This window comes from Strix aluco, chromosome 17, assembly GCF_031877795.1.
Source record: "Strix aluco isolate bStrAlu1 chromosome 17, bStrAlu1.hap1, whole genome shotgun sequence".
In the NCBI taxonomy this organism is placed as follows: Eukaryota; Metazoa; Chordata; class Aves; order Strigiformes; family Strigidae; genus Strix; species Strix aluco.
The window spans coordinates 6,729,191-6,801,279 of NC_133947.1; positions in this window are offsets into that span (position 1 = coordinate 6,729,191).

A 72,089-nucleotide genomic window follows, 5' to 3' on the forward strand; every position below is an offset into this window, starting at 1 on the left:
CCTGGGGCAGAGCAAGGGACAGCGCTCCCTTTGAACACATCAGACGGTACCTTTTAATTAGCTGCAGCAGTCACTTTGGGTTTTCTTAAACAAATTAGGTAGGGGAAGAGGGATGATACTGCATTGTTTTCCCTTGGGGGAAGAGAGGCGAAGGAGGCTGCCAGGTAGCGGAGAGGGGAGGGCCGGCTGCCCGGGGGCCACGGGCTGAACAAGCCACCCTGTCCCCGGGGTGTAAATCAGGAGGAAAGCTGGGGCAGGCAGCAGCGGGAACTGCCCTCCCCGGGCACTGACTGACCCCGCTGGAGTTCAGGCCACTGGATTTTTCAGCTGGTGAAATCCCAGCGCTGCGCGGCCGCTGAATCCCGCGGCACCTGGGTCCGCACCGGAGGGAGGAGGAATCAAACCTTCCAGCCGCTCGGCTGGGTGAGAGGCGGTCGGGTTCTAGAAATGGTTTAGCTTCAGCATACAGCCTGGGTGACAGGAGGAAGGACTTTCTTCCCCACAGCACCTAGGGTTCAGCCCACGAGCCCCTTTCAGATTGTTTTTGCGCTTATCAAATTTACAAGCACTTCTGGCTGCACAATTTGTTTGCAGAGACTGGCCTATTTCAGAAACAACACTCACTTAGACACCATAGCAATAGGCAGCCAAATATCTTTACAAATTTCATAGGTATGAGAGAGGAGAGCAGAAAAAAACCCCAACCCTCCAGCACCAAGCAGCACAAAATCCAGGCTGTGCAGTCACTGTGGAGCTTTTCTCCTCCCTCTCTCCCTGCCTGAAAAGAAGGAGAGAGAGCGTACATGGTGACATGAAACACTTCAGAGAAAAGCAAACAAATATTGGCTTCTCTGGAGAATCAGAAACATAATGATACTATAATGCTAGCAGTTTATTTTTCACTGCCTCAGGCTGCTTGGCAGAACGTCACAGTAAAATCATCTAGGCATGAGAGATTAACTGATGTCTATTTTGCTATAAGGCTCCACACTCTCCTATTGAAGGACTTTTACACCTGCCGAGGAATGCTGCTTCCCAACTGCTGTCGAGCTGCGGCACCAGGAGGGAACCCCACGGCCTTCGATCAAGTCAGAGCAGGCGGCTTGCTCAGCCAGCTCCTGGCTCGCGGGCTGGGCTGCAGACACCAGCCGCACACCGAGCCCTGGCTGTAAAGATCTTCATCTAAACCATCAGACCAGCAAACCGAAACTCATGGTGGAGTGGCATGCAAGGTGCAAGAGCTTAAATCGCACAAGGCTTACTGCATCCCTGGGCTTGAGGGAATTTTGTGTTGTGGTACCGATCCTGGGCTTGGCTGAAGAGAGTGAAAATTCCCCCTCTGAGCTGGCGTTTCTCTTCATGTACTTCAGAGCAATTAAACGTGTCAGTTTGGGTGTTGAATGTCTTTTGAAACAGGTGGATCTGCTGTCAGCATAGTCACATGTCTTTACACAGCCTGAAATAACTGCTTAAATACGGTACTTTAGTCCCCAAGTATAAACAGGCAGCAGCAGTATCCCCTATAAATGATTCTTTGCCTCTGATTGGTTTCCTTATCAGGCAAGCAAATGTGAATTTAGTATTGGTGAAATGCATTAACACTGGGAAGAACAAGGGAGACAAACGATATCAATAGATCTGTCAATCAGAGTTCCTGTCCCATCCCCCAAAGCTTTTACTTTAAAAGCAGTAAGATAGCCTTCATCTGAAGCTCACTCCGTGCTTATTTTAAGGCCAAGAAGTGGAATTTTATTAGCCTATACCAAGAACTGTTTCTGTAAACTTTTTCCCAAAAGAACATTAAAACCATTTGCATCATTTTAACTCGCTGGCTGCAGAATAGCTCTTTAAAATCTACACTAATTTTTTTTTTTTTTTAAAAAGAGGAAAACTCACTACAAAATTTACTCACCCCTGTCAAATGAGCACTTGCACCCATTTTGGTGGCATCACTGCTCCTGCCACATTCGGAGATTTCAGTTTCTAAGATCACTAAAGCACCCTGGCATGGCAGCACAAAGCCCACAGCTGGCAGAGCCACATATTTAAATATTCACATGGAAATCTGGAAGAAATCATGCCCCATTTAAACAAGAAAGACACTATTTATATCAGCCATTATTTAACAACAGAAAAAGCACTTGTACAAAGTGGGGGAAAAGCATGTCTCTCAAAATCCCCAAGACTCAGGTCCCACTAGCTTTAGAGGGAAGTGGAAGGATCTGTCCTGTTGCAACTGGTGTTCAGGACCCGGCAGGAATCAGTGACACAACTGAGCCAAACATCATCTGAGAAGCACATTAAGAGTAATATTTTTGGACCAGATTTTTCACAGGGTTTTAAATATTTTTGTTCTTGATGGGAGCTTCTGGGTGCATTAAATATCTGTAACAAACATGCTTCTCAGCAATACTAATTGGCGCTAATCCCCACCATGCAGTCCCACATAGCACGTGGTCTGTGTCGCTCGGTGTGGGAGCTGCTGTGCCACCCCGCAGCCCTCCTGCTGCAGCTGCAGCTGCCCCCAGCCCTACGCAGGCTGGAAACCATCCCAAGTACAGCTTAGGCACCTGGAATTAATATTACAACACATCCTCACGCAAACTAGGTTTGCACGCAGAAATCGAGTGGAGAAGCTATGATTTTGCTCAGATATGAAGTTGGAAACACAATTTTGTCTCAGGCCATCTGACTACCAGTGCTGCCTGCTCCTTCAAGCCTCTCATGTATTACATACTCTTCTTATATCTTGCCGCCTTCTCGACTTCAGATGCCTCTGGGGCATGAACTGTGCTTTGCTCTTGCTTCACACAGCACCTAACACAGTGGTATAAATAACCGAAATGAATGAATCAGTGCCACAAACAGTCCTTGTCTGCAGGAATCTGCTGAATCAGCAATGCTTCCCAGGGGAGGTGCATGTTGTACAGGCTCCAAAAACCGTGGAAAGGCCGAATGTGAGGATGCCCTTACAGATACTGCCACGCAGATGTTTCAAGCTACATTACACAAGAACTGGTCTTGGGAAGCAATATCTTCCTGCCCCAGTGGATTTTCAGGGCTGTGGGCAACCTACCCCCAACCTGCCTTCAGAGCATGGTCTGTGCAGACCCTCAAAAGCCCACTGGGTTAGCACAGGCAGCTGCCCTCGGGCACACGTGGCAGAGATGGGCTGGCACCAACCCAGCTGGTTTTGACTTACCAGCCTGAGGCTGTACCCATTTGCAGCTGGGAGAGGCCTTCAGCCGAGATGTAGAGCAAGGTTTGAATTTACTCCTCCAGCCCCCAGCAAAGAGCTCTGTGTGTCCGCTCTGCCACATCTCCTGCCAGAGGCGAGCAAGTGCACAGACAGGACCGGTGTGCACAGCTCCCATTAAAGGCAATGGGAACTGAGAGCCCAGCTATCCTTGGTGCCTTGGGAAATCTTCACTGGGTATTCTCATACCTTGGGTTCCAGGCCAGTTGGAGAAAAAAAGAAAGATTAAAAGAAAATAAATGGAAATAACCAATTCCACCGAAACTAGCCCAAGTTTTTCTTAATATCTCCTTTCCTAGCTGTTCTTTATTTTACCCCATACACAGACAAACCTCTTCTCAAAGCCTGGCAGACGGTGCCGTGAAAGCTTATTCTGTGGGGATCCCAGGGCTGCCCTCCCGCAGCAGGTGCATGCAGGGCCAGGGGAACTGCTGCTGAGCTCCAGCCTGCTCTGGGGATCCAGGGAAGCTGAGGATCAGGCCTTGGAGAGCTTTATTTCTACCAGAAGAGAATGTTTTAACACAGGTTGTCCTGGGAGACTAACAGCATTTCTAATGTATGCAAAAAAAAGAAGAAAAAAAAAAAAGAGAAAAAAAGCCTAGACACAGAACAGCTCAACGACAAGCTTATTTGTCTCTCCCTGAAATGTAAGCGTTCTTTAGGACAGGATCCTTAAGCCGTAGCTTGTAAAAAGCTGTTTGTTTTGTACTGACCTTCTCCTTTTATGTAACATGATAGGCATGCTTCAGCGAGTACTGAATGCAGCTAAACATATGTCGTCAGCTGTGCATTGCTGCCCCTTCTATTAAAATGGATTTTGGTAGCATATGTGGGAATAGGCTTGCCACAGACACTCAAGGGAAATGAAGGAATACAGGGCAATTAGCAAGAGCAATCCCCAGACCTCTCCGCTAAGCCTCCGTAGGAAGTACAAAGACTTATCTCATGGGCATGGAAACAATTAAGGTCAACAAGTAATCGTGGAAAAGGAAACTTTAAAAACAAGAACATGGTAAATGACCTAGTAAACACCCCTTTTGCCCCCCTCACAGACTTAGGACGCATTTCATCTGGGGTTCATATGCACAATCTAGCTGGCTTTTGCCTCCCCAGCCCCCCTCACATAATGACTTCCCTTTGCAATTTCCTGGAGGAAGTTGTTGGAGTGATCTTTTAGTGATAAAAATAAGCCATAGTGATTCTTAATTTTCAGTCAAAGAATTCTCCTAATCTCCTAATTAAGGAGCGAATGGCAGCAGTGTCCCTTAGAAAGCATCAATGGGACAAGCAGCCTTTGCAGAAGAATGCAGTTATTCTGGAAGAGAGAAGTATCTTATGGATCAACTGGCCAGATGGGTAATATTCTGCCTCTGATTTCTTCTCAAAGGTACATGCAGAGCACTATTTTTGATAAGAGAGTGTCTTCACAATTATTTTCTTTTTTACAGGTCATTAGAGTTAGAGAGTAGGCATTGCTGCATCCTTTCTCACAACTTCAGAAGCATTAATTGAATACTGAAGTGTCAGCCATAATTGGTAATCCATGCTCTGTCACTCATTTTCTCACTTCCCTCTCTAGTGGGCAGGAAAGAATTTCTGAGGGTTATGATGACACCAGTGAGTTCTCCAGGGTTTTGTGTATTTGTTTTCATCAGTCATACTTAACATATGGTATTTACATGTCCTCTTCACGAACACTTGATAGCTGACCTGGAACACAGCACTCCAGTGACTGCTGCCAGCTTGTAACTCCTGACTTACATATGTAACAAGCAGTATCATGTAAATTTAAAACATGGTTCTTCACCCAGTCAATAAAGCTGCAATTTGATGTGGGAGCCGCCCCAGCACGGACAGAAAAGGGAAAAGGGAGGTTGCTGGTTTGCGAAGACCATCAGTTGCCCCAAAAATGAGGCATGTCTAGTGACACACAAAACCTGTTTGAGTTCAAGTACGCGTGATAACACCAGATCCTGTCTGTATAGTTAGCCAGACACAGATCTTTCAGTTTATTGCCTGTATTTATATACTGGCCAGACCAACAGGGTGGTCTGTGTCTAGTTACATATTTTGTAGCTGAAGACCAAATACAATTCATAATGGAGTTTAGACCCAGTGTCCCTATGTGACAACAAGTGATGCTTATTTGCTTCTTTCTTTCATCATCTTCACAACTGACCACAACACTTAATACAGCAGTGAGGAAAATACAGATAAGATCATAGTAAACAAGTGTCCTAGTTTTGCAATGCGAGACAAAAAAAACTTTAACCCCAGATTTGCAGGACTTGACTACTGTTAGTGCATCACCTACATGAAATGATGCAGTTAAGAAAAGGTAGGAAACTGGCTTTGTGCAAGTATCTTCTGCTTCTTTGTTTGCCTGCTTACCACATCATAATCTCATCCTAAAAACACGTCCATTCAATGTCACAAATATCTCTGAAGTCCTTGTCACTTCTTTCTACTGCAGGGTACTCACAAGATGCTTTTAGAGAAAGTACTCAAGCAGTACATAACTGGAGGCTAAATCTGGCACACAGTGACTGTAACAAACTATGACATCTGTCACAGCTCTTCTTGGATAAACCTATAATGATTGCTCTGACCAGAGAAGACGACATCTGAAGTCAGTAACTGAATAAAGCTAATGATACTTCATAAACAACACAGTTCAAATATAATGATGCATTTCTCTGAAGAAAGATGCTGAGAGGGGTCTGACTGGCAGATATTTACCCCCCATCCATTTTCCTGTCCATAAACATCCTTGTGAAGTGCTGCAGGCAGGGAGCTCTCATTTTACACATCCCAAACTGCAGCAGAGACCACTGTACCTAGCAGAGGGAATACATGTGTCAAACATGTCAATAGAGATGATATAATTTCATCTATGTATTTTTGGCATTAGTCTGTATCTATTAAATGATGGCACATGGGTATCATCTGGTTGCATATGCAGTTCCACTTTTACCTCAGCAGCAATAATTCTCGTTATTGTAAGTTTGTAAGTTCTTTGGGGCAAGGAACGTGCCTTCCTCCCCACCAGTATTAGTTGTATTTTTGTGATGTTGCGGATTACAGCAGAGGAGGTCAGGTGTGCCAGGTGTGTAGCTCCACAGATGGGTCAAGCAATGCACCAGTGAGCTAACAGCCTGAACAGGCAAGACAGAGAACAGAAATATCATCCTGTACTCATAGCTGATGTGCAGAGAGGTGACACATTTTGCCCAGGGTCACAGAGAGGGCTGCGTCACAATGCAAACCCAGATCTTCCTAGTCCCAGTCCAGTATCTCTGTTAGAAATGGTTTCTTAACCACTGTGCTGAATATACATGCAGTATTTTATATGTGGCTTTGACTAATACTGCTGTATCAGATGCGTCTGCAGCTGTTTAAGGAGCAAATGTTTGTACCATAAATTATTTTTTTTTTCTGAAGATGTGACTGTTAATAACAGTTCCTACGCGTTTCTAGCAACCATTCCCCATTAGCCACAGCAGAACCTCAAAACTGGCCGATGATTGACAATTGTTATACAGGGCAGTATCCCCGTGTCAGCTTATTCACAACACCTGTCATCACTTCTTGTCAGTAATCTTGATCTAGTTATGATTTAATTTATGCCTTGTATGTCATAAGCCAGCACTTAATTTTTTTCAAAGCAATCAAATGAACTCTTTTGTTGATCAGCCTCATTTCTTTGACAGATGCTGGAAGTAGACTATTCTGTGAGCAGCTCTTACCATTATGGCAAATAAGTAGCGTACCAGCACCACTGCTAGCAGCTTTCTACTCCAGGACTCTCGATATAATAGGAGCAACAATAGAAAATTCCCCACAGTAAGGAAAGGAAGTCTGGCAGCATACACAATTCACACTAACATTAAGCTAATGACAGAGAATTTGTGACAACACAAGATTGGATTTTGAACTGTCGCTGAGTGTGCCAAGCTCTGCTTTAATTTAAGCAGATTCCTAATGCAAACTCTGTTCATGTGCTTTGGGCAAGATTCTCACAACACATTGTCTTCCTGCAGTGACAGTCACTAATACGCACTAACGTGTGCCCTGAAACACAGGTACACAGCCTGGCTCCTCATTGTCAGCATCAAGACAAGGGAAGCATGCTTCCCAAAGGAAAAGGTCATTGCAAAATTAGAAGATGGGACATAGTAATAAAAAAGTAATTTTGCTGGAAGTTAATATTGGCTGCTCTTCCATCTGCAAGGCATCGCTGCCACAAGGCATATCTCAAGGCCTAGAACACTTCCAAATTTTAGGCATTTCAATGAACAGGGCCACTTGGGGAGTAAAGGACGTTCATGTAACTTAGTTTTACTTGTTGGTATCAACTAATGACAACAAGAGACATATTTTAATAGTATTCTCCCATTATTATTGAGTGCTACAGCAATATCAGGAGATTCTAACCAAGCAGAAAAATGCACTGTCCAAGGTTTCCAAGGAGTGAAAACTCCCAGTCAATGAAACAAGGAAAATATACATTTTAAAGAAAAAAGAGAAAAAGCAAAGATTTTAAGAAGCCATCTGAGTTGTTCCATTATCATACAGGAAAATACCAGCAGTGCAGCCTTCAGGAATCCCGCCTGGATTGCCACGATCTTTCAGAGAGGGACCAAATGACCTCCAGAGGTCCCTTCCAACCTCAAATGTTCTGTGATTCTGAGATTGTTGAGAGTGACATCACAAGGACATCAGCTGGTTCCCTCAGCTCTCATGGGCCCATTCCATCAGGTCCCATGGACTTCTGTATGCACAGTTGTTTAAACGTTCCCTAACCTGATCCACCTCCACCAAGGGAAAGCCTTCCTTGCTCTGGTTCCAGGACATAGGATTTCTGAAGGCAGATCTTACCAATAAATACTGAGCCAAAGAATTAATTTTGTTCCTTGGCCTTTTTCATGTTCTTTGTCACCATGTCCCCTTCCCATCCCTCTCCAGATTCAATTCCAGAAGAGCTTTGGCTTTCTTAACTCCACCCCTGCATGATGGCACAGTGTCTTGGTAATCCTCCTGGGTCACCCGTTCCTGCTCCCACCTCTTGTATGCTTCCAAAACTCAACAGAAGATTGCCACACTATGAATAAACTGCTCTTGGCTTGGAATGCACCTCTTTGGTTGTACGTATTCACAAACTGGATTTATTTTTCAAATACCTGACCTAGTGCCAAAAAAGACAGCCCATAAAAGATGCCACTTAAGGATGGTACCAATTACAGCTAGGAGTGCCACACAGGCATCACAGCAACAGCTGATTAGATCCCAGACGAAATTCACTGTTAAAAATCCCTCACAGTTGCCCTCACTGAGTTTGTAGCACCACACATTCCAAGTCAAACTGGGAGGGAACAAATATATCAACTGAGTCATCTTTCTGACAGTAATTTCCTGTAACTCGTGTCATTTGAAAAGCAGCTCCAAATTAAATCTGAGCTGATATTGCAGCACTGATTCTTATGATCCATGAACTACAGAAATTCAACCCTGGATTTGGATCTGAACAACCCATCTGGGCAGCCTCTCTAGAACAGGACAAGTGCCCTGAGCTTTCAAACGTAGGTGCCTCAAACGTTTTGTACAAACACTTACTAAGTCAGAACCTAAGGCATGCTATTTTCAAATCATCGTAGGCTCAAACAGTAGCAAGAGGCAACAATGCAATTAATTAATCCTTTTCACATAACACACAAATCAACAAGCGCTTCCTCTCCACAAGACCTAAAACAGGCAAAGCAGTAAGCATATACTTGGGACAGAAAATGAAAGATCAGGCCCCTCTGCTAGGTAAGAGAGATCTAAAAGCCATCTTTCTTCTCAGCTGTTATTCTCCCTTGGTGTTAGCATTGCAGATCTGTATTTTATTTCAGCACCATTCTGTGCAAACTTATATTCATTTTATAACCACAAGCAAAGTTTTAGATTTCTGTAATGACTGACCAGTAAATAGTGTATTTAAAATACAGAAATTAATTCAGAAGTAAGGGCAAAGACTATTTTCTGTGGTTTAATTTGTTCTAATAAAACTTAGAAAAAAATACCTAGAACTTTTCTTGCAATTTTGGGTTCATCAGAATCTTTTTTAAGGGGAAAAAACGCATAATTTCAAACACTCATGGTAAAGCGTACACAGATAAAGTTTATCACAGATAAAAGCATGCATAAATATTTGTAATCAGAACTTCTCCAAGCTGAACATAAACCAATAAAAAGATGATGATTACATACATAAGCACACACACACATATATACTGTGACCGCATTTATCCCTTTTGCTAAACTACTTCCTTATAGGGTGAAGGGTCAGACTAATCAGACATAAATCAACTACAGCTGGAAAAAACTTTAGAAAGAAAATGCTTAAAATAATTGCATTGCTTTTTTTAACCACGTTATTGCTTCTTTCAAAGCTAACCAGTTGGCATGCGTGCAAATGCAGCAGAGCTAACAGTTAACGAAAAGGAGTATTAGAGAGGAAGCATTCACTCAGTCCAAATACACATATGTACATATATGAAGACAGCAAATATTCTGACTTTGTTTAATAAACAATCATGTATAGATAGCCATGTTACCCCTTCACACATGCTGAAAAGAAAGCAACAGGCTGCTTTTTGTGCACAAATAAATGAGAGGTTTTTAAGTAAAACAATTTCCAGCACCACCCACTCGAACAACAATATTGTCATGGTTTCATTTTACCACTCCGAATGGCAATGCAAGTTTTTGCCTGTTTGGAAATGTAATGTCGAAGCAACTTCTTGTTTTAATTTAAGCAAGCAGAAGCTGCCAACCATTTTTGCTTTCCAGCCAAGAAGAATTTATCTTACACATTTATTAAGTCATCATCTAGTTAATTACAATCATTTTGTAAATAGCGTAATAGAATGAAGACAGCCATGCAGCACTGTTAAGCTAAACCAGATATGAGACACAAATGGGCCAGGCCTTTAAGCGGTGCAAAGTCACTGTCACTCTAACGGTATTGGTGGAAATACCCGAGTTTGCATCAGCTAAAGAAACAGCCCACCTACATCTCCCCCGCCAGAGACTGTTATAGATATTAGGTGTGTTTTCTCCAGCCAGGACTGTCTCAGCAAAACTCCTGCCCATCCTCCAAACTCATGTTTTCACTTAAAGTAGCTGCTTTTGGTGGTGTCTTTCTTGTCCATGGTTATTTGGGTAAGCAAGGAGAAATAAATCACACGGTACATAAAGCACAGGGGATGGAACTTCACTCATGGAGCACAAGTGCAAAAAGAAAGGCCTGCTAGACTAACACTTTTATTGTGCTTTGGTGAAACCCTCCCTGCCCAAAGCTTTTAATCTTAAAATAGTATGGAATTTAGTGTGTGGTTTTCTGCGTGGTTGCTTGGGGTTTTTTAAGACGACTGATAAGAAAAAGACATTTTTCTTTGGAAAATGATATCTGATTTTATTGACTAGATAATAACCTATTCCTCATTCTTCCCATGACACTGCAATCATACTAAACTGATGAGATCAAAAGTTATTCCCTCCATTTTCTAATAGAAGAGAAGAAAGAGGCCAAATTCTGCTCTTAAATGTAACTGTAAAGAAAGTTACTCCAAACCTTCAGCAAAGCAAAAACACTGACAGAGCAGGACTTGGCACTCCATCAATTTTCTGAAGGCTACTTTACATATAAAAAGTTACACTGGATTAACAAAATTATGTGGTTTTAAAATAGATAATTAAAGCAATACAGCTTTATGTGAAAATACCCTTGAAATAAACTTAACCTAGTTTATAGGAGTTTAGCTGCACTGGTTAATTTACAACGCAGCTGTAAATTGCAGTGAAAATGGTTGGCAACAGCAGTCTTCAACGTACTTACTTATATATCAGCACAATGGTTTACATGAGCTTAGTTTAAACAGAGCCTTAAACCACATCAATATCCATGCTGAGTCAAGCTCTTGCATCCTCATCTCCTTATTTTGTTAGTTTTTCTAGCACAATTGTAAAAACATAAAGTATCATTTGATAAATACAGGTATCATAACAGAACAGCCAAAGCTAGGACACTTGGACACTGGCTGAAATTTAAAAAAGCTTTCCCTTAGCTGCTCTGATGTTCAAATAAAAAGGGGATGCTAATACAAAATCTTTGCTCCCTGTATCATCTGAATGAGAGAGAAGCTACAGCTCCGCTTTACTCTGCTTCTTTCAGACAAAACTCGTTAATGAATTAAAAGGTTTGGGTCTGTGCAAGGGGAGGTCAGGGACGTAAGTTTTATTTTCATGCCAAATGGTTGTACAAATGTAACATGTTACGAAGTGGTATAGAAATGCCTCATTCCAGTGCACGTTATTTCCTCTGCCCATGGCAAAAGACCCCTCGCAGGAGCTGATGGCGCACATGCATCCCTCAGGAGGATGGGACCACTGCAGCCATCCTCCCACAGCTGCTGCCCCACAGACTCCAGGGGTAGAGCACACTGAATATCAGCAAAACACTTAAGCAGGTGCTTAACTTTAATTACCTGCTTACAATCTGCAGGCCTGAAAGATTTATGAGCCCTTTATAATGGCTTCTGTTGTAAATCCTAATCTTTAACTTTTCCAAAATAAGAGAAACTGGAAGGACAGAGACAAGCCTTTGCTCTCAGATAGAAATCAGCAGCTTGTCATGGATGGAGAGCAGCTGCTGTGAGATTCGGAAGAGCCAAAGGATCAATTTTCAGCTGTTGCTTGCAGTACTTGGAGCAGCTTTTGGCCGAGGCGTAGCTTGTTGCCATCGCCTGCTGCGTTGCCACAGGTCAGCCCATCCCGCGTGCTGCCTGCGCCGAAGCGCTCTAGCACACGTACGGCAGCCTGCTCAGCTGAGGTGACTCAGTCATGCGTCCTCTATTGTCTTGCCCTGCTCTCCCAAGATGTATATGTGGATGTAAGATATGAAAAAGAGCAGAATTCACAGACATGACCCATTATTTTTTTTTCTCCTTTTCATTCAAGGAAGGGTACAGATGCCTAAGCTGCTGTTTGCACCACTGTTAGAATGCTGCCTATTGTAAATTGGAAATTGGGACGCAAAGACATTTCAACAACTAGTAAAACTACTCACAGTTCATCTGAAATTACATTTTCAGGATTCAGAACAAGTTACCTCATCATCATAAATGACCCCATTGTCCAAAACACAATAAGGACATGTCTTAGAAAGAGACAAAGATGACATTATTTTCCTTAGTCTCTATTAATAGAGATTCTTCCAAACAGAAGAATCATTTGAGTGGAGATATATTTGGAGGCAAATAATGAATAGGTCCTTCTAGTTATTCACAAGACTATACTGTTGAGAATGTAACAGTTATTTAGGTTCCTGGTTTTTTAATCGTACACTCTCGAGTGATCGCACACGCAATTAGTTGTTTGCTTTCAGAAAACAAACTGCATCGTACAAAGCATTCCTTTCCTTTTTTTTTTTTTGAACGTGCCAAATCATTAGAGAAATATCTAGGTATCTCAGATATGAGCAGGATCCCTTGTGAAATAAAAAAGAAATTTTATCCTCTAGCACCATCAAGTAGTCTGAATATTCAGCTGGGTCTGATCTTCACCTCGTCTGGAAGTAGACTTCCTGTAGAAGGAATTTCTGCAGACTCAGGCAACATAGAGCCAATATCGTGTCTGCAGGCCTGAGACAGAAAACCAGTGATTTTAAGCTACTCACAAACTTGAACAAGAAGGCTGGGGAGGGTTGCTGTTGCTGCTGGCAGCAGCTACCTGGCTGCTGGCTACACCAAGGAGCAGAGCAGGCAAGGGAAAGCTAGAGGCAAAAGCACTTTGAAAATACACATCGGGTCAACCAGAACGGCAGTGGGGAGACTGCGCTTAAGAAGGAAAAAACATTTTGCAGCAATGAAGGCATAAACACCTCTAGATTTGTTCCGTGCATCCAACAGGGATTAAGAAATCTTTCTTTCTTTGCTGCTCATCATTATTTGAAACTTTAGTGAATTCACAGAGCAGAGGTTTCAGAAAGCAAAATACATGTGTTGTCTGTTTGCTCCTACTCAGAAGATGCCATACTGGCAATAGATGGAGAAGTAATATAGTCACGAAAGAAAAGTCAAAGCTTCCTTTGGTCCCCAGTGGTTATTAACAGTTATTAAGTTGGGTAGCTTTTAAGCATGCCAAGGACGGGCCGGAATAAGTGGAAGCAATGCACTCCTGTGGCTTAGAGCTGCATGTGGCCAAATTTTCTGTTTTTGCAAAAGGCAAATGAACCCAACTAGGAGCGCCCTGATGCTATGTGATGAACACTTCAAACATCCAGTTTAACTTGTTTATGGCTGGCGTGGATATTCCCAAGCTGCCCAGCTGTGCTGCAGCTACCAACCTGCTCCCTCCAGAGCAACTCTCGGCAGTCAGCGATCGCTGGAGGTCAGCAGCAAGCCTGGAGCTTCATGGGTTTCGAGTGCAGACACAATTTTTCCTGACCTGTGGTTAAACCTGTACAAGTGTTTCAAAGCCTGAGATGTCACTGAGGCCACTATGTCCTGACTTTCAAGCCCTCCTTCTGTGACAGCCCAGTTTTTGCAGCCCAGCCCAACCCAGTTTTCTCAGCACAGACTCTTGTTTCTCTCAAAACAGAAAAGAAAGTTGCCAACATTTCTGGGAGAACCAGTCAAGACCCATCTTACTAGCTTGCAGCTAATGGGTACTGTAAAGTACCTGTGCTAAATGCGCTTCACCTTTACTATCTTACCTTTTTACACAGCATTTTTCTTTTTATAATGATGTTCCCATTATCTCAGCCCTATCATCCCACCCCATAGCTATAGGCCATTAGCCTTGTTTAAAAAAAAAATTAATTAGAATTGAAAAGGTAGAATAATAAAGGAGAAAATTGGGTTTTGGCAGCCCTACTTACCTTATTTATATTGGCATTTCAAGACACCATCGTAATATAAGATGCACCCTCAACTTGCATAATATATCCTGCCTTCCCCAGCAGTAGCTCTGTGATACACCTTGTCCATCTTGACCTATAATCCTGCCATTTTCTGCTTCTTCGACCTACTCTGGGTCAGAGGGATATGCAGGATCATGGGTTTCCATTATCACAGAAAAAAAATAACCAATTCAGAAGAACACAAGAACAACTTTGTGGACGAAAATGCTCTCAAAGATAAGAGCTGCAGTAAAGGTGTCTGTGAATTTTGGATTGGCATAATTACTGGCAGCTCCAAGATGTGTTTGAATTGGGTTTGAAAAGTAATTGCTGCCGGTCCCCAGTTTTGCTCTTCTGCTCACTGAAAACTCGCACGCTGTCATGTGGAAATGCACCGCCTCTTTATGCTGTACTGCTATGGACTTTTCTTGGAAAGGGCTTATTCCAAAGAATTCTGCTGCTAAGTATGGAGAGTAACCCCACTTTTCTTCTAGCAATTACAGAAGATTTTTCCAACCTTATTCTTAAATTGTTCTTTCCCATGATTAGACAACAGGAAAATAAAATGGTCCTGGAGGTGAGAACAGGCTGAAATATAGTGAGAGAGTGAGTTTTAATAAGCTGTTTCAAAGCTCTGTCTTTAAATGAGGTTTCCAGAAAATTATCTATAAAGTCCATGGCTCCACCTGATTGCCAGTTACCTGGGTCACCTTTTGCAGAAAGGGAAAAAACCAGTAACCATGAACTTACGACATGCAGAGGAGGAATGAGTCATTGAAAAGAGTGCTGAGGCTGACACTGCTGCTGACATTATAACATGGGCATATGCTCGGTCACATTTTACCTATAATATATCTGGACATGCTTATATCCTTCCCACCAGCAAACGCTGTCATCAGACTGTGCAAGACGTTAATTTAAAACATGACATCACTGCCTGATGTGTTCAGTACATATTTTGATTGAAAGTATCTGTATACACAGACTGGCTTTTCAATTTGGTCATGAACTACTTGATAAACCACAGTACTGAAAATAAGACAAATAGGATGGTCTGCAAATACTTCCATCTGCTTATTAAGGCTCGATTAGCATTCCCACAGATGCAGTTTAAAAAAATCCAGCTTTAAAAGCAAATAGGTCAAACAAATTATCTATGGAATCTGGCACTGTTAAAGCAAGACACGTACATGCCTAGATTAATAAATAATTACCCGTACAGAAGCAATGTCTTAATTTCTGGCCGCTAGATTTTTGTTAGCAATTTAAATTATATCTGTAAAATGTGGTGGGGTTAAAATTATGATCTTTGCTGGTATCCCAGTGCCCAGTTACTGGATGTCTCTCAAGGCACGTCTTCTTAGACAAATGGAATTGCATGAATTACATACTATGAACTGCAGATGTATTTTGCAACTTTAATCTCAGTAACCAAATTGTTACAAAGGGTGCCACTCTTCTACAACCCAGCCTTTACATGGTATTGCTACACTCTGGTAACACTGTGAGCATTTTTTTACCCTGCAATAATGAAGCAAAGTAGAAATGTTGATTTAAATTCCCCATCGTCCAAGAGAAGACACTGAGTTTGGATTTTTCCAATCAATGGCACGTGCAAGTAATCCAGTGGGCTAATCCATGGGATGGGTAGAGCTAGGATGCGGTATTACAGTATTTTATCAAATAATACTAGTCTCAGCACTCATCTCCAGGAGAATAGCTCAGATTATGAGCTCTGGTTAGCAATCCCAGTCGGTTTAACGCTGCTCTGTTTCAGGTTGTAGGTGATCCCTTAGGCTCAGAGAAAGAGAGACATACCCTTAGTTAGTCTGGTTTCCTCAGAGCCCAAGTTTTTGATAACCTCTACCTCAGCTCCTCACTGCCCCCATGTCCTATATTGGGATTTTGTGCAATTAAATCTCAGCTGGAGGTTCATCAAGACAGATGTGCTAAAAACCAGGCACTGTGGCATGCTTTTTTGCAGATTAAACCTCCATGGCTTCCCACCATCCCACAATACGTTTATCCTGTGCTGCATTAACCTCACCAAATAAGGTTCATATCAGAGACCCTGGGATTTTAAGTGTCCAAAGTCGACACTTTGGCATAGATCTGTCAACTCTGGACACCCCATATCCTGCTGCCTTCCTCTAAGGTATCTGTGACAGACACAGACAGAGCAGAGCTCTCACCAGTGAGCTTAACATCACAGTGCAGAGCCCACATCTTCCGTGAAAAACACAGAAGGAATGAGGGGGGGGAAAAAAAAGAAAAAGGGCTAAAACCTCCTATTACAGATCATTTTCCATTTTCTCTATCCCACATGAAGCCTGGCAAAAGAAATACCTTCAAGCCTTCAAATCACAGACACAGTGACTTTCTAAAAGCACAATTAGCTTTTTTCTGAAGGAGTTTTGAGCTGCTGGGCTCCGCGGCTGCTCCGCTCTGTGCTGCAGCGCCAAAGCCTCCTCCAGGGCAGGGGAGAAGCCCCACGCTGGCAACACTTTCAGAGTAGAAAGTGTGTTTAAAAGTAGGGCTTCAGAAGTAAATAAAACTCTTTTGACAATAATGAAAGTAATAATGAACTTTCTTTTCGTGTCAGTTTTGCTCTGTTTGTTACTTGATAATGCGATGCACTATAAATGGCTTGAAAGAAGATTCCTTGTCAGTCTGCGGTGCCTCGGGGTAATGCGAGCTGCTCAGCCCTCACAAGTAATTAAAGATAATCAGTGAAAAATGTGAGGGTCTGTTGTACTCCGCATTCCAAACCCCACCTACAACAGGAACAGCGCACGAAATTATTATTTAAATTTAACCTTTTTCCAGAGCTATCAGTGGGGGACAGGACTCTCAGTTGTTTGTTTGCTGGTGTTGCTTGTGCCCCCCAAAACCAAGAAAGAGTCGAAAACAACTTTCAGGAGGATCGATACCGACCAAAACATGCTTGAAACTCTGAATTGGCTTTTGTGTTTTACTTCCTCTGACAGATTTCTATCAGCAATGTTTACCTTCAAGGTGTACTAAATGACAGAGCTAACCTGCTTCATCTCCTCAAGTGGGATTAATTTACCACAGAATATTTATAGGAACAAATAACAGCTTTAACAAATAAACGAATAATAATTATAATAACAGTATCTATACCAGAGAAGGTTTCCCAGGTACTTAATGGACAACAACTCCCACTGAAACCTTATTTATCATGAGGAACAGCAGGAGTTTACAGGCTGGCCAAATAACTCTGAAAAAATCAAGGCACTTATTCAGGTGCAGACTCAGCAAGGGAACTGCTGAGTGTTGAGCAATTTGGGAAATCTGGTTGAGACTGTCTTTCATTTCTAGCGCTCTTTGAACTCACTGGCACAAGTCCTGCTCGCTGTATTCAGGGAAACTCGGAGCCGCCAGCTCTGGCCACGCGAAGGGCTGCCTCGGATCAAGGTGTGCGATGCCCTGCCTTATGTTGGCCGGAAGGGTGGCAGACAGCAATAAATGTGAGGCATCAGAAGCAGGGGTGATTTTGGATAGGCTTAGTGTGCCACTCGCCCACTTACAGATGCACTGGACCACAGAGCAACAGAAAGCAAAGCCGGACCAAGACAACCTGAGTGACAGAGCCGGAGCCCAGCAGCAGGAGGCTGCAGCAAGGCACATCCCCAAACTGGCAAAGGAAGGGTCCTGTAAACCTGCGCTCACCAGTGCCTTACACTGAGCATCCTCTGTTCCCTTTGCACTTACTGGTGTCAGAAAATCCTATTTGACCTGCTCAGGGGTCTGCTTCCCAAGGACAAAACCCCCATTGACTGTGTGAGGGCAGGAGAGGCCAAAGGAAGACCAAAGAGTTATGTGAAGCGGAAGTTAAATCTGGGGGATTCGGTGACTCCTGAGCACTGTGACCGTGCAAGCGGACAGTGTGAAATGCTGAGCCTCCTGCCACTTCCCTGTCTAGAAAGCTCATCGCTGCTGGCTTCGTTTGCATTTGGAAAATGTGCTTGTGAAACCAAACAATTTAAGACGCTTGGCACTGCTAAGAAGCACATAGTTACTGTGTCCCAGTACAGTGACCAAGCCCTTGGCAGATTTAGATGCTTGCTGCCAGGTTTATCATATTTAGCCAAAGAAGCAAAAGAGAGGAACCAAAGAATTATGGCAAGTAACCCATAACTACATTGAAAGACACTTCATCAGGGGTTTCCAGCCGCCTTCAATTTGTGGACCTTAAACAATTTTCTAAACTGTTAGAAAGACCTAGCAGATAGACCCAGGTATAGAGAATTTAACAGTTCCTGACAACAGGTTTTGCTTTTAAGTAGGTGCTTTTTTGTGGATTCCTTTGAAGTAGCCAAGAAAACCACATCACTACATCCATGATTCCACAGGCAACAGAAGATCATCAACTTCCAATCTATTTTGTCTAGTAATTGTACATGTTTGTTTCTCCCACACTCCGCTGATGTGAAGTTTAACACTTAAATATTACCAGTTAAATACAAAACAAAACAAAACTGTTGATGCATTATTTCACAATAAGTAATATAAAACCATGAATAATGGGTTCCAAATGATGTAAACATGTGTTTAGAGTACTGCTTAGAGCACTGATGCTGACCTAGATTTGACCTTCCCAAGTATCCACAATCTATTCCTTTTTTAAAAATAAAAAATGTTGCCTAAAGGAAAGATCGTGTTGTCTTCACAAATGATGAGTGTGGATTCCATGTGACCGCAAACAACAAAATACTGTACAGGTCGTAATTAAAATGACCTTATAAAATATCCCATGGAAAAATATTTTCCAACAGACTGGATTCCACTGAATTTTGTGTAGACCACACACTTTAATCCTGGTCCTACTGAAGTCATTGAGAGCTTTTCCATTGGCTTCTCGGTGTGTCCACGGTTTGGCCTTCATTAGCCATGCATGGAGCATATCATAAAAACAAACATCAAAAAATAAAAGTTTTTCTATAGTTACCTAAAAAGCATGCCCACAGGGAGTACTGGGGAAAAATACAAAAAACATTTTTGGAGTGAGAGAGTTTGTAAAGAATATTATCCCACTTTAAAAAAAACGTAAGTCTGAGAAATTTAATTTAAACCATATGGATGCATAAAGCATGTAATTAATAAGGAAATGATGCTGATTGTTAATATAGACATCTGAAATCAGCCACAATGAAATCTCGTTATGTCAGGATTGTGTCAGCCTGGATTCAAACGAGCAACGTATAGCATTACATAATCAATATAATGTTATTAACAGGACATTCCTAACAAATTTTATGTAGAGACAATGTCACATCTTTTCAGCCTGAAGAAGTAGTATGTCTACACAAGACGCGATTATTTTAATTCAGACTCTTAATGATCTATATAAAGACAACAATGGACTGTTTGTTATCATCTGAATCGGGGTTCCATCCAGCCCAGTGAGACCTCAAGAGCCACCACCACAGCACCCTACACAGAGCCTGGTGGGCACAGACACGCGAAACTCCGATGAAAAATTAAGCACGTTAAAGGCAGATACTTAAAATCTGTGCCATTGGCTTTCTGAGAAGCGAAATATCTCGCGCCGCATTGTCTGGACGCAAGCGCGGCTGGGAGCACGCACGCCGGAGCGCAGGGCAATTAAACGGCCCGTCCTTGAAAGTCCTGCAAATAGATGTTGCATCTGTCTAACTCGGCGTCAGCACAGAGAGCGACTCAAGTCCTGCCAAATCGAGTGTGACCTTCAATCTGCCACTCTCATGGTGAAAGGCAGGGAAGTAAATTACTTGGCCTTCTCTTTCTATTCAGGGTGAATACAAACGGGTCGGCGCGGACCTGCCGCCGGCCTCGCAGGCTCCCATCCCCAGTGGCACCCCACAGTTTACACAACCCGGGCTGAATGCCATAAAAGAGGGGCTCCATTCACTGGGGGCCCGCATGCAAAAGAGACGCCCATTAGATCATAGTAATTATTCCATTTACATCACACAGTGCCACAGTGGGACGTGAAGGACTCATCAAACACTTCTCTTCACCCGGGCCTGGCCGCTAATGAGGCCCACTGGCGGCATTGTGCCTCCCATTTACTCATGGCCGTGCCTGCCTGCCAACAACAGCTCAGCCCTCCAGACAGGCTGCCCCTTTCAGAGCCATTTATTCCGCACCCAACCTCTGACCTCAAGGGTTATGACATCAGCAGCCCTGATTTGTGATCATTTTTATTGGCGGACATTCAACTCTTGTTTCCTGTGTTTAACTCTGCCTCCCTTTTTTTAGCTAAACTTATTGGTTCTAATAGGCATCTGCCAAAAGACTATAAAGTAAGCCAGAGCTTTCACAAAGAGGCTTCTGATCTTGCTATAAAAAGCCCCACAGCTACTATTTATGCCAATAATAACGAGTAATTCATTATCTAGGTGCACAAAATCTGTTAACCACTAAAATGTTGAACAATTTGGAGCAGATGTCCAACAATTTTATGAGTTTTAATTAAAATGTTCTATGTATTTTCATCAATACACCTGGGTTTTTAAATTTACAAAGATGTTACATGGGCACACAACAGTATTTTGCAAATCGCGTTTTTTCAGAGGGGGATTAGGAGGGGATGATTTGGGCTAATCAGATGCTGATTTGTGGCGAATTTTTTCCCCATTAAGGTGTTGATGCAAAATCAAAGAGGAATTAGAGCTGAGATTTAAAAAGACAGCACTTTCCTGGGACAAAGCAGTGATATTTCAGGAGTCAGTGAACTTCAGTTTGTCTACTTGAAATAGAGAAGGGGCATTTGCATTTTGAAGCAGAGTCATTAATTTTAAAGCTAGTGTTCTAAATGGAAATTAAATATCTTTAGAGAACAGGTTCTCAAAACACATGTTTTTCATAATGCAGTTTGTTTAAGCACTGTGATTTCCATATAGCAGAAACAGAGGCATAACAGACAGCATCTACTTTATCATGAATGCAAATAATCATTTTCCAAAAATTTGACATTACAAATCACTATGCAAGCACATAATCACAAGTTTGCATGATTTATGTTTTTAAACATTTGTTAAAAATATTTAAATACTTAGGAAGCTGATACTGAATAAAATATATTTTATCTATGCTCTTTCATTTGGGTAATGGGAAGCTTTTGGCCTGAACTTAAAAGCTAACTAATTTTTAAAAAGCATGGTTTTACCTCAATTATAATCATAAGCAAATTAACAAAAAAGAGGATGCTGTTCAACTAATTTCAAACTGTTACAGTCACAGATGATGATTGCAGGAAGTGGTTAAGTAATAGGAGAATTTTTATTGTAACAGAGAGAACTTAGTATAACCAGCCATATACAGATAATCTTTGTAACGTGACCCTTTCAGGGCTAATAATGATATATAATGGATCAGATTCGGAGCTATCACTAATCAGTGTATCTCTAATGGAATCTGAGGATTTACATTTGTTTCCCAGATAAGATTCTCACCCAGTTTCTCTTTGTAGTCAAGTAAATAATTTTACTCATTACTTGCTAATCTTAATTTCGTCATCTTTGCCAGTATTAGCTTTATTTACATATCTTATTTTTGACAAAAGCTGAGCTACTATACTTTGTGTAGTAATACTTTATGATCACACTCGCTTCCCTAAATTGTATGCAATTCACACAGTTTTGTACACAAAATAGGGAAATGCATGAGCACTCCTAAACGACCGTGCATAGATATTCATGCAAGCAACAACCTGTTTTACATGCAGATGGCCAGAAGTTTCCCTCTTTAAAAAGCAGGACACCCCCCCCCCAAATTGCTCTGAAAAAAAGAGGGGGGGAGAAAAAGGAAAAAAGGAAAAACGAAAACAAAGAGAACACACTGGAGTGGATGCATAGAAGAGCTCCTGCGGCACCAGCACTCTACGCTGATTTGTACAGTTTGGTGAAGCTGGATCTATTTAGATCCCAGATTATGGAAGATTAAAAGAAGTTAAAAACTCCACAGTGCGAGTCAGCTGGGCACTCTCCTCTCCATGCAGAATGGTCTCCTTAATAATCATCTTCGTACAAGGGCACTATGTTTGTGATTGGTGGAACCTACGGGAGTAAGGGAAGCGGGTCCATGGACTAAGTGATCTTTGAAAGTTAACTAGAGAAAACAAGCTGCTTAACTTACTTTGTTAGTTGTGGTGTGCGCTTCTGCTTAGGGTCTCACCTCAAACTGAAAAGCTGTGATCTGCTACCTGTATATTAGCACTGAGATGAATTTTTTTGGGGAAAAAAAGTATGGCCCTCCACCACATTCCTTAGCAAAGAGATTCCACCAGGACATTTCCTCTGGGTATTAAACCATTTTTTTTGTTTTTCTTAAACACACATATTTTTTTAGCTAGATCAAGGAGTTACTTCCCACAGTCCTTTTGTTTCCGTAGGACAAAATTCTTGCTAATACAGCAAGGGATATCAAATTGATTATATATCAAAAGTGTCAACATCATAAATCTTTACTCTTTCTTCCTAGGCAGACAGAAAACCTTTCTGTGTACCTATGTGCAGGCGTATGGATGCCATCCCCAATCACCACACATACAACCACATATATCCTCCTATGACCAAACTGCAAAGACACCAATATGTTGCTTTGAGGAGACAGAAGAACCTCATACACAGTTTGAAGGACTGCTCTTAGCTCTAAGCACACTAAAAAACAGAATTATACAGGAAAAGTAACACCTCTGCTCCCCATAAGATTCAACAGGACCATGGAACAGCTGAGTTTGGAAGTGATCTCTGGATTTCATCTGGTCCAACCTGCTGCTCAAAGCAGGACCAACCCCTGCATCTTGTTGCCCAGGGCCTTTTCCAGTGGAGCTCTGAGTATCTCCTGGGATGGGGATCCCACCACCTCTCTGGTCCTCCTTATCTTAACCCCCCTCTACTGAACAATTTTTTCCTTTAACCTAGCTGGAGTTTCACCTGTTGCTTCATGCCCCCTACTAACCTCCCCTCCTTTCTCTGCTCCTTCTAGGAAGGGGTTTGCTCCATCTTCTCTCTAACCACCCATCAGGAATCTGAAGACAACAGTTATGCCCTTCTCCCTGCATTTAGCCTTCTCTTGTTGAGGCTGAGCTGACCCAGTTGTCCCAGGGTCTCCCTGAATGTCCTGTGCACAACCACCCTGGAGCTGTTGGCTTGTCTTGCTCTGGTTTGCCAATGTCCTCCTTGCACTGGGGAGCGCTGAACTGGACACAGCATACCAGATGTGGCCTCACCACTGCTGAATAGAGGAGAAAAATCGCTTTCCTGTACTGGGTATATTCATCAAGCCTATCACCCAGTTTTCCAAGTATTACTGTCCAATTATGCATAACCCCTCCATCAGGTAACGTGTTAGTCATACTTGTGCGGCTCTCCAGAGAACAAGGCAGGGATAGGAGTCGGCAGTATAGTTTACCTTGCAGAACCTGATATTGGAGTATACTTGGGAATGTATCCAGGCTGTCTTTTTTAGATCCCTCCATGAGATCATGAGATCTTGGCTGCAGAAAAGCTCCTTATACCTACTTTAGTCTACAATGAAAGACAGAGGCTCAAAGATTGCTCTACCTGCAGACAGAACAATTTGGAGCAGGAATCACCAAGGCACAAATATAGGACCTCGCTTCACCCATTTTCAAACTAAAGCCATACTTCAAAGCCTAACATTGAGCACAGCACATGGTCACAGTCTGCAAATAAATTGTGCACTGCTCTGCTGAAGGATGTTAATGCTCATCACCATTCAGAGCACTCAGACCAGGGAAAGCTTAATTAAAAACATCTGACAGGCCATGATTATGCTCATACATAATCGCCAGGATGCCTATACCTGTTATGCGAGATCTTCATACTGTAAATAATTAGTTATAGGAAACCTCAAGAGGTTTCTTCAGAACACATACTTCACCATACTTTTATAGCATTTGCAATTTTAAAATCAGAACTTGAAGTCTATTCTAAATAGGAAATACTAATAACAGGCCTGCTTGTTTTTTCCCTACATTAAGAGCAGGATTAATTTTCAAGCACTGCTGCACATTTTCCAGAGCAGCTACTAATCTGCTAATCTGTCTTTTGTAGAAGTGTTTAAATCATTATGATCAGCTTCCTCATGCTACTATTGGGTTGAGTATTACAGTGGAATAATTAGGAAAACATCAGGCATAACTCCAAGAGAAAAACAATGCAACTGGGGAGAAAAGAAACTGGTTTTGCAGTTAGGGCTCAGGCTGAACTCGGGGCCTTTGGGCTCTCTGTTGGGACCCAGGGTGAACATGATCAAGTCTGCTCCACACAGTTACCTGCATGTTTGCCTGCAGGAGCGTGTCTTCTTCCCTCCAGCTTGCTCTGCCTGCACCTTTCAGCTCTTCGGTGTCTGTATTTGTACTGATTAGTATAGGACTGTCAGTCCTGAACTACAAATCCCATCTAATGGCTCAGTCCTGAGAAATTTGCCCAGCAGAAGGTGCAATGCTACTGCAAGTTTATGGCAAAATAACTGCCTCCAGATGGGAATCTGGTTTAAGTCTAGTCCTGGGCTGCAAGGTCCTGGATGCCCAGTCACTTACTCATAGAAGCACTGAGTAAAAGGACGGAGTCTGGACAAGGACAAACCACAGTCAAAGGCTGAAGCTTGCTCTGGTTACAAGGTGTGTCACCACTCCCTGGGCTCGCAAAAACTGCTGCAGAAGGAAGATCCCCGAACAGTCCCTGCAAGGTCTGTGGAAGCGCTGGGAGCTTTAAAGCCAACATCTGTTGCTCTAAAAAGAGAAGCCCACACGTATTCACAAACCCTTCCGACAAAGCCTGTGGGTACCCAAATGTGCATGACCCATGCTCGCTGTCTGCACAACTGCATGGCACAGGTGACTCCATTCAGTTTGGTTTATTTTATTTTATTAGGCTTGGCAACCTAAGAAAAAGCAGAACAATAGTTTAAACTTGTAACTCTTCCTTCCCAGACTGGTCTTTTTAAAAATAGATACTTCCTATGATACCTGACACTAGACTTGGCTTTTGATTTCAGCTTATTACAATGAAGTTTTGCTGGTTACAAAACTGAAAATAAAATTTCACAATATCTCAGTGGTGTGAAGAAGCAAATATCATCCCAATGAATCAAGCTTTTGTTTTGTTATTTCTAGAGAGTGGAAAATTTGCAATGCCCCATCGTCGTAAGGAACACCATGAAGTAAATGCTGTTTCCCCATATTACCAGAGCCACTTTCTGTAGCATCTCTCTGTGGTTAAGTTCACACTGTCTCCAACTAGGTGTTTATGTCAGAGTTAGACTGAAACATCCCTTCCTGCTTCATTTAACCCTGGCCTAACAGCTAGAGCACTGAACTAAATCTCAGAAATACTGGCATTTATTCACATTTGACTCTAATCTTCCAGGTAACTTTGGACAAGCTATTATGTCGAATTATGTAAATACTTACACCTTCAAATATTATTTTAAACATTTTTTTGTTAAGCTGATGCTACATTGCTCATAGCTGCACCCTTTCACATCCAAGATAAATGAACAGAGCTAGTTTAAAGGTAGTATGATACAGCTCTTACAGAAAACCAGCTGTAGCAAAGCTCATGCAATGGCTATATTTAGACAAGATCTTGTATTCAGAGTGTAGGGAGTTCAAGAATTAAATGCAGCAGATGTGAAGCAGCCCTCAAGAACAGTTAAATTATATGCCATAATAGACTTCTGATATTCCTATTTCTTTTCTTCGGATCATCATTTCATCCAGCTATCCTTTCAAGCAATATTATAATCACCAGCATGATAAAAATGTATTACAGGGAATCATAAAAAATATTTTTAAATTTACTTTAAAAGCAGACACAGAAGGGTACTCATCTAGTCTCATGGCCACTACAAAAGAAAAGAAGAAAATCTTGAGTTAATGCCCCTGGTGCAAAAAATGATTATAGGAGAGAATGCTTTCAGTCCAGTGCTATGGCTACTGCCTGTCCAAGAAGCTTTGGAAAACTTACTTCACAGTACTATTATCTGATGAGAATTTGTGAAAATCTCTCACTGAAATATGCTCAGTATAAAAAGTAGCTTTTCAAATGAAATTTTTATTTCTCCGCAAAAATCACAGAAGCTGCATTTTTATTTAAAGTTGTGTGAAAATGTCAAACATCGAAGTTTTGAAAAACAAAAGTGTGGAGCTGCTGAAACACTTACAGAAAGTGTTTTGCCTTGGAGTTACAAAACATGCAAACACAGTTTTGACTCTATTCCATTAGGGAAAAAAATATTCAAACAAAGCATTATTTTTTTCTTTTCCTTTGACATATTCAAACAGAAGATATGGCTGATTTCAAACAGCTCTATGGCAGGCAAATTTTAATCTAATCTCAGAAATTATATATGCAAAAAGTGTTCCTCTATCATACAGCAGCACTTGGTTGATGCTGTAATTTTTGGAAGTTGCAGATTGAAAACAAACCAGCTATTTCCTGGAATCGACATTTTACAAACGTTGCAGTCCCGGTTTTGTAACTCTCCACAATCTACGCTAGTAAGAATTAATGAAATACCTGGGCATAGTAGTCAGAAGGGGAATTAAGTTCCCAACACATACCAGCAGTGACTATCGCCACACCCTTTCTTGACAATTACTAACCCTCAAAAGCCAACCACAGAAAATTTGTCATTCGCATTTCTTAACATGCAACAAAACAAAGGAAACAATCAAAACAGAAAAAAAGTAATAGGATTCAGTCAATAAGTTACATCTGTTCAGAGGGGAAAGCTATAATGGAACAATCTAACTCCATAGAAACTTGTATTGATTGCATAACGTTTATTCTTTCTGGCAAGAGCTGAAACTCTAGTCCATGGACGGAAAGTGAATTTACTGAAAGGAGAAGCCAGGCAGTTTGGTGTCTGAGGTGCCATAAACTGTCCTTCCTGGCTGAAAAATCGAGGATTAAGCAAACGGTACAGTCTCTGTTCTTCTAACACAGTCACAGATTTTGTTAGTCAACTTTTAAAATCTTTCTATTGTAGATCATTTCCCCCAAAATGTATGGAGTTCGAATACATTTAAGAAAAAAATAACACTCGATCAATAACATCCACTACAGGTTAGTGTCACACCATGCACTGCTGTTTTCTTTTGTGGAAGTGTCATTTAGACTGAAGAATAACAATCACTTTACACTGATTCTCCTATAGGTGTAACTAAGTCAGGTATGTTGTTTGGAGAAGACTGCTGAGGTGGTGCATGCAGATGTGCTGCACTGAAGGATGGTGAAACGCAGTTTCAGAGAAATGATTAATCATGGGAACCGTGAGCTAAAGAGGAGACTTTAATTGTTTTATTAGGAGGGAGAACTTCTTAAACAGAGGGGAAAGATAAGGTCTGAGATAGGATTTGAAGGAATCGGTACAGTACAAAGGAAGAGGTTAAAACCTGGCATTATCTGCCATGTAGAGGAGTTTGTCCTGTGAATGCCTTCCCAACCATTCATTCTAGCTGATCAGTTATGACCGTGGGTGACCTGCAGGCCCTCTGCCAGGCTGCGCTCTATCCTGAGGCACCAGCCTGAGTCTGAGGCTCAGAGCAGATGACCACCTCCAAGTGGTGTAGTCCCAGACACCCTACCTGAGTTTTTCTGCTCCTGGAGAGAGTTTCATAGGAGGGAATTACCACTCATTAAACGAGATAACAGGAAAGAAGAGCTAAGCTTCCAGGTACAGACTCCTGAACTGGGCTTTGAAGCTTTCCATTTATAACAGTACCTTCAATTTGGGCATCCTGAAGTTTGGAAGTACCTTAGGAAAAACACTATCAGGTGCCAAAAGGAAAGATTTTCCCCACAAGGACCACATTAAAACATTCAAAGGTTTTGTGATGAAGTCAACACGACATTTCACAAGAATGTTTGGTTTGTCATTTTTAAAAAGTCATTCTATAGACCTAAACGAATTCCTCATCATGATCTACCATCATCTGTCAAAAAGGTACTTATAAATATGTATATGATCTTTCTTTCTCTTCTTTTTTTACATGAAGAAGGTATCAATGCTACAACTAATTGGGCTAATTTGCATCAAAGAGTATACATAATTAATTTGTTTGTTAAAAGCTTTCAGCATTTCTTACAGAAAGTGCAAAAGATCATTGATGAAGTTTGAAGAAATAATTAGCAATAACAGATGCCAATGCACATAATTGTAAAAGGGGACCAGAAAAGCTACTGACAGAGTCTAATTTCACAACAATTAGGTTTCTATCAAATCTTCTGCCTAATGGTATTTATAGACAACTATAAGCATTTATTCCTTCCTCATTCCAAGGAGAAAGCTCATTTTTACCACTAAACAAGAGCCTGTACTTCTCTTACTGTTTAATATAATTATGAGAATAAATCAGTCTACACTCAAACACGACCTAGTCAGAGATGTCAGCCACTCATTCTTGGAAGAGGAAATGCAGAGCCACAGCAACTCATACAGTCACTAGATCTTGTGATGGATAGACACAAGCAATACATACTCCCCAAAAAAGCGTAGATGGGACCGTAATATTACTGTGGTCTTTTCCAAAACAGAACAAACCACACAAGTCTTGAGGTTGGTTGAAGCCACAGTGGTGATGGGGAGTGGGGTCACCTCTGTCCTACCATAGGACTGTGATCGCATGCCACATTGGGCTTTGCTGGTGGGGAGAAGAGTCCCTTCAGCTCCCCACTCAGTTCACATACTCTCTGATGCTGCAAATGCGGGGTGTGAACAGCTCTCAGGCTTGTGTTAAGGCAATAACAGAAAGTGTAGCTATGCAAACTCGGTGTGCTCTTTTAGTTGGGTGCGTGTAAGTGCAATGATGGATATTCATGCACAGGGCCCCCTCCTGCATGTACCACTTCAAGCTGTGTATATATCCTGACTTAGTCTTTAAATAAAACTCAAGGAAGTATAGTGGATCTCCTAGTTTTTCTCAGCACTGTTGTGCTATTACTTGGCCCAAACTCACCATCCTAATTAAACCTTCTCATGAAACCACCTTAGCTTTCAGTGAATCTCAGTCCAGCTATTTTTCTGTGGCTTTTGAGTGTTTCTATAAACACTTCATGGCCCTAGAAGGAATGTGGTCCAGCTCTGGACATAGATGTCTCTATACACATCTCTTGCATTTCGGACCAAGGGTTCACTACAGGGGACTTTTCAGAGTGCTATGGCATATAGCTGCACAGCTTCTTCTAATGTCTTCAAATTACATGGCCTCCTCAGCTGCACTCATACAGACATACAACACATACAGACATAATGCCACGAGCATATCTTCTTTTAGCTATCATTTTATTGCTATCTACAAGTTTTCACAACATCTATCGATGTTCTAAAAATTATTTTTGAAATGTAGAAACTGCTAACCAAACTTGCCTTAAAGGAATCCCTCCTCTTCGAAGAGCAAATGGTAGTTACAGAACATGCAAATGAAGTGACCAAGATGCCTGTTCAGGAACTGCTGTCATGGAGGATAATTATGACCTGTGAAAAGCTCTCTTGGAATCCTATACATTAGGATTATCCTACATGAAAGAAGAGTTTTCTACTATGAAAAAGGACAGGTGTGTCCACACCACGATGGAGGTGCCACCTTCATTGTCTGAGCGACAGTTTCAGCACAACCCACTTATTACCGTTTCCTCTTGTATCCAGTTTTAACAAGATTAAAGTTTTCTGTTCAATAAGCACCTACTCTTCTTCACTGGACAGATTGTATTAGCATGGTTGGCATTCCACCAAGGTTTAGCAACTCTTTTCTAAATAGGTTTTAATAAAGGACTTTGCAAGGATCATGTAACTAGACAGAAAGTGTGTAGATAATCAAATTACTGTCGTTCAGCACATACTCAGCCTTCCTTGCATCTAGCCAAACAAGATTTCACATCAAATGCAGGAAAAATCCATGCAAATAAGCTGCTAATGATTATTAGAAGATTCTCACTCTTATGAGAGGATGTCTTATGACAGGTACCCAACATTTGCTCAAGTGATTTATCACCTTATTTTACAATAAATTTGAGGTGACACTTTTCATGTTTAAAGTGTTCCTGGAGGTATTCCAGATTAATTACTCATTACAGCACCTCTGAGTTTATAGACTAGTAAGTACTCAGAGATCAAGGTAATAGTGCTTCCCTATGGTCACCCATCAGTCTGTCTACAATACGTACACTATAAGAGCAAGTCCATATCTGTTCTCCAAGCCAATGCACCACCCGTTCTGCACATTCCCAGGTGCCCCCGCAGTCAGCACCTTCATGTGAGCCTCCACTCTCACTCATTGTCTTGGGTGGACCAGACACAGCCAGGGATCTCCACATTCGCTACCAGATAGCCCGAGCTCAGGTCTCCTAGCCAGGGTGCATGATCTGAGCAGAGGTTGTCTGGCTACCAGCCAATAGCATGGACAGACATCATCTAGCATCGCCAATTTACTGTATGGCCAAGACCATTCTCTTTCCCTCCACTGCATTGTGGACCTAATGCAGAAAAGCCAGCACCAAAATGAGATTAAAAGCAAGGCTTCCCAGTTCCACTCTTCTTTCTTAACCCCCGTAACATATTTCATCTTTCTCATTGTTCATCCTTGACTGTACATGTTTGTGGGATCCCATTTATGGCTGAGGCAGCTGGCAGGGCAGCTCCAGAGGAGATGATGCCAGGTCTGCCTCGGCTATGCATCAGTAAGCATGTGTCTTATGCCTAGACCTGCCAAAAGCCCAACATCAGGGTTTCACTGTACTCTCCCAGCATAGCAATGGTTAGATTCCTTTTATCTCTGATGTTAATTTTCATGGATCCCTGCCAGTTTCTTTATGTACTACAGAGTTCCCCACTTCATTCAAAAAGAACTGTATTATTCTCTTTCCTATTCCCTCAAATATATTACCAAAAAATTGGCTCTAAAAAGAACAGGTTTTCATGAACTTGGTGCTGGGAGCCAATGGCTTCTGATAGCCCCTAAGCTGCATGGACATCACAAAGGTCTTTACAATCAGATGTTTTAATGAAGACAGACCTAGGCCAGGAGCTTGAATCAGACCATTGTTAGCTCTTGGTGTTTACAGACTCAGAATTAATGTATATAATTAATTAATGCATATAATTACATTGGCTAGCTATCTGACTCCAGGTCTGAATACACCCTCAGTTTTATCAGTAAAGAAATTGGCTATTAGTCAGTGTCACCAAGAGTTTTATACGTAAGTGGATGTCACCATTCACAAACAAAATAGAGAAGACCAGAGTACACTATCCACTTCCACAGCAGGATGACCAGCAGCACTGACACAGTAACTAGAGTTGGATCCACATCAGGCTAGGGCAGATTTTCAACAGAGGAGAGCAGGGCTGAAGACGGGCATATCATCCACCCCAATGCCTCACAGTATTTCTGTAGGGCAGATCACTTGTATCAAATCAATTCACCAAGTTTCCCCCCTCTGAAAGGGAACCCACCTTTTGGGGATAAGGTTGACAGTCTTGATCCCAGGGATCTGTGCAGGCAAGGAGAGAGATGGGGGCTGCAGGGTAGTACCTATGCACAAATTTAGCTTTTTGTGAAGAAGGCAGAATTCCATTGCAAAACTTGTACCTGTATTACCCTTTGTGTAAAAATCAGACCCACTGGGCGCTGATGCACCAAACCTGTCTATGCTTTTGGGTTAACTCTAAGCCTGACCTTATATCCCAAGTGGTAGGCTGGGTTTTACATCTCAGTGCTTTTCCAGAGCTCCAGTCACAGCCCAGGACCCCACTGTGTGAGGCACTGTTCACCAGCAGTACAACTCCCTCCCCAGAGCATTTGCAACACTCAAAACTTACTTAAATACACCTAAGCAGCCTATTAAATTCTGGAATCCTACACGTACTCTGCTATTCAAATAAAACAACCAGAGCATTTTTCATATACAACTTGCCTCCTGGCAACTACACTTTATGACAAGACCTTGTATGTAAGCATAATAAAAAACATAAATGAAAGACAAGACAGCACGGTTCAGTGGATTTCAATAAAGAGTCTGAAAACAGAAATCCTCGAAGCCACACCTTATACAATAACTATAACCACCTTCTCCATTAAACTCAAAGGGAGCAAAAGGCTGCAGCTACCGGAGGCCCCCCACTGCAGAGGGGAGATGCTCTTGCAGGCAGCTGCCCACTTCCACCTGTGGGCAGCACCCTCCTGCTGCCAGCCTGCCTGCACCCAGCCCCGCTGGGGTGCGAGCCCACCCACCTGATGGGATGGCCATCACTAGGGAGATATTGTTAATGAGATGTTGAATTCCCTAGGAGAGAAAAGGAACACATTAGATAATCATAAGCAAAAAAGTCATCTCCTTTTAATTGTTTTTCCCTACACTTTTAGGTCTCTTCTAGTCTAACGAGAAAAGCAGCCCTTTGCTTTTATCAGAGCCCTTTTTTCTCCTTTCCAGTTCTCATGCAGCAGCTGTGCTGATGCAGTACTTGGGTACTACAGGTGAAGGCTTATCTGCCTGAAATCACCTTGGCTGCTGACAGTTTTCTGTTCGGGGCCTAGAAATCTTTCTAGAGATTTTTAAGTTTGCTGAGGGAGGGAAGAGTTTGAGCTCTTCAAATTGCTTCAAGCGTAATCCTCTTCATTTCTCTTCAGCAAACTTCAGCCCCTGCTGAGCCTGGTTTGAGAGAATTAAGATTTAATCCAGACATCTTTCTACCTGCCAGGCTCGCAGACACAATTCCTGGTTGACTGAGCAATTGCTGTGGTGCCTTTGATAGTCAATGACTGTTTTACAATGACTGGACTCCTCTGGTTATCAGAGAAGTCAGTGACAGTGGAGGGTACTAGCATCTTGCAGGATGCAAATTTTAGATAAACTTAAGACTGGCTGGGCACAAAAATTCGTAAAGAATGTAGATGGTTTGTGGGTTTGCAGTGGTCCCAGCCCTTGCTGGCGGTGCCTGGGGTACCAGCAGCGGCAGTACTGCAGGTCGGCAATGGTCAACTGCTCTGCATTTCCACCATCTCTTCAGAGGCCAGGTCTGTTCTGCAGCCCCCTACAAGGGCTGGAGGCAGAGCAGTCGGGGCTGTGCTTTGCAGGAAGAGGCTATCAAAATCCATCTCCAGGGTCTCTTTGGCACAAGCAACTCCAGTGTCCTGTAGCAGGGCTGTTTCTGGCACTATTGCACTTCTCATGCTGCTTTGGGTGGGGAATTCACTTTAATGCTTGATCATTTGGTTCAAATCGGCTGCAATTTAGCTAATGCATATTTTTATTTAATGGATATTCGTTTCATCAGAGAGTATTCAGCTGACTCCTAAAACTGGTTTATATTGGTATACTGCATGCAATCAAACAAACATTGCAGGGCCCTTAATTTACTGCAGATTAAACCTCTACCTGATATAAAGCACCTCTGACACAGTGTCTTCTATCATCGTTCTCCATTAATCTGATTTAACCTATTCTGTTTTCACAAGTATCTTTATGGTAGAATATTTGCTTTTAGACCTAAACTACATTTTCTGATGGACAGCTTATTCCCTGAAAAACACATCTACTAGTTGTCAAGGAAAAAATACAGTATTGTCTATTCACAAGAAACATTTCGTTTTGAGTTTTGAAATGTTTTGACTTTTCCAAATGATGTTTTATTTTAAAATTAAGACAAATTAAAAGATTATAATTAAGATTGAAAACAATAAGGCAACAATGCCTTTCATTTAGGTTAAACAAAGTTCTTCATCCATTGCAATGTACCATTTTTTCCTTTCCTTTTTTTCTTTTCTATTTTGTCTTTTGGGCTTTTAATTTTTGTGCAATGGGAAAAACACTGCAAAGTAAAACATTTGGGAAGGAAACACAAGAAAAATTAAAAGTCATTTCAGACCAACTCATTTTCTTCCCAGTTTTCCCTCCAGTTCAGAAAAGTATTTATATAAACAGCTGTAACTGGAATTTGTGATTGTTTTACCTAAATACTACAGATGCCTTTAAGCACAATCAAATTCAGCATGACTTTCCTTTCTGCAGCACAGAGAATGTCTAAGAAACAATAAAGGGTCCAAATCACCTTGAGCTGCATGTTCTCCAAGAAATGTAAAAAGGTATTACATCATTTTAAGCTAGCAAATATGTAAACCACTTAGGAGAAATAGGATCCAGTGTTCTCATTTCTTGCTTTCAATTCCTGTGTTATCGTTACAATAATGAAATATTTTAATCTTGAGGTTTTTCACTTAATAGGATCCAATTAAGGACTTTTAAAATTACATAGAAGTTAAAGACTTTTCTTTTAGCTGCTTTTTTTTTTTCCTTCCCCTCTTTGCTTGTACCCTTCCACAATTGCTTTGCAGACTCGTTCTATTAAAAATGGGAAATTGCAGTTTGTCTAATTAGTCAAATCACAATTGTATGCAACTTGCACGGACCAGTGGTTGAATTTCACACACCATTTGGAAAGTATGGCAGCGTCATTGCTGATTTTCTTTAATACCTCAGGAGCAATATTCTATTATGAAAGGAAAGATTACTATTTGGGCTTGGTTATAGATATTTTTCTACTACATTATCAGTCTTAATTGAATACTGTTTAAATATACAACTGCCTATACATATTATAGAGCAGAAGAGTTGATATTTAAACAATACTAGAAGATTATTTTTTTTAATGTAGTTTGGAACACAAACAGACATCAGATTGAAGATTAAATTTTGTTTCAGATGCTTCTTTGCCAGAGAGAGAAACAACCAGGAACTAACTGCTACAACAGAGTAAATCAATTGCCTGTCTTGTCTAGCACCCTAACTGCAACAGCGCTTAGTACTAGATGACTTAGAGGGACATGTGAGATGACCTGAACCAGGAAATTAGGAATTAATTTGCCTCCAGGAAATCTCCCAGTTTCCAAGAGCCAAAGGATGACATGGGGATTTACATCTCTTTTGATTCTCCTCAGTTTTGCAGAATTTACTGCTATAACTCTAGGAGGCTTCTTCTCCATCCATATGTCCTGTGTTGAGATTTTTTTTCTTTCTTTCATTTTTCTCTTTTTTTTAATTTAGTTCATCATCTCCTTTGCACGATCTTTTCTGGGCCAAGCTGTTTTGAAGAAAATGGTAACATTTTCTTTTCTGCTTTTTATGTCATCAAATGTCTTTTTCTCAAAATAGCTCAGCCTACTTTTTTTAGTAGATGAGCACTGGAAAATACTCAGCTGGTTTAAAGACTGAGTCTCCTTGCTGAACTCTTACTTGAAGAAGTTATAGGTCCTTAAAACTTGGAGTTAAGACTTCATTTTGTATTATCTTTTGGCTTCCTAACAGTGACAAAAGGTGTCTTGACAACATAATTTTCTGCTCCCCACACCTTGTAAACACTTTCACACTAATCCTAAACACCAGGGGAATATCAGAATATTCCTTGTCAAGGGTACTCCTCTCCTTGTATCTTGTTTCAGCCCTATAACAGAAGCCTAGAAAAAGTCTTTGGATAGGGCAGGCATACAGTGATACTTCTCCTAGCATCTCCCTTCAACCAAAAAAATATAATGTAATTACACAAGGAAAAGCAGAATGATGTATCAGATATATTTATAAATCTTCCATTTCACCAGTTTTACTAGTGTCTACACCTCACAGAGCCTGTACACACATAACACATTATTTTTGGTATTCACTGAAATGTATGTACGACTTAAGTATCCAAAATTACAGTATCCCATACAGGATATTTCTTGCCTTTCTTCCAAACATTGTGCTTGGTGGTAATTCCCTGTGGACTTCTACAGCTTCTTCCTGCTGAATTTTTGGAAGTGAAGGAATGAGATCTGCTGGATGTCAGCACGCATCAGGCTTGTTAGTATAGATCTCCTAGTGCTGAGAGAATAGCATCTGGATGCCTGACTCCAAACATAGGAGAGCGACAGTTAATTTTTCTAATGATACACAAAACTACCAGGAATGTTTCTGACATTTTCCTTTTAATTCCCTTCCCCTCTCCCTTCCTCAAAAATCTACAAATCAAAACAATGAAGAGCTGAAGTACTGACAAGCACTTGGTTCTCTCTTCCTTAGAAATGTTTTGAATTTGCACTAGGGAGAAGTTGTTTCTTATTCCAAATATTGCTAGACTTGATTATTCATCTATCAAACCTAACAACCAAGTCCCCTGAAACAAAGGCTATTAAGTACCATTAAAAACAAAGATTTTTTTTTTTTCAGAAATTACTGTAAGGATTGTATAGCTAGCTGAAAAGACACACAAATATTTTTCTAATGGATTGTTGATTAAAATAAGCCTAGCTCGAAATAACTTTTGTCATGACTGTTCATTTATGATTGCTGCTATTAAAATTACTCATCTTTTGTACAAGATATACTTTATCTACAAATTTGGCATTTGTTACAGATGAAACACCCACAGACTGCACAATTCTTGAAAGATTCTGTTGAGATCTGTATATTGCCAGCCCAAAACCAATTTAAACAAATAGAAACCTTTCCATGATGTCAATACACGTTGGATCAGATCCTATTAGAGTTATTTCTACAAGCTTGTTCATTGCTTTTCTACTTTGAACAAATTACCTGAAGACTTGGCCGCACTGCAATGTTGTTGTTAGGCACAAGTTTCTACTACTAATGCTAAACTGAAAAAAAAAGATCAAAGAAACTTTCAACAGTGAAATTAAGGCATGTAAAGCTGAAATACGCATTTCTTGCAACATTTAACTCTTGATTGCAAGCTTTCACTCTCTAAAAGGAAGCGCCAGAGGAGATAGAAACATGGTCAAAACATTTGCGCCAATTTTTTTGTTACTTATTCAGCACTCTCAAAGCACAACCCCTTGCAGTTCCCAAGGTCCATTTTGCAGCATCTTTGAGGCAGGTAAGTTGCTACTTTCTTTTAAGCCATAGGAAGGGAAGCCAAGACACAGACCCTGTACCTAAACAGTGAATGAATGAGCAAAACCTGGTTTAATGGTTGTTTTAACAAGAGTTAGTGCAAAAGGTATAGGCAGAAGGTACTCTAATCACTATTCTTTGTAACAAGTCCACCTTTCAAGTCCCATGTGATCTATAGAGATATAGGCTTATGGATGTTATTTTCTAAATCTCTAAACATACTATTTTCTTTTCCTAGAAAAGTGTGGTCTTATCTATGGTCCATCAAGAGCCCTGAACCAATCTCCTGGGCTCTTTGCACAAATAATGCTTGTCTGAACAATCAGCTAGCTGACTCCCACAGAGCAACTGTGAGTCCAATGTGTAAAAAAGTTGTCTTCTTTCTAGCTGTCCAGAGCAAAAGAACTTTCCCCTCTCTCCATACTTGTCATCATGGCAGTATACTAAATTCAACTGTCTGGCCCTTTCTATGCCTAAAAGGCATGAAGGACACGGAGGAACTGTGGGCTCTATCACATGCAAAATTTCTTTTGCAGCACATCAGAATCAGACATGATCTCTTGTGACATGACATCAAGAAAGAGTTTTGTTTCTTTCTTTACCCGGAGCTAAATGAAGGGTTTATATTCCGCTTGTGGTTAATGCCTATGTTCATAACCATGTATCTTTTTAAGCATCTCTACTGTATTGTGCATCACTGCCTCTACAGCAGTGCAGCACATAACCCATTGATAACTTGGTTTTCAGAGGTGCTTATTTTGTACCTGTTAGGATTCTTTTCCTTTCCATTAATTTCATTATTATTCCCTTTGTCTGTCACTCGATTTTGGCAGCTTCCTGGTGCATTTCCTCTGGCTGAACGAGCAGAGGAGCAACCTCAGCAGAGGGGGTGCCCCCAGACACAGGCAGTGTTGAGCTGTGGTGAGTCCAGAGGTGGCAGATGGCCACTGCCACCCCTCTGCTCACAAGTCACCTCAGCAACACTTGTCATCAGGACTGCTGAGCTGCCCTGAACTCCACCAACAAAATTGCTCCTTGCTTCCCTCCCTTGTCCATCCGTCTCCTCATTGGAGGAGCAGCTTTGGAAAAGATGAAAAAAATAAATGGGAGCAGCAGGCAATACTTTGTTTTCAGTGGTTTTGCCATTCCAGTGTGGTCTTTTCCTTACCAGACTGGGGTTTTTCACACCTCAAGTTTTGTGCTGCTGGGCATTTGTGTAATGGTGGGAAAGACTCTGCCATTCCCATCACAGCAGGAAACGTCCACCACACAGATACAGCACACAGATACAGCATACATGAATCTTAATTCTTTTGTAAAGATAAACTTACAGGTAGGTGTTTGTTGGGTTTTTTTGTTTTTTTGTTTTTTTTAAATTGTGTGTGCAGCATGGGGGTTAGCTCATCTGTCAGTGGATGACTGCTGCCAGAGTGCAAATGAAAGGAAAACTAGTAGGACATTTAAAAAAAACAAAATCTCGCAGAGATAAGTTCATTAGCACTCGAAAACACCACTCAAAAAAGAAAAACTTTTACAGACAAATAGACCTTTTCAGTCAAAAGTTCCACCTTTGTGAATAAACAGTCCCAGACATGAGTAAAACCTGGAGTGCCATCAGGGCAGGGAGCAATCGGAGGAGCCAACTGGAGGCTGCCGTTTGGAAAAGTGGCCAAACAGAGAACCAACTTGTGAATAAAGGGCAAAGTTACCTTTAGCACATATAAAGATATTTTAAAAGAATACTTAAAAATACAGTTACTCTAAGTTTCTACTTATGAGCCTTGGTTCTTATCAGCAGACAGGAATAAGCTTTTTACATCCAAAACCTTGTGTGACTAATTGAGGATGCCCACTTAGAAACTCCAGCAAAAGAACAAAAGCAAGCACAAAAAAATAAAATCTTCCTAGCCAGGAACAGTATTAGTATTGTCCATATTGGTCCATTCTTCTAAACCAAAGGTTTCCCACCTCCTGAAGGCAACTGGCTGTTTTTATTTTCCACTCTCATTCCTGATAACAGACCACTGTTGTTTGCAATACACTACCACGTACAGTCCACCTTTCCTGTCCTTGTTCTGCATACCCCAAAAGACAAAAACGGGTACAGACGCTGCATAAATATTCTCTAGCCTCAGCATTGTTGGACAGGTATTATGTCATTTCCCTATCTTCTTAATATTGAAGGCCTTTTTTTTTTTTTCTCATGAGCTAAGTGGATTTATACAGTACATTCATACGCACAGAAATTCATACCAAGAGCTGTGTGTTTGTATTAATCAAAAACATGTGGCAACACGCTATACATGTAGATAAACAGCATAATTAATTGAGAGAAATGTTCTGCTCAGCGTTTTGCTTGTTCTGGTGTGTCTGTTGCATTGGTTTGCATTCAGTAAGAAAAATTAAACAGAAAAAAATCCTGTTTCTTATAAATCCCCAAAGAAAAGTTACAAATTTTTTAATGAATTTGCTGATTCCTTACCTGAGCGATAACTGTAATACATGGAAGTTATTTACTCTAGACAGAATTTCTTCCATATGCCAAATTCTTTAAACTATATTCTTCTGAAATTGAAATTGATGGAGGACATCTGATCTAAAAGATTCTTTTCTTTAAGTTTAATATGCCATATCACATGATCTTGTCAGGTGGGATCATGTCAATGATATTTATACCATAATGTGAATCAGCCATGTATAAGTTGACTCTACTAACACAGAAAAAGGAGAGATTTTTTTGGCAGCATCTTAGCTGACTTCTCCCTTTTCTTACCTTTTTTTTTAAAGAAGAAAAAAATCTGAGTTACAAGCAGCAGCTAAATCCCAGAGAACCTTCTACCAAGCCCAAATTCCTGATCCTGCATTTCATGTGGGTGGATCAGAGCACCAATAACAGGAAAACCATTATATGAAAATGAAAGTGAGTTTTCCTACCATTTTCTTTGTGTTCAGCTGTTGCTATAGCATTTTTCTTCTATGAAATTCAGACCTCAGTTTGTGAGGATCTCCTTTTTTTGACTAATTTTCCCTCTTCATTATATCACTGAAACACAAGAAGAGGAAGAGTATCTGAGATCATCCTTCACCTGAAGACTATGAAAAATAAATAAATAAATTGAAAATACACAGTTTTTTTCACAGACTCCCTGACATGTGGTAAGCCTCCTGGGCAGTCCACACCATCAACCACGGGTGGCAGAGGAGACCTCCCTGGGTGGCAGAAATGTCTGTTGTGCACTGAGAAAGGGTATTGGACCAGATTCTGCTTCCACTTACACCCCTGTCACTCTGCTGAATGGCTCAGTGATTAAATTTGGCCACATGCAGCCAATTCTATGTCTAGGTTTTTGCCGTCAACTCAGAGATACAAACATATGGCACTAGCGACACCCAAAACCCATAATCCTGTGTGGCTTTTCAGTGCTATTCACTAATAAACGTGGCACTAAGAGGGAAAAGGCCCACCAAGAGTTGAATGTGCTACAAAACATTAATTCTTTTTTATGATGCAATATTTTTGTTTGTTTGTTTTTCAGGGAAGAAAGTGTATCTCATGATGCAGGTCTCTGGTGCTGATAACCAGGAAACACAACTGGGCAGAGGTTTCTGCCAATAACTTGTTCTAGCAGAGCTTCAAATAATCTTTTTTAAGGTCTTTTTTCCATTCCATCAAACTATAGTTTTTACTTGTTCTGGTGAGACTGTCCCCAACTATCCCTTTGGTCCATGATGCTTTTCACAAGACCCCCCTTTTCACAATGAACAAGCAGGAAATAATTTGCTGAGAAAAACCAAATACATATACATGGTTTCAAAATTCAGCTTCATCATATGAGCCCATAACTCAAAGACCAAGCTCACTTACCAGGTACAAAGTGTGCAAAACCCAGATGCTGTATTGTTTGTGGTTCTAGATTAGCATAATTTATCCTTAACTGTGAAGCTTATTTAAAATACATAAAAGCAGCTTTGCCAGTTCTCATTTTATCCCACACAGAAAGTTATCTTAATTTGCAGTCAGTGGCAAAGTCAGCTGTTACACCTGTGCCATGACAGGCTGTGTGTTACCTGTACTTCTACTACCCTGGTGTGTCTGCGGGAATGTTTCTGTGGGAATAAAGCTGTGTACTAAAAATAGAAGAGGGAAAAAAAAAAAATCAAGTTGCTTCTAAACTTTGCAACCAGTTTTCATGCATGCAAACTGAGAGCATCCCAGAAACGTAATCTCAGAAGACCGTGCAGCTAATCCCTGCTGCGAACAGAGCCAGCACACAAATATTGTCTTGCCAGTCCCAAAACAGTGAGGGCTCTCCAGTTCCAGCCCAGCAATCTCTCTGCACGCAAGATGAGAGAAAATATAGGAGCCAGCCGGACATATTTAGATTGCCCATTAAGCATCAGCTCACAAATGGTTAAATTAATACTATCAGAAGTATTAACCCCTTGTTGTTAATAATAAATGCATCATCTCATTTTAGTTTTCAGCAGATACAGGAGAATGATGATGTTCTTCAGAAGTTAGGAAGCTTTTAGCCTTGTGAGAAAACGTCTCCATCCGGGAAAAGGAACTACCTGCAGGTAACTAACACAGCCCCAAGAGGAGAGTAAAACATAAATAGGTAATGCTGTGCTGTGATTCATTTGGCTTTCAGAGTTGCAGCAGAAGTGCTGTAATAAATAGAGGTCTGCTATTATCTATTAATTTGTGCCTTTATGAAACTGTTCAATAAAAACCTGATTTCCAGATCCTTAACGGTGCTATGCAGAAAAAAAGATAAAATCTGTTGCACTCCATGATAAGAAACAGGTATTACAAATAGAAGACATACCATCTCTTTCCTACTCTAATTAGGGAAGATACGTTTACAGCTGCATAAGTGGACAAAATCTGCAACAAACTTCTCCATAGATTCACGAAAACAAGGTGCCACTGAACGCAAATAACGTATTCCAACTGACAGAGAAAGATGTGTTACATTAGTTTATATTTCTGGAGATGATCTAAGCCTTTAGTTATCTGTTACATCAAATGTCTCAGTTTTCCTTCTGTAATCTAATATCCACCTTCAAGCTTGCCTTACATTTAAAATTTATACAAGTTTTTTCAGATGCTGCCATTTTGCCTCAGGCTTTTTAGGTGTTAAGCTCCAGTAATAATCTACACTGTTTCTTTAAGAAAGTTCATCCATTCACTTTAATTACATTTTCAGCCCTGGTTATTGTCCCTGTGCCTGCAAAGAATGTTTCCAGCCATAAAAAACCATTATCTGCCACAATTATGGATAACCAGAGCGTGGCCAGAGGGCAGAAATGCCATGGTGAAAGATTGTACCGCAATTCAGCGCAGAATTTATAACTTTCCTCAGGGCTAACTGTCAGCCTGATCACAATGCCTGACAAAAAGATCCAGTAAAGCAAATGCAGATGCTTCTTCTTGCCTGCATGGTTGCTCTTTTTATTTTTATTTTTTTTTTTTTAAGGTGCAGTTTGTTATACTACATTAAGTTGCAGCCACCATAGATGCAACACTACAGAAAAGACACCGCGCCTGATTCAGTTTGCTGGAGCACAGATTTGAGCCATACAAATCCAGCACCATGATTTTAAGCACACATTGTTCTCTGTGCAACCAGGACATTTCAAAGGTACACAGAAAATACTACTGTTTATTTGCTCTGATGGCAGAAGCTGCAGGCTTAGTTTCTGCTGTGTCGCATCCTCATTGCTTGTTACTGATGCCAGATGGAGACAGAGATGATTTTCCATAGCTACCCATGTTACTGCTCTTGCAACATTAGATCTTTCCATCTCTAATTCTTGTGGTTATGAGCATGCAGAGGAGTGCCAAACTAGAAGAAAGATTAACTTCTTGACACAGTATTTGAGTATATCTAATTATTTCTCTTGTTCCATCTGGACATCTTTGTCCTAATGGAACAGAGGCTTGTATTACGCTTCCTGATGTGCAAGATTTCAACAGAAGAGGGCAAGATGATCATGAGTCCCATCAAGATATTTGTTCATGAGAATAATAATGTAAATCCTTCTATAATTTTTTTTCAGCCAGAAGTCACAAAGTACAATATAAACATGACTCAGAATTATCCTTTTTGGTTTCGTGGTGAAAGAAAACTGAGCAGATATGAGAGGGGATTGGGTGATGTTCCCGGCATCCCTGATGCCTATGTAACCCTCAGCACAGCAGCAGAGGATGCCATCCCCAGCCATGCACATGGAAGCCACGGGTTTGGACCCTTAGGAAGGAATAATGTGGGTTGAAGTTCCTCCCCTCAACATGCTCTGGACTTGCTTTAGCATGTGCCTGGGTGCTAGTCTGCATTCCCACAGAGCAGATGATCCCCAAAGTTGGACTTTGTGCCTAATCTCAGACCTTCACAGAGAGGTGATAACAAAGTTGAGACCAAGATCTGCCATCCTTCACTTCCAACAGAGGATGCTGCCTTTCTCAGCAAGGAGGCAGCTGCTCAAAAGCAAACGCAGAATAAAGGCCTTGGAAAGATATTTGATTTCTACTCCAAACTCTCCCTGAGATCTCAAAAAACATTGTGCTTCTAATGGGACAATAATGCCTGTGGGCATCAATTTGCACCATTAGGCATTCAAGTTTGGCCCTAAGTGTCCACAGATCAGACTGAGAGAATTCATAACAGTTTCACTGCAGATCTGTGCAGTTTCTCCTACATTCAGTTTTAATTACAGGAATCCAAAATACAGAAAAGATAAAGGCAAAAATTTCAGGTAAGATGACAGAGCAGTTTTTTGCTTGGTTCTAGGCAATGCAGTGATATAGTTTACTAGGTAGGTTTTGCTTAGCAAAAACCCATTGAATTTTGTTCTAAACTGTCTTGGCTTCTTTCTCTGAGTCTGACCAGTTCCAACTCAGATGCAGTAGAGCTGTCTACAAAGGGCGTATTTCTCACAATCTTTGAGATGGCAAATCTTCCACAATTCCCTCCACCCTAACCCCACTCTGGCAGGAACAGGTCATAAGATTTGGCACCTCTGATTCAGCTTCAAACTCAGCTTCTATCCTAAACATAATCCAAGGCAGAACTCCACCTCTTGGCATATCTTCAATAAAACATCATTCTACCTGAACCTCAGAAAAGATAAACTATTAAAGTAATAAGAGGATAATTTAACCTCTTTAATCAGATAATCCTCCAGCACATTGGACATTTATTTGCACGGTATACTCTACAGTAATGAGTTTGCAGCTCAGATTTAAACAACTCCCCACCCTCAGAAAAAAGCTGAAGGAAGTGGTTGAGACATTCCATATCTCAGGTGCCATTATGTGAATGTGAAAACAAATGAGTTTAATTGGGGAGAAATTCATCCCAGACAGAGGGCTTGCCCAAGGCCCTTGTCTGAGAAACCCCACTTAACTCTGCTCTAGTACAGAATAGCTACACAGGCACTACATGCCAATTAAGCCCTACTTATCTTTTTAATGAAGGGCTGAATCTGAAAATGAATTATTGTTTTGATGTGTAAATGATGTTGGTTTGGTAAGGTAGTGAAAGTATTCTATCTGGGGGGACAAGCAAAAATAAAGTGATAAAGTGTTTGCATGAACATACATGAAAACGCTACCGAGTCTTCCATGGCTCTCCAACAGTGAGAAAAACTCTCCACAGTATTCAGACTAAAACTGCAAATTCAGCAAACTTGAATCACTCTTTGTCTTTGTGCCAGTTTCAGCCAAGCGTTCCTTTCAGAGACCAAAACAAACAGAAATACTTCCCTGAAAACTAGAACTTCTCCTTTCAGCTTTTGTTAAAATAATTGATATCTTTTCTAAGCAGTTGTTCGTTCTCATATTTCCCTCAGTTTCATATATATAAGTGTTAAATGTTCAAAAACAAAGAAAATGTTTCACTTTGGGTCAAACAGACATTTCTTTTAACTTTTCCATTGCTGAAAGTATTTCAGGTTTTTTTAATTATTTATTTACCAGGCCTAATTGTTTTCCTAAATTTAAAATTGTCCAGGAGAAATAAACCCACCAATTAATATAGGTCAATGTATCGTCCAAGACCCTGCAATAAATTTTTTTAAAAAATATTCATTTTTAGTTTCATTTAAAATTCAATTCAGGGAATAATTTTCATGATTTCTTTAGTTTTTGCTGAGCTGTGGCTTTACCTTAAACGGCGTACATCTTCCGGGTGGCTGCAGTCATGAACAGTGTTTTTTTGAAGACAATTTCCCTGATACAGATCTTTGGAAATAAAAACAGTTCTCCTGCTATGAAAGAAAAGTGAAATACGGTGCTTCCTTCTAACTTGAGTGCCAAAGACCTGTGAGCTAGCTTGGATCCCACTAATAAAGTCACTAAAGTTTATCAGGTTTTCAAACCCCTGGCATCCACGAATACGTGAATGGTGAAAATACAGCGTGCAAAACTATAAAGGCCTATAAAGCTGTCCCAATCAGTAATTTTCAGCTTGTAGTCTACAGACCTGAAGGAGTGCAAGGACTTGGATCAATGACTTTAAAAAAGCAAACCTATAATGAGAAAACTTAAATATTTTATGAAGATATGCACCCAGCCCATTGGAAGAGGTTGAAAATCACCAATCTAGAGGAAAACTCATTCAAAACTGGGAAATTTTTATGTTTTTTCCAGCGGGGTTTTGAACTTCTTAACAATCATAAATAGTAGGACATATCTATTTGAAGACAATAATGGAGAAATTGTTTCAATGTGCTCGTAGCCAGAACTTCATTTTAGGAAGTGGAACAGTAATTAATTAGTGTAACTGTAATTAATTAGTTGTCAGACGTGGATATCTCACTTGCACCCTAGGACCTCACCTTCCTAGGATGGATTGTATCATATAGTTAGACTTCAGAGAATAGCTAAAATAGTCTAAAGTAATCAGTTTTTAAAGGACAAATAAGTCACGGTCACTAGCCATGAAGGGTGGAGGGACTTGCTGATCTTTCTCACCCATGAAATATGCTGGTTTTCTGAGATGTGAACATGTGCCATGATTAAGGTGTGAATAATGTAAATTAATCTATACCAATAGGCCTCTGGTTTTTGAAAAATCAGTGGGATGTCATTGGAAACCCACACTCATGCTCTGCACCAGTCATAAATCCAGTTACAGGTTTGGGGTCTTTGGTTAGATATGTTAAATTTCATTTTATAGTTTAAGAGAGACAAAAAACCATCCTACTGCTAACTTAAATCATCCTTGTTTCTGCTCCACCTTCATTACACACACAAAATTCCCCTTGCATGACGGCAAGATCAAATCCCTCATCTCACATTGTAATTACAGAGTAGTCGGGGAATAGGTGCCATCTTCCCTTTGCAGGGTCATACAACTCATTAGTCAATCATATTATTAAGACATTTTCAGTTTTAATAAATGAAGGTGGTGTTCATCTCATGGCTGAGAATGGATATTTTTATGGAAATAAATATTTGATGCATATCTTCACAGCATCTGTTTAAGAAAACCATTATCACTTCAAAATAGTTCCTCCTAGCAAAAAGTGCAATTACGTAATTCCTGTCAAAGCCAAGTAAGGGTGAGACGCTAGGTTGTGTTTATGTTTTTGCCATGTTTCAAACCCAAAAAGTCAGCCATGGAATAAGCTAGTGAAACTTCAAAATAGTTGCAGACCAGAGAGAGACTTGGTACATCAGCCACCTGCAGTAGTGCAAGTGTCTCTCACAAGCTCCGTTCGAGTTAACTCACAAATTAAAACCAGGTTTTGAACCTGCATTAGGTAAGAGCTTGTACCACAAGTAGATCCACTGAACAACGGGCTAACAGAATGCAATTATTTGCTTAGATGCTAAAAATCATACACTTAATGGGAGCAATTACCAGTGATCCATCATGCTAGCTTCTTAACATTTAGTATCTTACTCCTTAAGATATGAAAATAAGTTATTTTAACCTCCTAAAGTAGATTTGTAGAGTCTCCTAAAAACTCTCAGGAGCAGTCTCACTTAAAGGGAGTTGCATTATGTTCAGAAGTTACTCAGATGCTTTTAAAAATTCCTACTTGATATTTAAAATACATAGCCCTGAAGTAATTTTCCATTCAGTACTTCTTGAAATCAAGCTTAAAAAATGGACTTTGGAGCCAGTGCACATCTTTATTTTTACATTTTCTGTTAGCTGGCTTTCCTGCTGTAGCACAATGCTGCAGTGCTTCATTCACAATCATATCCAAAATATTAACACAAGACCTAAACTGCTATTCTGATCTGGGGCTACTGCGTGCTTTGAAAAGAGTCTGTGTTGTAACAGGCACACATCAAAATCACATCAAGATCAACTGTGCTGGAAAATATTGTCTCTGGTAAATAAAATGGATTAAAAACTTGCCTATTTGCAATAGATTTTGCAAAATATTTTTCTTTGGAAGCATTAAACTGCCCAAACTAAACTTCTTTACTACATCTTGCAGAAACTAAGATTGATGGCAAAATGAACTCCGTAAGTGTCTTTGGAAAAATGTCTCCTAACACTCTAGCTAAGCGTCATTTGTTACCTTAGAAGTAGAATGTTCGGAATGAATGTTTCATATTTAGTCCTTGCAGTACACAGGAATGCAGATTTTACAGGTTTTTTATTAGTGTGAACACTGAGAAAACAATCAGAAGACTAATTTATTATTACTGTTATTACTAATAAGTATTTATAGTATGGAAGTACCAAAAATTCCCAGTTGGGATAGTTACCCTGTAACATTTTTTTTGAAATAATGCATATGTTGGTAGATTTCAATTTATGGTACTCGCATCTCACAAAATAAGAAAATTAAATGCTGCTTCTGCAGTTGTATATACAAAACTGTAGGGTAGACCTTCCTCCTGTGGCATTCTGTTCGCAGCCATGCAGCTCCCTGAGACTGAAATGTAAAGATTAAACTGCTGTCGGGACAGAGGATCGTGCATTTATGGTAAATGCAATTACCATAAATGGAATTTTAATTTTTTTTAACATTTGATTACAGTTGACGCTGCGGTTCTTGGGGAAATCTTGCTCATTGGAAAAAACAGTAGTAAGCTTTTCTTTTGTCACCTGCACCACTCCGCAATGCTCCCAAAGCGTGTCCTTTAATGGAGTTGCTCCTGATTCACACTAGCAGAAGGAACACAGGCCTACAAGTTTCTGAGGGCATCTGACTCATCAATTAACAGGTAGTCTCAGGGACATACCCATCGGCCACGCCAACTTTCACCAGCTCAGTATAAGGCTGGTAAACCCCTTAAGCATGACGTTACTACCTGGTTTCCCTTCCTGCTCCCAAGCAAATCCCTGCCCTACCAGAAGGCACTGACACTGAAGTCCTTCCATTTCCAGTGAAAATGAAAAGACTTAGCACTATGGAAAATTCCCCTAACAGGCTTCAAAAAAAAAAAAACCAAACCAAAACCAACCACTCCAACAAAAACCTCTAATTACCAAACACATGAGCATTGTGAGAATTTAATTACGAGCCCTCCCAAGCCCCTCTGCTGGCTCCGCTGGCCACGGACACTGGCGCTGGAGGCTCAGCCCCGTGCATTTGCCGCTGGGCCACTCCGGCTGGCGGGTGCTGGGGAGGGAACATTTGCTTTTGCAAAACCCGTCCGCCAGCAGCTGGAGCTGGGGCTGCTCACACCCTGTTGTTGCAGACAGCAAGGAAACCATCCAGTGTCCCAAATAAATTAATGAATTATTCTCCTCCTCCCAACAGACTCAATGTTTGAGCCAGGAGCCGTAATCGCACTCTTGCTGCCTCTGAGTCACTGTCAGACGGAGCCCAGCACAGAACAGTCTGCAGAGTCAGCAGAGGCGGTATGCTGCATTGTGTCTGTAATTCAGTCAAACCAGTTTAAAAATAAACTCATCTTCCCTTGGCCCCTCCGTAGGCCCCTCTCTGCACACACGAATGCTGCAGTCTCCTGCCGTACACGCAGCTTTTTGGAAGAGCGTGCCTGACTTGCATGAAAGAGCTTTTGCCCCTTGGGTTAAACCTTGTTAGTCAAGCCCCTGAACGGGCAGATGAACCAAAGCTGAGGTTTTCAGAGAAGCCTGAAGGAGTCAAGCATTCAAAACCCATTAAAATTCAATAGGAGTGGAGCACTTGCACTCTCAGGTGCCTTTGAAAATCCCAGCCTCCATCTTGGGGTTAAATCAAGGAGGTGAGGACAGGATCTTTCACCTTGTTGCGTGTTTTCTAAGGACAAAGGAGAGTCCGTAACTGCAAAGATGGGTATTGCGAGACCCTTCTGCTCACCACCACAGCCACAGAAGACTTTTGCACTCCCCCAAAGCTCCCTCTGTGATTTTCCCCCATACGCTAGAGTCGTTGCACAGCTGGAGTGGCTAAATGGTCAGTCACAAAGTAGTGATACTGTGGAAAGCATAAACACCTTTTTTATTTCTTCTTCAAACATTTATTTTGTATCTAGCTGCACAGAAATGGGAAATTTTCATAATGAACCATTTTACATCTGTCTGACAAAAAAAATTACTGGCAAAACATTAATTCCCCTCTCCCCCTGATATGGCATTTGAAATTAATTGCCAAATAAGTTCTGGGAGGTATTAAAGGTCTGTAAGTAAATTATGAATATTTTAATAGTCAAAAATCAAACCCTGTTGATTATACACAACAGACTGCATAGCTTGTTTCTGCTGCCTGGCTATAGTGAAATGCTATGAATAGTTTTCTGGTAAGAAAGTGTATGTATTCAATGTTTTTATGGATATTTACTGATATTTGCTTAATGTCAGTATTTTAGGTGAATATTTCTGCCACAAGGTTCAGCTGTATGTTTAATCAAAAAACTAAAAACCCAAAACACCCCAACAAAGCAAGTATCATGATTAAAAAAGCAGGAAGCATCTTAGGAACTCTCTTAAATTTGTGTTAATTTTAACTCACTTAAAACTGTTGTTAACCCATGTATTTTCCTTCATTCATCTATTACCCCAGAGGAAAGAAAATGGATTTTTTTTTTTAGCAATAAGAAGAAACAAGGTTATTCTCATTAAAGCTAGTAAAACATTTCAAAGCTTGGCTTTTCAGAATGATCATGTCTAATTTTCTAACAGAGAAAAATAAACTGCAAGCATTATTTGCATTTAATCATTTTACTCTATGAATATTCTCCAAAATAAGTGATTCTTCACGTGTTTAACATAAATCTAAAAAAAAGTGATGTTTCAACAAATCATGCAGATAAGCGTTTGTCTCGTTTGCCTAGTTTCAGTAGCACAAAATAGCGTTGCTGAAGAGACAGGCTGGCACTTACACACAGGTTGTGTATCCTAATAATCTTCAATGTCCATATAAAATGGCACGAGATTTTGTGACCAACTAAGAACAAATCTGATCCTACACCTAATTCCCACTTTCCAAGTTGTAAACAGCAATAACCCTTGAAAGTTTTTAGAAGAGATCGTCCTGGAAAGAGTGAAGATAAACGTACAACACTTCCCTTCATGCTCCAATAGGAACATTCCTAGAATAGGATGGCTTAAATTAATTATTCTACCCCAGGATAACACAACAGCACTGTGAACTGCTCAAGGCTCTTGTTTTCATTGTAAATGCTAAGTAAAAGTTTCAGACATTTTCCCTGGAAATAATTAACAGCCACTGAATAGAAGTTGCAGATGCGCAGTGCTTGGTCATGGTTTTGTGCCTGCTGAGCTAACGAGTAAGGTTGGGAAAAGAGGTCCTAATATCCAGGCCCTCAGACCTATTGCCCCTTATTCACATTCATATTACCAGAAGTTATATATGAAAACATCACTGTTGATCTGACCCCAAGGCAATTGCCTTTGCAACTGATCTCCAGGCAGTTATTGCAGCCAGTCAAGCAGTATCTTTTCAGTGCGTGCCACTTTCCAGTAAATTTTTCCATGCTGTGTGATGAACACCAGCACTGCAATGTTGATGTTTACAAATACAGATGCATCTTGGGTCATGCTGCAATAGACCTATGAGTAGGTGCTTTGAGGGACGGAGGAGAAAAAGGAACCTTGCCATAATAAAAACTAGCCTTATCAGGAGCCCTGCAAGAAATCCTCCTCTGTAACGAAGCACAAGACAAAGACAATACGGACAGTCGGTCTTAGGATGGCAAGTGAGAACCCAGCTTCAGGAATGCTACAGGATATGAGACAGCGCCATGGCCAACCACCAGAACTTGGCCCACCAGGATCAATAGGACTTGAGGTGTTGAGGATCTAGGTCACAGGACATGTCTGCCCTGCACACTTCAAATTAACAGGGAGATGCATAAGAACTAGTTTAGGTATTAAAAGCAACTTTGCTACACTAGCATAGGGTCTGGGACTGTTTTTCCAGTTGTGAACCCCAGCATTTAGTGCTAATGCAGTATATCTGCTGCACCACGCTACAGCCATCTCTAGTCTCTCTGTGCACTAGGTTCCATTGGTATAAATGGAGATAAATGAAAAATTCCTGGGTTTTATGGTGGTTGTGAGAATGGAAATCATTATGAACAGTGGGGACTACTTGCATACCTATACTGAGCCAAAAGCCAGTAGAACAATGGAGGTAGGACCCCAGACCAAACACCCTCTTTGTGCCAGCTCCCAGCATTGCATCAGTCTGTTGATAGGTAACCAGCGCACCTCAGGAGCATTTCAGGGAGATCCAGGAGGGACTGTGCCTACTTGCACAGGGAATTCAAACAGCTTATTACCAAAGCCATTTTCTTTTTTTATTATTACTTTCTTCAAACAAAGCTAATAAATCAAATCACCCAAGATGCACATTATGCAAAGCTTAATTAGATTTGGCACACATCTAGCTAGGAGTAGCACCCATCTGACTTTAGATCAGAGAACTCAGGTTTGATGGGTGGAACCAAATCGCCCACTTTGGAGTTGCTAAATCTACTTTTAAATGCAGTGTGTTTGCATTTTTTCACTCTGGGACCTGGAGGAGGTTAGCTTTGTTTGGCTTTTGGGCAATGGGAGCAGTAGAAGAGAATTCAGAAATAGAAGGATACAAGTTTATGAAGAACATAAATCTCTTACTCTGCAGGCATGGAAGAATCACGGAGTTGGCAACAACTATTTCATGGGGCTACATTTCACAGAGCTATTGACTATCTACTCTTCTAAGACATTTTAGGGTATTTTTAATAAACATGTATAAAACTAATGCAAAAATACTATTTTAACAGCATATTATTTGGCAGAGCAACCTTCATTGCTGATACCTCTCAATTTTATTGTCAATCTCTTGCTTTTCTCAAGAAACAAGATCTAGTGAAAAATTTCAGTTATGTATTTTTTTTAAATAAAAAATTTCAAATTAATTCTTTGGAGTGACATACACACACATCTATCTCTTTTTTATGTGGCAGAAACATTCACCTAAAGTACTAATATTAAGCAAATATCAGAGAAGAAAACATTAAAAGAATAAAAAAAAAGTTTTCCTAACCATTTTCTGCTGAAAGGGAACAGCAAGCACCAGCAGGATACAGGAAAACTTGAACAGAGGAGTAACATCTTTGCAGTATGCTCCTGAAGCCCCACAGCAATCTCCCGGTTCCCCACTGCCCCTGTCATGGAATGACACATGTGAGAGAGGCAGAGGGGAGGGGAAGAGGCTGATCATCTCTGGTGGTTTTAGACCGGAGCATGTAAGTACAGCGCTCAGAGCTGCGTTGGGAGTCCTGTGCTTCAGACAACACAACAAACCACAGCCTGGGCAAAACTGCAGAGAGCACGATGTTTTCTGCACTATGGATGGCTTCTGAATAGGCTGTATCTCAGCTGTCCATGGTCTACTTGCACAGGAGGAAACTGGTGTCAGCCCACCGCTGCTGTGACACACCCGAAGGACAATGCTCCCTGTTAAACAGCACAGTGGTTGGACCAAGCAGGCTTTGATTTCACGGTGATCCCCACGCGCGCTGCATGTGCTGGTTGAAACGAGGGCAGGCTGAAGCCTACCTTTGTACCCTGCACCGCTGTACCCTCAGCACCACCGTGGCTGCGTGAGCTTAGCGCAGGAGCGCCAGCACAGGCCACAGTCAGACCTCCACTGCACTGGAGAGACACCCTCTGAGCTTCGGGCACGTCCAGACCCAGCCACAGAATGGACCACAAGGCTTGTGTGCCCAAATGACACCAACCAACGCAAGGCAATTTCTAAATAGCAAGTGCCTGCAATAGGCAGCTCACATACGGTCTTCCCATTACTACTTAATTAAGAAAAAATTTAAAGATATTCAGCATATTATTTAATGCAACAAATATTTCATCAAGAAAGTCCTGGGTCACTTCTAGATGACAAACACACAAAAAAGATACTTTCAAATTCGTTCTTTGGAGTGACACACACATTCAGGATCTGCCTTTAAAAAGGATGCCAGACACCACTGTTGAAGCCTGAGTTTTGTAATCTAAACACCTGACATTTTTCTCTTATCATGGGAGCCTCACATTTGCCTTATTCACAAATACAAAAAATGGGCAGAAATAATTAAATAAAGCAAGCCCAGTTCATGCTCCACTGCACCATGTATGAGAAGTTGTGGCTGACAATGACATTGAAAACCAGTTGTCAGTCTAATGTAATCAAAGAGACAATTGGCTCTGCTGGCAAGAACTGAATTAGTGTTTTCTGTCTGAATCAGTGTCATCTTCTAGGGAGCAGTGAAGCTTATGCAATGATAACAAAACTCCCCAGAAGCTGCATTTGTTACTGAAATATGGTGGTGCTTTGGTGCTGTGTAACCTCATTCTGTAATACAATATACCTCATGGTCATGCTGCTGTTCTCATGTTTCTTGCAATGATACTATTCAATGACCAGATACTAGATCAAACTAGACAACCATAACATTAAAACTTTAAAATCTCTCTTTGAGAGCTAATGCGGTTTATTCTCAAACGCATTCTCTGCTCTCTCGCACACTGTACACATATGCAGGGCATGAAATCAGGACAGAGTTCAGGCCTAGACGCATCTTCAAATGCTTGTGCTTTGGGGAAGGTAGAAGGGTGAATGATGCTGGGCTTCATTTTCCTATTGAGGACAGTGGGTAAAATTCAAACCAAGGTCAGATATGAATGAATCTCACTTTTCAAGTAGGACCCATTGCTGCTGCACAGATGTATTTTGCCATGAGAGACTAGGAGTCAGTCTTAGAATAGATAGATGCATTGTTGGTATTGCGACAGCACCTAGTAGCTTCACCTTTATTTTTTGTTTCAGTTCATAGCATGAGCTGCTGTTGAGCGCTGGAACATGCCGTGTATTTGGTTTTTTCATTGTTGCATTTTCACTGTGGTAGAAGCTTGCACTGCATCTGCTGCCTCTTATTTACAGAGCCACCCCACTGGCCCCTCATGGGAGATGTGAATAGTTTGCAGGAGACTCCTTTCACACGGTCCGAGACGGTGGAAGGACGTACAGGTACAGAGCAGGAAGACTACCTCAGGAAAGCCACTTATTTTCAAAGAAATACTACTTTGGCGCAAGGAACTTCAAGGATTTTTTACATTTACACATAGTAATATTATCTTAATTATTATGTTTATATAACAAACAACTGGCACTCAGAAATTTGTTTCCTACTCTATTTATTTAGTAACTGTCTTTTCTTGTGTTCAGCAATATTAATCAATAGAAAATTCAAGTATTAATCAAAGCAATAAAGGCAGATGGTTCTTATATAATTTCAGTTTTAAACGTATTTTCTCTTCTTTGTCTATAACACCTGTTTCTTTAAAAAGGTATTGGTATAATGGAAGGATACTCTCACTGGATTGATAGACATTTGTAATTAGAAAGCTGATGGTCCTCTTCAGGCCAAGGAGACATTAGATGATCTGTTACTTAAAGGCAGGACATCAAAATATGTACCCTCTATTCTAAAATTAACATTCCACATTAAATATTCATTAAGACTTATATAAATTATTTCCTTGTTCAAGGTTCAACTTTTCTGTCCTTGTTCAGACAAAGCTCTCTGAATCAGAATGCTCTTATCCAACTAAGACAGACTATGACCACACTTTAAATCTGTTGTACTGCCACTAGCCTATGTACACCTCTGGTCTTGCTCAGAGAGAACAAGGGACAAGTCAAATCCTGAAGCCCTTCATATGTGATTCCCTCTTCATTTCTACCAAAGCCACCTCCAAACAAAACAAAACCAAAACAAAACCCAAAATACAAAAAAAACCACCATTGCTGAAACAAAACTGTTCAAGTACAGGAATTTTGCAAAAACAACAGGAGACTCACAGGAGCAGGAAGCATTGGTACATCACATCCGCCAGACCAGTGCTTCAGAGCAGACCTCAACGGAGCTCCCTGCTGAAAGACAGAGCAAGTGAGATGAAGAGAGAAGAGGAATGGTTTATGCCTTACGTCTACTGTTTGTCAAGCCAAAGCCCCAAACAGGAAATGTTTCACTAGAAGAGTTTTGTAACAACGTGTGTTTTTCACATGTACCGGGTGAGTTTTGTAGGACAATACAATAACCATTTGGATGTACTGAAACAAGGCGAAGAAGAAGAAAGCCCAGTAAGGGCAAGGCAGATGACCACATCCCTTTGGCACACACCTTCTAGTCCAGCTCTGCCCTCTGAAGGCATGTACACTCTCCAGTAGTGCTTATTTATATGTCACATTGCAGTGATGAATGTTACTGTTGCTCTCAAAAACATATGCTCAGAAGTTTATTATGGCACTAAATACGGGCTGGGTAAGAATCTGGATTGTTTAAGTGTCAAACAGTGACAACATGTGTACAATACAACACAGACATCAAGGGAGAACCAGCTCAGCTAATATGTGGTATTCATATAAGCCTTTAGGAACAAAGACCACCCATAAAGCAAAACCAAAGCTGCCACAAGAATAGGTGGTACTGCTTCCGTCATTGCATACTGTGTGCCAATTGGTTTCCTAATTAGATTTGCAAGCTAATAAAAGGCATAAAACACAATAAAAGAACAATATGTATTAACTTTTCCTATGACAGACGTTGCTGTAAATTCAGCAGATTCTGATCATGGTAGGTACCCCATGCATGTTTGTTTTTCTTATAGCTGGGTTTGTTATCTTTGTATTTTGCACAGTTTGTACCTTTTTTCATGAGAATGAATACTTCCTTAACAAGGATGGTCCTGAGTATGACAGTTTTCAAGTATTCACACTAAATAACAATCAGCATAAATAACTCTCATACTTCTTAGTGTCTTCCTTCAAATAATGATGTTTTGTTCTATTTCATATTGTATTTTGCTAAAACACATGGTAAATTGGCTAGTACAAAAAAGAACTGTTAAAAAAATTAATTAAACCCCAAGGAAAACATCCTAAAGTACATCTCCTTAAACACTCGAGTTAGAAGTTAGGCATCTTGGATACAGCAGCACCGCATGACAACTGCTGGAGCTCTATTCTCATACTACAGGACTGAAAAATTCAACCAGAACTGGAGAACTGCTTGACAACACTTCAGAAGGATTGAACAGAAAAGGAGTAAAAACAAAGAGTGACCAAAAAAACCCCAAACAAATAACAAAACTAGGATAGGAGGGAAGAATAGATTGAAGAAGGAAAACAATAGGAAAAAAAAAAGATTGATGGGAAATTTAGATTGAAATCTAATGCATCTTCACCGTGTGCACATATCAGTGAGTCATAAAATAATTTCTTCCCTTGATAGATCAAACCCTTAATGTACAACTTTTCTTTCTCAGTGACAGTTACTAACAGAATGACCAAAGGAAAAAATGAGCCATACCGACAACTCTTGCTCACGTGAATTAGTACTAAACCTGTCCAGACTCTGTGGTCTGCAGTGCAATTTTGAAAAGCCCTTAGACTCAAACTACGTAGTGAAAATCCCCAAAAATGCCACCACACCTTAATATGCAATCTCCAGTACGAACTGGTGAAAGCTATCCTAAGAACATGAGCGGTACCACCTACACCACAGATTCAACAGCAATGGTCCTCCCAATCCCTACACGCTTACACCAACTACAAGCTTTGTGGCAGACAGGACCCTGCTTAATAAGCCAACAGCTAGAACCTCTACTTTGATTAGAATTGCAAAGGTTTTCATGCCTGGTACCAATTCATACTCAGATGGTCCCTTTGTCCAACACAGCCTTACTTCCCAGCCTTTTGGAACGTGGTATAAAGTCTTTTCCCCAGGCTTTCTCAGAGGAGGTGGGTTGAGTGAGGTGTGGGTGCTGGAAAGAAAGATATATTGGCTCAAAGTTAAATAGCTTTTTGTATGCACAACCTGAGGCATAAACAAGTCAGGATTTGCGTACTGGACCTTTGCATATACAATCTGTGTGCTTTGGAAAAATCGTTCATTAGTCCTTCTATTTCATGGGTGTGAAAACACTGGGTCAGCTTCTTTATATTTTAAACAGCATAGAAATGAGTGTGAAATAAGGAAATCCACAAACATCTTTCTACAGCCCATGGACTATCTGAACAGGAGTTCTGGCCCTGACTGAGGAACAGAGAGACAAAACCATATGGCCTGTGTCATGGAGAAACCCAGGCTGGATGATCAAAATGCTCCGTACAACCCATGGATGTCTGGGGTAGACCCCAGAGGGGCAAGACCTCATATCTGACCCAAGCAGACTTCAGTGGCACTGAAGCTAGAGCAAAGATTTAAGCAAAGAACAATAATGGTATAGGGACAACATATTATATGGGTCTTGATGTGCTGTTTACATTTTTGTTCGTTCCATTGTTTGGAAAGAGTTCTTCCAAAGGGAGGACCCCAGCTAGCAGGCCTTTTGGAAGAAAAGCATTTTCAGAAGTGACTTGAAAGAAAAGAGGGTGGGGGAAATCTGATTTAATAAATGATATATAGGAGTATAATTATATGGTTTTAAGCACAGTTCCAGTTCACTTGTCTCAGCAAGAAATGCTGGTGTGTGAGAGAAATCATTTATATTGCTTACTACAGTTTTTCAATCTTGGCAAGCACTTTTTCCATTCTAAGATGTGGGAACACCCACATCAGTAATTATATACGTTAGCAAAAATATAAGATAACTTGTATTCCTGATAGGGGGGTTTCCCCCATTTCTCAGTGAACTCTTGGAGCAGTAAAGGGGAAGACTTCTACTCTACAAGCTTCATAACTGTAAAAAATTATTACTGAAAATCCAAGGTTGTCTCTATGTATTGAAACACAGAACCATTATCCAAAACATTTATCATACATTACACCTCTATGACAAAACTAACGATTTAGTACTTTTCAGTTCTGGACACCTTATTCAGTGTGAAGACAATTAATAGTCCACATAGTTTGGTGCAAATTGACAGAGCCAGTGGTGAGATTTTACACGTTTGTAAGCGCAGGTTAATTGGTAGGGCACATTCATGTATGCATAGCAGTAAAACCCAGTGTTAAAATATGAAAGCTGGTCTTTCTGAGCCTGAACCACTTGCTGAGATTTTCATAGGGGCGGGAGTTATGGTGGAGAGCTAGAGGGAGATGGAGCTACAGACTCCCATAGCTCCCACTGGCGCCCGTGGGATGAGGCTGTTCACGTGCTCCAGCCACAAACCTGAACCACTTGTGAACTGCACGAGTCTCCCGAACCACAGCTTGGCTGTCCTCAAAATACATCATTAAGAAATAAGCTAGAAAGCTCATCCAACTGGAACCAGGTAATGTCCACTGAAAATGTTCTGAAAAAGTCCCAGGTTATCCACACAAAATTTAACTACATTAATTTTCTCTTCTCACTCTCACTGTGGTTGAAGGAGACTTGTAATATACAGGCTTTAATTCTGCAGGTGTGTATGTCTAAGCTACATGGCAGAGAAATCTTATTGTACATAAGGGAACTATTCACTGCCATAATCCTACCACACGCGTTAATATTTGCAGGACAGACCTGGGGGATAGTCAGAATCTTTTACCTGACCTTATACATGACAGACTACATTTTCTTTCTATGTGCAGATTTTTCCCAATATGTGTCTAGATATAAAGATACAATCACTCCTGGGTTTGTTTGGTTTTTTTCTTTTGTGGTTGCACAGCTCTCAAGTCTCAATAAAGATTTAATTACATAATGCATTAAAAGAGAATTGGGTTAGCTTTCTTTATGGTTTCTTAAATATTCTTTTTATTAAAGCAGTTGCAGATCAAGAAGAGCAATGATAAATAATGGTCCACAGGCAAAATTATAATCTGTGCCTTTTGTATATTTTGGCCTTAAAGAGCCACTAGACCTGGAGACATCACACTAATTGGGCAATACAAGAATGGGAAAATCACTTTTCTGTGACCCTGACTATCTCCACACTTGCTACTTACCACTAAGTGTCCAAAGGTAACTTGTATCCTATCTAAAAACTACATATATTTTTCAGACAGAAATAAAATAATCCTCTGATTTGGTTTTGGTTTTTTTTTTTTTGGGGGGGGGGGGGGGGGTGGGGTATGTCAGTATAAACAGATGTGTGCTAGGAGCCACATTTTGAAATCCCAGCTTTCTAGAGCTCATGTCAAAGCTACAGGAGAGATTCCCACCACATCCTGGGAGCACCCAATTGGATGAGAGCTAAAGACAAAGCTGACAGGAGGAGACTCTGTTTAAACTGAGTGACATGTATGAAGGATGGAAGTGAAGAAAAGGATCTATAGGCCTAAAAAAAATTAACAGTTAGGAACACCATGGGTTTCCATGGGCTTTACACCAAGTTGTAGGCTTTTAAAATTTCCAAAACATCAAGCCAGGCAAATCCTCAATTTTATTTTCTAAGATGGAAAAAAAAAAAATTACCTTCCATATTTCTTTGATTTTAAAATGTTCATCTCCTCACTCCCAATCCCTCTCATCCATGTCATCCATATCTAACACTGGTGTAAGGCATCTTGCAAGCTTTAAGTCATCATCTTTAACTAGAGCTGAATTATTATGTCAGATGGTTGAGAGAATTGCACGTTTCACAATAGTTTTTGCATTCATTTAAACAGTATTGGACACAACAGGCACAGAAAAAACAGCTTTCTGGTTTGCATGCCAGCTTTTTTAGTATCTTAAATGACACAGCTAGATAGATAATTTAAAAATCAGATTATTATAATGCAATATTCTTAAGTAGCTCTTAGGAAAAAAAAACCAAAAAACAAACCAAAAAAACCCCAAAAACAACACAACCAAAAACATACTCCCCACTTACTGCCCCTGAAGAAAACCCAGATGCACATAGAAAAAGCTGTCAAGCTCAGTCTTGTCCAAAGCAGATCTGCCAGTGTTCTGACAATGTTTGCACTTGCTTGTCAAAATGGTCACTTCGGCTGAGCGTCATTTACACTTTGACTTACAAATTAGTTATGTAAATTACCTGTAAATTTAACATGAAAAAAATCCACCTACCTTTAAAGTTATATATAAAAATATACACACTTTCTATATATATTATAAAATGTGGTGTTGTAAGACCAACATTTCCTGACTGCAGCAAAATGTTGCAGATGGACTATACAGAAGAGACTGGAGCATATGGCTCCTGGCCCATGCACCTGGGTTTCACGCCCTCCTCTGCCACCAGTTCACTGTTGGAGCTTGAAGAAAGTCACCTCTTTTGTGCCTCACTTTCTTTATCTGCAAAGTGGACAGGACTGGAATTAGTCCTCGTTTTATCTAACAAATGTAGAGATTTTCTTGTATTTGAAAGCCATTTCACAAGCTGCTTTAGCAAATGCTCTGCTCTCTGAAATTGCTTAGCTGTTTTCAGCAAGAAGTAGAATCTGTAGGATTTTCACCAACTGGCCTATTGATCCATGTAGCCCTTTTTTTGGGAGCAGCGTTGGTTACGTAACATGCTGCATGATGCTGCTAATGTACAGGGGCTGGATGAATGCCTTTGCTGTTTATGTGAATGTCTTTAATTGTTCAGCAGATTTCAAAGATAACTAACTATACTGTTATTAAAAAAAGGGTGCCGAGAGAGCTTCGTCATGGATTTCTTTCCTTCACTTATAGAAAGAGTTCAGTTGAATATGTACACAAAGACAAGTAGGACCAGTTACAATAGGAAGAGAAGAAAATCTTCAACAGGGGAGAAGATCCTGCACCTGGAATTACTCTGCTGAAATTGAGACATGCATCACAACAGTGAGTGCTTGTGCAGGAGGGAATTTTATAGCTTCCTGAGCTCTCAAAGTGCATCTGTATATGGAATAAATAAATCTTATTATTAGGGTGTTGCAAGGACAGATATTACCGGAGACAGGTCTAATTTAATAACATCCTGGGTCCTTCAGAAACTAGCACTGAGGACCACCTCTTAAAATTGGGATAGATAATTATATTCTACACTTTAGGATATGAAACCCCTATTAGTGGCTTTGTTCTCCTCACCTCTTCCTTTCCTCTCCAACATCTTGGATAGCAAGACAAAAACAGCAGTGATTGTTCTAACATGTCAAGGAAACACCCTCTTGAACACTTATTCTAAATTACTTTAACTTACTCTTTTTATCATCTGATGATTTTTCTAATCAAAACTTGCTTGGTTAACATCTGTTAATAAAAGAATTTTGACCGTTAATGAAAATGGTCAGTAGCTGACCCCTCATGAAATACATGCACAAAAGTTTTGCTATATTTAGTCATCACTATAATTGGGCATAGAGTTATTACCTATCCCACAGGACATGCTGACATTCCACTAGTTACTAATGGGGTAGGAGATCCCAGAATTAATGTGAATGGGTAATGCCCAGAGTATTAATATTGTGCTTCACAGCATCACTGACTATCACAATCATCTTCAGAGCCTCAACCTATTCTTCTCTGGTTAAGAATTTCCTAAAGTATCATGACCCTGAAAGGATGGTGAGACACCAGATGCATGAACTTGCTTCCTTAGTCAAATGGACACTGTTACTAGTTGGAGTCGGAAATACTCAAAGGAGCTGCAGCAACAGCTTTTTGTCCCTTCAGTGAAGGCTTTGTGGAAGTCTTCCTGCAACAATTAAACATGACGCAAATGGAAAAATACTATTATAGCAGCAGATACTACTCTTTTTGTGGCTCTGAATACCAAAACTCTCAATCCACTTCAACTGCCAATTTGTACATATATGTGGCAGAAAAATATTACCAACTTTTTAATCCTATTAAGAGTTCATTGTATTTCTCAATTTCCACGCAAGATTCACAAAGAGCTAGGCAAAGGTTTATACATCCTACTTCACAAAACACCACTTACATATTATTCCTAATCCACAAATGAAGAAATGAAAGACTGGAGGAATGTAGTAATTTATCCAGAAGTGTTTCGAATGGCAAGACCTTTCTCTACAGGTGTCAATACAAAGAACTAACAGCTGATCAGCCCATGAAAGACAGGAGTAGGAAAGTTAAGTCGAGCCATGGTTCGTGTCTCAGGATGCTGATGTATATACAACAGAGTCAGATCAACTTCCATTTCACATTCGTATGTCCTACGCCCTAAAACTTCTACCTAAGCATAAATCTACACAGTAAACAGAACAGAAACCTGAACCAAAGAGAATACCTTAGAAACACCTAGCACTCTGTCAGCCCACATAACCGTGCTGCTTGAAGGAAGGCAAAATTCCAGAGGGTCAAATAACTGGTGCGTGAGTTGCAGGTAGTCTCTTGAATCACAACCTAATTACATGATAAAAGATCAATGCTGTACATGTCACAAGGCAAATTTAGCCTGATAGTGTCCTGTTTTCCAATACACAGCCCTACAGAAAAAGAAATAAATCCCTGAAGAATTTGCAGAGAGCTGGAACCAGTGAGACACTCAAGTGATCCACACTTAGATTTATTATTAGAACTGAGAGAAAGCTGTAAATAAGTCTGTGAATATTCTGTTTCACTGCATTCAAGTTACTTTCCAACCTGATTCTTCAAGTGAATTCCTACACATCAATGTCTGTGCAAATACCAGAGCAAAAACCTGTGTGTCACTTAAAACTTTGGTATGTTGCTTGATCAGGACATGGGAAGGGAACAGGTTTTGAGATTGTTGCACTAAGGTGAATTTTGCCTGGAAATAGTGTATTTTGAAAGTGTTTTAAAGCATGAAAATACTGAATTTTAAAGTCACGTACACTTTTATTAGTTGCACCAACCCTTCCCCCAACCCATTTTTCCATTCAGGAAAAAGAAGCACATAATGTAACTTGGATACCCATTACAAAGAGCTTAAACTTTAAACGTTGGAAATCCACAATGAACTGCTGGCAACCGATCTACTGACAAAGAATGAATCAGGAAATCAGCTCAAATAACGAATACATTGAGAACATCATAATAAAGTCAATTATGATTCATACACAGAAAACAGACACCATTCATCCACTATCATCCGGTGAATAAATCATTGAATTCCTCCTTATCTGAATATGTTTCCCTAACAAAGCTGGATCTTATAATAGCTTTCTAATTTAGCATTCTCTGACCGTAAGAAAGAGAGAGAACCTATGTGAAACATGCAAAGAGTCAGTCTTTCTAAGGCCAGATTTAGTAGTGCCTCTTGGCCATCCTGCTGATGGAAATCAACCCACAATATAATCTAGGTTATGGACGCATCCCACCAAGCAGCCCAACAATCTATGCGGGACACCCCTACAACCAATAAGAGAGTCAGACCTTTGTCAAATACGTATTTCCACCTGAGGTGAAATCCTGGCCACAGAGCGAGGTTTTGCTTTTGGCTTCAACAGACCCAGATTCTAGTTTGTCTTGTTGGCAATCAAGGGACAGGAGGTAAGAGCACGTTTTCCCTGTAGGTGCTCCTTTGTATTCTTCAACCACTTTCATCCACTCCCATGCGCTTCAAAATCTTTAGCCAGACAGCTAGTTTGCATATGTTTTTGAGATACTAATTAAACACGTACAAACAAAGAAAAACCTTGAAGCAAAATAGAAAACACAAAGAAATTAAGGAACAAGTCTTCAGAAGTCTCAGGTAAGCCAGTCAATTGGGTTTTCCCCACAGATTCCCCTACTGCCTTGACTTCCCCAATCCACACACTCCACTAATTCTAACAGTGAATCTATATATTCACAATCAAGTGAAATAACTTATAGACATTAACCGCAAAGCTACATGAGCATAACTGCACACAAGCACGTGCTTGTTTTAAAGAGGGAATCTGATCCACCTTGAGAAATGTGTACAACACTCCGTTAATCTTCTAGTTGCTTGAATTATTTTGTCCACAACAATGCAATAGTTTAAAAAAAGTTTTAAAAAGAAAAAAAAAAAAAGACCAAAGCGAACATTTCAAGTATTGCACCAGTAAAATAAATCTGTAAATTCTGTATGACTGCTAGCACAGAGATAACAGTAAGGGAGAAGTCTGGAGAAACAAGACACTTTCAGACAAAATTTGAAATTGCAGCAGCGAAACTGGAATTTTAGATTATCAGTTCAGGTGTATTCCTTCTCTAGCTTCACATTTCAGCATGATAAATGTGTCATGCTTGCTCCAATATCATCTTTCTCCACCAAGGAGGCTGTCCAGCCAGAAAAATCTCAAACTGCACCCGCCAAATAATAACACAACTAAGAAATTTTTTTTATATTTTGCCACAGAAGCACACGGTTTCCTCGTGTGTACCCAGGGAACAGATTATTTGGGGTTCAAATAATGTAATAATTTAATTTAACAAATAATAATGGCTTATCTCATTAATTTGCTCTTGGGAAAACGGCAAGAGGTGATCAACTTCTGCTCCTGTTTTGTATGTTTATTTCTGATCAAAGATTTTTTTCTTTCACAATGAAATGCAGATAAGAAGTTCACCTCAACAAGATAAAGAGCGAGATGGGTGCAATTAACTCTATGGGGTAATTTGTTTTCTACAAGACCCATGACTTCAATAACATAACATCTAAAATGCTTGAGGTATCAAAAAACTGGAAACAAAACCAATAAGAATAAGATGAAATGTCAGCAGATGGATTAACATCATCGAGAATGTGCCAGATTCTTAAGGCTATATTAAGCAACAATTTTTTTCCAAAGCAAATTCTATGATAATTTTAATAACTTTACCATGGAACTTGATTTTCTTTTTAACATTAGTTTCCTATTTTCCTGCTGTTCCTCATTACTACTCCTGCAGGGCAGGGGGCTGTTCCCAAACTGCTGCCAGTGCTCCAGTGGCTCAGCTGGGCTATGCTCACAGGCTTAGGTGCAAAGTTCTCCGTTGTTGTATAAGTGCTCATAATCTCACATAATCATCATTCCAACATGATGCCCTCTTGATTTTTTTTTTTAATTTGCACATTTTTTTCCCCAAAAAGCGTGGTTCCCTTCTAGCTGATTTGCTGTGTTTGTCAGCCATCACCTATGTGCTAGCTGTCCAAGGGTCTGAATACAACACACCCTCAGGGGACGACTATATATAAAGTATGTAAGACACAACAGACAGCTGATTTAATATGACCTTATCAGCTTATGGCACAGTGTCTCCTACCATTTTTCTCTGACAAAATTGAGGTGCTTTTGGCAGAAGGCAATAGATACATACCATATCGTATTTAGCTCCATTCCTAGAAATGCAACAAGACTGATGCAGCCTTTCCTGTCATTTTTCCTCTTAAAACAGGATTTTCAAGAACATTTTAGAAAATGGCACTTCACTGCCTAAATGCCTAGCTTTACTGTCAGGAAAATAAAGGCTTTATGGGGCAGTTTGTTTGTTTACTTAAGAACTCTTTAATTTGTTTTGGAAGGGTTTATTTTCCAATGACCCTGGATAAGACCAACACAGGCCAGTAGAAAGAACAGAAATCCCTACGTATGGGAGGACGCAGCCAGTTGAACTAATGGTGGAAGCTGCAGTCATGTATAGTATAAATGCACAAGGGAAACAACCTGCAAAGCTTATTATATAGGATATCTGGGCAGTTGCTGTCACTTTGCAAACATGGTATTTCTAGACATAGCAGCAGAGTGGATACATAACCTCTTGCCTCTCACATCTCTGCTTTATCTGTTCCAAGGCAAAAGAAAGTTGGAAAATATAACCCAGACACAGCTGTCCTGCTTGTTTCTGGCACCAGCCCAGCCATCCCTGGCCTACAGCCTTCTCACCCCCTGCACTTTTGCAGTGTGGACGTAGTCATAACAACTCCATTTGCAATAAGCACTAAACAGATTGGTAAGTGAATCTAAACGTGGGCCATTGCTCCCTGTGGCCTTCACCACTGTGGTCTGGGGATTTTCAATTAATTCCTATTAAAACAATCAACTCCCTTTAGAAATTGCTTTTGATTCTGTGTAAGTTTTTTCTAATTAGCACTGAATAACGAAAGTATAACAGCAGCACCTATTCTACCAACATTTTTAACAAGCTGTTGGAGAAGGAACAGTGTGAATAACTGCCGAGTTTAATACGCTACTTCACTGCTTTTTTTTTTTTCTTCATTGAGTTGCTTTTAGTATTTCTGACCAATGACCAATTTTGAGGTCAACTGAATACACACAAATTCTTATAGTTCCTTAACACAAAACGTTCAATCTCAATAAAAAATAAACCCATGAAGAAATCTCCTCAAATGACTCGGGATGTGTCATCTGACACATTTATTGCTCAGGGTCCCTGCCAAAGCTCTTCAATATATAATTATCTCAGCTGTGCAACAACCCTTATTTCTACGCATTTAAATTCTTCAGATTTCTTCAGGAAAATTTTAATGGAAATCTTTCCCAACATCAAAATAATGGTATGTTAGTGGATGTCTGAGGTGTTTACCAGAGATCTGATGATAAAAATGGCAACTTACTCTCAGCACTGATGAAAAGTACCTGTATGAGAACTTTGTGGATGTGTGATCTCATCCTGCCACATTCCTGCAAGCCCTGAAAGCTCCTATGGACTCCAGCAGGAGCAGAGAGCACTCCAAGGGGTGAAAGAGGTACTTGCAATTAATCTTTCATGTTATCCATTTAACCAAAGAGATGTAGTAAAAAAAATCATTGATTATTCTTGATGTAAATTACATTGATTCTGATTCAGGAAGTCCCTGATCCTCAAATCATTGGAGCCTGGGGAAGTATCACTAAATGTTTTCCCATTTATAGAATCCTTCCTGCACATACATTTACCTGTACTGAAAGAGAATGGTGAGTCATTCTTCAGCTCGAAAAGGTGCCTCACCCTACTTCCACACAACAGTGCTCTCTTTTTCCATGAAAAGCAACATAATATGTCCAACCTTGTTTGAACATCTTCAGATGACTAGGTAAGCACACTGCAGATGTTTCCTCAGACAGGCCAAATCTTCAGATGTTAAGAACGGGAGTAATTCCCTTGAAGTTATAGGAGTTCTTCCAATTTCTGCCACCTGAGAATGCTGCCTACTGTTCAAACCCGATTCACCTACCCACTGCAAACATTTACATAGAAAACAGGTTTAGGGAAGGAGAGATTGACAACATCGTTCCTGATATTCTATTTGTGGGCTGGACAGCAATTTATCTTGTCTCTGATCAAACCTACCAGCTATGAACAAAGTTTCACAATTGCAGGAGGCTTTGTGTTGCAACTTGCAACAAAAAAATGTGGCATCATACATTATGGCTTAAGTGTTCAATGCATACAGATCTGTTCTCATAGGCTAACAGAACTTTTATTATAGGATTTTTGTTGTTGTTATTGAATTGAAGAGATGTAGCTCTAGTCTTTGAAGTTTAAGACTAGTTGTAAATTCCTTGAAGTCAGCCCTATTTCCTTTTATATTAGCATGTTAACAAGCTTTGGAAGACTGACAGACCTTACAGGAAGACACAGCTGGGTGCTCCTCTAGTCTGGGCTTAATGAAAACCAGAACATGAAGGCTGAACTCTGCGGCTTGTCTGCTGTTTACAGACTCGGCAGGAAGAATCCACTGCCCCAGTGATGAAGGCATAATGTCCTCATCAAATACTGATACTTTCTGTACTACCAAGGAAAACAGTTGGGATTAATTAAGAAAGGAAATGCCACAATATTTTAAATTACTTCTGTAGTTTAAACCTTTGTACCAGATGAAGTCCAACAATAAATAAAAAAAAACCAACCCACCCTGTGAAATACTGTGAAAGATGGGATTTTGCAAACAGGGACTGATTAAAGGGTGAGGGCCTAACCATGAATGTGATCCAGATTTGGACCGAGAGAGAGATCACCTTTCAACTCCTCCAGTGTGGAGAGCTCCATGTTACTGTGGGCTAAGTGAAAATGTGAAGAATCAGGAAGAACAAAACTTTATGCCCCCAAAATTCTAAGTCAGTAACAAAACACAGAGCAATCCCAAAAATTCATTGAGAATCAGTGTTTATCAGGATGACTGTGATTTCAAAGGATGCTCAAGGGATGCCTATCCCACAGACAATATTCTCATAGAACAACACCGAAAGAGAAGATTTTTGTAACCCATCCCCCAGAGAACTGAGCCCACAATAAAGGAGGGCAGGCAAAGGCAGCTTTGACTATCACTTTCATCCTCTCATCTTGGGCAGCTCAAGCACCAGCAGTACTCTTTCACACCTTTGCACTGAAGGAACCCTGGCACAGTACAGCCATTAGCTGTACCTCACCTCCACTTAGACCGGGGCTATCTCTACCACACCTGCCTCATGCCTCCATGTCCCTATTTAATATCCATGGGAGTATAACACAAGCCTTCTGGAGGCAGTTTTATGGTCACTTTTTGCAGTACTTGGGTTGGAAGCATCCTTTCCTTTCTTGGAGTCCCTTATGCTACTCCTTTTATACAGTGGGAGCTGAGAAGTAGGTCCTTCCTCCCATCTCTGCTTGTCCAAGCCCTGATGGTTGGAAAACAAGTTTTAGAGAGCTGCAAGGGAGATCAAGCTCTGATGCTGCATTCCAGAGCTCTCATATCTCTGGAGAGCATCTAGGAATATCGTCTCAACCCTGAATTTTAACAGCGGATTTTACTCTGGCATCTATTTACATACACTTCTTTGATTTAGTGAAATATATGCTCCAACACACTTGTAGTACATGTCTAATTTCCACATATATAAAAGACAAATGTGCATACAAATCAAATAACTGCAGGCGCAACTGGCCCGTTCTAGTCAGTAGCATACACAGTTTCTATGACAGTTGCATTTTTCTCACGTATATATAATGCTTATGAAAGTCTATATGCAAGTGCTTGGAAAGAAAGAGCATTCACAGGTTGAATAAAAACCACTTTTACATTACTATTTTACATCCTTTTTAACAAAATGTGGTTATCAAAGGCCAAGACAAAGCTAGTTTCTTAAAGTTTTCAAGTCAATCAAGTAGAATTTTGCTTTTGCTGTTATAACAGCATCATTAACAATCTCAAAGGTTGACAGCAAAGATAACCTTTAAATACTGTCCAATCTCAACAACCGTATGTTGCATTTTCACGCATGCTTAGAGCTTTTTGCTGGATGCCAGATTTCCATGTGTACCTGGTTATGCAACCAAAATATCCAGCCAGAAACATAAATAATGCGAAGTCTGAACCTCATTTAAGCCATATCGTTGAACATTAAAAGTGTAAGTTCAGAATCTGTTTTGATGAACACTTAAAATAAATCATTTCTTGGGCAATGAAGACAGCTCTTGTGATCCGCAGCAGAAAGGAAGGAGGAGCTTGGGGAGTTCATGCAAGAACTTACTTCTGCAATTTTGTGGCTTATGGACAGTAAGGTTGTATAGGACCTTAATGGAATCCAGAGTCAGATGTATTATTGTTCCAGGTTTTCTTAAAACTTAGTGATACTTGGTGGTTGGTTTGGGTTTTTTTTCCTCTTTTTGAAAACTGTTTAGCTATAACTTTTGTATAGGTGTTGTTAAGTTTCTGGACAGCCATGCCAAGTAGCTGAGATTTGGGTTGCTCCTCAGCCTTCTTCCAGCAATTGTAACTGCCTATGCCAGCCTGAGCATACACACCAGTGACAAATAAAACCACAGACAGCAACAGCAAAGGTATCCTTCTTACAAGTTTTCTCTCTTTTGCTTTTGATTCAGATTCTTTGCTCCTGAAATGAAAATAATATAAACACAGTATTGCTCCTTAGGGAAAGGCAGGCAGCCTGGTGAGTATCCCTCCCAGGCCCTGCTGAGGAAAAACTGGCAACTGACTGGCAACATACTGGCTCTAGATCTGTAGCACACTTATTAAGACCAATGAGTTTCATTCATTAATAGGCAAAAACCCAACAAACTCGGTGTGGGACAGAGATGGCAAGATACTACAGATCAAAACATAAGCACTTACTTGAAGCAACAAGATCAGAGTCCTTTACTGAGTGCATGAAAACTGGTGAATGTAGCAGAAGCAATAATGCTTTCACTGCCAAGGGGATTTAAACTGCTGATTTCAAAATGCAAATGTAAGACATTCAGAAAGTCTTCCTCCTGTTTCATTATAGACCATAAAGCCTTTGTGTAGTTGAGTTTGCCTCAACTTTGCTAGACTAACTCAGTGCAGTTTCTGAATAGGCTTTTTACAAGACAGAAGATGTCAGTTAAAAAAAAAAAAAACCAACACAACTGAATAATCTAGGATCAGGACAGAAGCCAAAACTTTCAGGTTTGTAAGTGAAAAAAATGTTTTTTATGTGCCTCATGCACTGTTTATTCTCATGGGTCACTTGGTGATGATAACATCCACCTTAAGGATCTTTGTCTGACTTTATTAATGTATCCCGTACCCGTCACTTAGCTGGTGTAGCCAATCTCTAGAAGTTCATACAACACTTCATTAGTGCTTATTTATTTGGGATAGCAGTGTTCCATCTAACCTGAAGTATTACTATGGATCTTTACTTCTTCCACAGCCTTACTTCCCAATTACAATTTTAAGTCATCCTATTAAAAAATTTTGTGATTTCATCAAATAGGCTCAATTAGTGGAATTATCTTACTGCTTCTGTTCTTATCCTAACATTTCATCTTAAATCTGTGCTTCTGACTGAGAATTCATAAAACAGGAATTGGTCTATAAATAACATAAAGCAAGTTTTGACTAATATGGATTGAATATGCTCCTCTCACAATATCCGTATAAACTCCATAATGTCAGGCCCCTGAGTGATTTTGTTGATTATGTACAGCATCCTGACATGCAAACTCACAATTTAGCCTGAAGACATTTGCAATTAATTAATTAATCCCAACAGAAGTTATCAAAACTCATTCACCAGGCATTGCACAGCCAGCAGCAAGCAAGAAGAGACTTTTTAACCATGGAGGAGAAAAACTCTTCAAGCAGAAATAAAGCCTGCTGCGGAAAACAAAATGTAAATCTTCGAACAAAGAAAGCTTCCTATTAAAGCATGGATGCACAATGAGTTGCCCAAGGGTTGCGTAAGGTCCTCCAAGACCTACTTTGATGCACATCATGCTTCCCTCAAGGCTTTGAGAGTTGTGTCTGACCTCTGACATGGATAACCGCAACATCTCAACCTACCACAGTAACATCAACTTGAGAAGTAAGCAGAAGACGCCTGGAAATACTGGGAAGGTATCCCAGGTGTTTGGTATCCGTTAAACAGTCAAGAATTACATGTTCCTTTTGCACAACAAATGAATAGAAATGGCAATGCGTTTCAGGAGTTGTTTGTTGAAAATCCGTAATTTGGAGGTACCTTTTAAAAATTATACAAACCTTTATTAAATGCATAGAAGGTGTTTGCGTTCCATGCACTCTCCAATCCAGCTATAATGTAGCTCCAGCCACTTTGATAAGAGCTGTGACTGATTACAGGTGATTGCATAAGTCTGACATTTCTGCTGGATGTTACGTGCTTGAGTAATCATTTGCTTACAGTGAGTTGGCTGGGGAAATAATATATCAATTAATGCTGAGCTGGGGGAGGGGGAAGGAGGAAATCCCAGGGAAAATACAACAAAATGTAGTTGCTTATAGCTGGTGGACAAGA